The sequence below is a fragment of the Zingiber officinale genome, chromosome 7B (assembly GCF_018446385.1).
Source record: "Zingiber officinale cultivar Zhangliang chromosome 7B, Zo_v1.1, whole genome shotgun sequence".
In the NCBI taxonomy this organism is placed as follows: domain Eukaryota; kingdom Viridiplantae; phylum Streptophyta; class Magnoliopsida; order Zingiberales; family Zingiberaceae; genus Zingiber; species Zingiber officinale.
In genome coordinates this window covers 101042739-101112094 of record NC_055999.1, presented here as the reverse complement: position 1 = coordinate 101112094, position 69356 = coordinate 101042739, and the positions used below count along the sequence as shown (strand labels likewise).

The following is a 69356-nucleotide window of genomic DNA, read 5'->3' as shown; positions in this document are numbered from 1 at the left end:
CGCCTAAACAATGGCACGAAAAATTTGACAAAGTAATGTCAACGAATTCAGAATAAATGAATGTGACAAATACATTTATGTCAAAAACACACCTGAAGGCTATGTAATTGTCTGTCTATACGTAGACGACATGCTAATAATGGGCAGTAATCATGATGTAATCATGACTATAAAGAAAATGTTGACCAGAAATTTTGATATGAAAGATATGGGTCAAGCAGATGTTATATTGGGAATTAAAATTTTCAGGACATCAGAAGGGATAGTTTTAACACAATTCCATTATGTAGAATCTGTATTGAAAAAATTCAATGCGTACGATCTCTCTACAGTGAAAACACCTATGGATCTAAGTCAACACTTAGCGAAAAATCATGGTGAGACCATATCGCAGTTGGAATATTCTCGGATAATAGGCAGTTTGATGTATCTCACAAACTGCACACGTCCGGATATTGCCTGTACGGTCAACAAACTGAGTCGTTTTACGAGTAATCCAAACGACAACCATTGGAAAGCATTGATGCGAGTTCTCAGATATTTGACATATACTATGAACTATGGATTACATTATGAAAAATATCCCGCTGTGTTGGAAGAATATTGTGATGCTAATTGGATATCATATACAAAAGACTCCAAATCCACTAGTGGATATGTATTCACGATCGGTGGGGGAGCAGTATCTTGGAAATCCACTAAACAGACTTGCATTGCTCGGTCAACTATGAAATCCGAGTTCATAGCACTAGACAAAGCAGCTGAGGAAGCTGAATGGCTGCGGAATTTCTTGGAAGATATTCCGAGCTGGATGAAACCTGTGTCTGCCGTACTAATCCACTGTGATAGTCAATCGGCGATTGGAAGGGCACAGAGTAATATGTATAATGGGAAGTCACGACATATACGTCGTAAACATAATACCATTAGGCAGTTGATCTCGAATGGAGTGATTGCAATCGACTATGTTAAGTCCAAAGATAATTTGGCAGATCCTCTAACGAAGGGGTTGAGTCGAGATCAAGTATACTGCTCATCAAGAGGAATGAGATTAAAAATCTACAACTGAAAACGACTGTAGCGGTAACCCAACCTTGTTGACTGGAGATCCCAAGATCTTGGTTCAATGGGACAACGAAGTTACAGAAGTTGTGGTCCAGCACATTAGATAGTTTATCTCTATCCCAATCCTAGGATGAATTTGTGCTGTCCTACCTCATGTAGTGAGGTTAAGCTTATGCTTTTAGTGACTTTTATACCTGATAAGGTGGAGTATGGTAGGATACTCTTGATAGAAGTGTCACCTATGTGAGTGTGAAGACAGGCCGCTTCAATGAAGCACTCATGAATCCAAGATGGTATCCATGGCCGAAACGGAACCAACCATGAGAACCTAAAGTAGGTGAGATAGATCTCTGTATGGGTGTTATTGTCTAAGTATACACCAACAGCTGAGCAGTTCAAGACATCACGTTCACTGCGCAGCCTAGTATACTCGATAGCATTTCACTACGGAAGGTTCAAAGCCACAAGCTACCTCTCCCGATGCAGTGACTTATCGATTGGACTCTTGTAAAGTGTCAGCATGCATACACGCATTGCATTAATTTCCATTCATGTGGGGAATTGTTGGATATTGGGGCCTTAAATTGACCAAAATGATTTTGAGGAAGGAATTCATCAATTGTTGAAAGTCGTAATTGACTTCAAAATTGAAATCTACGATTCGCGTAGATAGATTTAGACTATTAATTTGCTCAAAACCGATTAAGGGTGAATGAGAAATTAATATTTAAAGTCAGCCCAAAATAACATTTATTATTCATTAATAAAGTGCATGAGAGAATAGTCCCACATCGGAAATTCTCGATGTATATTCTCTACTTATTAATGAAGATGTGTTAATGGAGTTAACACAAAAATAAAAGGACAGGTGCTCCCTTAGCCCAAGGCGAGCAGGTGCTCGCACCTGTGAGTCTGCCACGTGCGCACGTGCACAATGGGCGCTTTGTAGGCGCACTTTGCACTTCGCACGTACGCATTGAGGAGCTTAAATTTATGCTCCAGGTGACATTGCAGTGCCTACGTGGCACTCGGGTGACGTGTCAGGCTCGTACCTGACGTGGCAGCACCTATGCGGCATCCTCGTGGGCAAAAGGAGATGACTAGACAGTTAACTTAGGGAATGGATGGCTACCGTTGATCAACGTTGATCAAATAGGTATGATGGATCGCTTGTGATGCGATCTAGAGCGTTGGATCGCAAAGAGTAACGATCTGATGGCTTGGGATGAGACTTGATCTGAAGCATCGAATCAATAGATCCAGATCCGATGGCCGATGACAATAGGCGGGATCTGAGGGTCACAACTCCTCAAATCTGATGGATGAGATTGAAGTGGGCTTGGAGAAGGGTTACAGCCCTTCAGAATGGATGATCTAGATCGATCCAGCCCAAAGAACACATCCACTCACCCAAAGGACACTCAACCTCTTCTTTCAGTATAAATAGAACCCTCCAGATGATGAAATATTCACTCAATCCTCTCTTCTCTTCCTCAAGCATTCATCTCATCTTGTGCATTCAAGAGTCCAAAAAGTCTACTAGAAGGTTCGCTGGTCTCGGAAGCCGGAGTGCTACGATTCCGAGACGTTCGTCGTCGTTGTATCTTGGGAACTAATTGCAACAATCCGTTAAGCACCGTAGCGGAGCAATATCATTTACGGAGATAGTGTCGAACACTAGCCTCGACGATCAGTTTGCATACTCCAGAAGCTACCCGGGTTAAACAGGAGAGAGCTCGCAGCGACAATAGAGACCTCGCGGCTGGAAAGGAGAGCAGGAGGGGGAGAGCTCGCGGCTGCAAGAGGGGGAGAGGTCACGGCGGCAAGAGAGGGCTCGCGACTGGCAAGGGAGAGAGCTCGCAGCGGTAGGAGAGGGAGAGCTCACGATGATGCTGCACTTCTGCTAGGGTTGCACTGCGATTTTTTTCCCCCTCTTTACGCAACTTAACTCAACTCGTTTATTTGCCTTAGATGACGTGACAGCACCATAACTCCTTCACCGCACGCAGCCGCAGCAAACAAACCGCAGCATACAACTTCTGATATATATATATATATATATATATATAATAATAATAATAATAATAATTAAAAGTATCAATAATGATAAACATTTTAGAATTGTGTTTTGAATTTATTCGGTAGATGAATGAGAGGAAAACTGTTATATATTTAATAAGTTTTTTTAAAAATTTTAAGAGTTTTGATTGTTGTAAAATATACTAGGTACTTAAGAAAAAGTAAACAAATCTTCAGAGGGTAAAATGAGATTTTACACCCATTGTTCAAAAACAAAGAAAAGAAAATTGAGCACATGACATGAGAAGTGACATGTTGTTTTTTAATGGGCGTTAAAGCTTAATTAATTAGCAAACTACACTAATTAATCTACTAAACATGTGGCATATGCATTAACTAACCACTTTGTATCTATACTTGTGCTCCATCATTAAATAGATTATCTTTTACTACTTTCGAGTTTTACCAAGCTCATCATCAACCTTTTGTGAGTGATCCAATGGTTTGCTTGGTCCATATGATACGTTTAGGCTTTTGGATTGTGATAGGAACCCTTTGAAACCTAAGTGAGTCATCGATTCCAACTATCTATGTTTTCTTTTTATAAGGCAGGTGTCTAAGCTTCGTCCGATTAATCTTGAAGGCATAGAGTGTTCTCTAATTTACCTATCGAATATTTGCAAAGTAAAACTTAGGCACATTCAAAAAATCAACCTCCAAGATATTAATCTAATTTGGAATCTGAGTTGTAATATTTTTATTGCTCCTCTAAGTGTTTTATCGCAGCACCGTACTCGTAAAATTAAGATTTAAATCATTAGATGTGGTTTAAATTTTGTTTTCATATTTTGTAAATTTGTACGAGAGCATACTTGGATCTTACAATTTTTGTAAGATAATCTGTATATTCAGACCTTAAGACTTAACTACGAATAAATTTAAAAACACAAGTGACTCCTTACCCAACAGTCAACCTCTTAAATTTTTTATCCCAAAGAAAATGTCTTACGTAGATGAGATTCGAACTATCCGGGCTGGGTTAATCTATTCAGAAAGGAGGGGACCTGGCCTCACAAGATTTATGAGCGAGAAGTAATTAGACATTTTGAAGGAGGTATTTTGCAAAAGTGGATAAATTACATGTGCAAATATGAAAAACCAGATCTCTAATCAACATTGATTTGGATTTTCTAGGGTTTGAGGCGTTTCTTTCAAGATTAATTAAACAATGTGCCGCCATTAAAGAACGGTACAGAAAAAACACATTTGGGTTATCTTTTTTAAAAAATTAAAAAAATTAAAAAAAATGGAAAGGATCAAGAATCAAATTAATAAATAAATAAATAAAAGTAGAGAATTAATTAAAGTGTGTGCAAATCGCGAATGCAATGCAATGCCTCGAATGGCTTCCGGCGAACGATAAAAAGCCGAGATTTGCAGAAGGCGACGGGGTTTGGTGCCAAAAGAAGCCCACTTTGCTCTCCTCCCTTTTGCCGCCAGTCGCAAGCTTGCATCTTCTTCCTCGCCGTTCTTCTTTTGGGGATCTGAAGTCGTCCGTCTGAAAAGGCGGAAAAACCGAACTTGGGGGTAAGCATCCAGGTCTATATCGATTCCTGGCGTTTCTTCTTTGTTACTGCGTCTTGAAAAGCTTTGATTTGTGGCTGGGTTTGTCTCCGCGTTGATAGGTTCTGCTTGAATAATTTTCTCGGTACTTTTCTGTGATTCGATAAGAAGGTTGCAATCTTTTTCTTCTTCTAGGTCAATAATTCGGCCCTTCTGGTCGTCGAGCTCGTGAACGACGCTAAAGATTCGATTTTGATCAATTTCCTCAACCTGATACTTGTTCTTGACATCTCATATGCTTCTAATCTGAAGAAGAATAACTTTTTTTATTCTTCTTCTTCAATATAATCGGAAAGGTTAAGGATACTAGTTCCTGGAAGATATGTTGAAAGACAAGTCGGAGTTGATCTCATTTGTGCTAAATGATTCTTCCGGGCAAAGTTCGAGTTGGGATTGCATAAACTATGGTCTCCTTGGATCCTCAGGCAACAAGAAACTCCGAAAAGCAGACGACGTTGACGACGGCGAGCAAAGCAGAATTGGGAACAAGCTTCCACAGCATCCTGAAACCCCTAGTATTGATGATGTGCAGCGCAATTTAAGCTGCCGGGGCAATGATGCAGACTGTTCTAATGATTCAAGAATGTTGATCAACCCTCTTGGAAAGGACATGACAATGAACTGCCTCCTCCATCTCTCCCGGTCTTATTATGGCACTGTGGCGGCCCTTAATACTTCCTTCCGGTCACTGATCCAAACTGGAGAACTATATAAAGTTCGTCGCCAAATGGGTATCTCCGAGCACTGGATATATTTCTCCTGCAGCCTGACTGAATGGGAGGCATATGATCCATACCGCGGGTTATGGTTTCGTCTTCCTCCAATGCCTCCTACTGGAAGTTTCATGAACTCTGATAAGGAGTCCCTTGCTGTGGGCACTGATCTCCTTGTTTTTGGTAAGGAGATAAATTCTCACATTGTAATGCGATACAGCATTTTGAGCAACTCTTGGTCTCGTGGAGTAGTAATGAACTCGCCTAGGTGCTTGTTTGCATCGGCTAGTCTTGGAGGGAAGGCTATTGTTGCTGGTGGCACGAGTGCTTGCGGTGAGGCACTTGACTCTGTGGAGCTTTATGATTCTGAGACAGAGAGGTGGGTGACCCTGCCGAGTATGATTAAAGCTCGGAGCAAGTGTTCGGGGGCTTTCATGGATGGTAAGTTCTATGTCATAGGCGGCATGGATGGCAACAAGAAGGTGCTCACGTGCGGGGAAGAGTACGACTTTGAGAGTTGCTCTTGGAGGTTCATTTCTGATATGTCTGATGGCCTCAATGGTGCGTCCGGTGCACCTCCACTGCTTGCCGTGGTGAACAATGTGCTCTATGCAGCTCATTATGCTGACAATGTCAATGTGGTCAGGAAGTACGATAAGGAAAGCAATTCATGGTCAACTCTCGGACAGTTACCCGAGCGATCTGCTTCGGTTAATGGTTGGGGGCTTGCATTCCGTGCATGTGGTGAAAAACTGATAGTTATCGGAGGGCCAAGAGAATATCATACAGGGATAATTGAGATCAATTCTTGGATTCCAAACGAGAGAGAACCTGAATGGAAGTTGATGGTTAGGAAGGAATCAGGCAACTTCGTTTACAATTGTGCTGTCATGAGCTGCTGATTCCACTGAGCTTGTTAGAGTTTCATAAACAACAGCATTCAATTTGGCATTTGCCTTCTCCGAAGGTCAAATTTCCTGGCAAAACAGTTAGCATTTCTGCTGTCCATTGAACGACCACAGAGGTTCGGTGGTACTGCCTCACAGTGAGTACCACCTCGATTTATTTTGCATTTTAGAAGCATGTTGGCTATCTGAACGTGATGGTAATATGTTCAGTTAATAACTCGAGGCAAACAAAATGCCCAGTTCAAGTAAACCCACCCTCATATAGATCAAGTTTGTTTCGATAAGATATTTTTCGGTGGCATATCTGAAGCGAAAAGGACAAGACTTCACCTGATGTTGGTTTGCCTCTTGTAGTTTAATTTCTTTGTTTCCATGAATAATGTCCCCAATGTGAAGCTTCACCATACTATGCATACTTTACTCGTCACGACTACTTGTACGATTCAACTTCTTGTGCGATCTCAAGGTTTATGTGTGGGTTACACAACTACTTTTATTTTTCCTGGTGCAGTTGCTGTACAGATCGAACAGGCAAGTTAAGGTTTTTATCAGTCTTTCTGCTCAAAGTCTTTTAACATAGAAACATATGCCTAGTGGCAACTTCTATCTAAGCTGCCATTCATTTGATTAAATCAACTTGTATACTCAACTAACATAAATGTTCAATTAAACATGTTCGTCAAAATGTTAATAATAATAATATTATTATTATTAAAAAATTAAAAAAAAAACATTAGCAATTTCTTTTTAAAATGTGACAAGTTGAGAGATGTGAATGTGATCAGTTATCTTGTACTAGGGGCAGTGATTGGAGGGAGTAGGTAGGGTCATTCAATCCCTCCAATCACTGCCCCTGGTCCAAGAACGGACCAAGGCAGATAGGACCAAAGGATCTCGTCTAAGACTAAAGTGGAAGCCAAATATAAAGAAAAGTTAATCTCACATCATTAATGAATTAAACACATTTGATCCTATTTACCTGTATGAGTTGTAGTGTCTGCATCTGTCGGGATTTGTATCTAATGTGTTCGTCTAAACTGTATTTCAACTATAGGATGGATAAACAATCTGCTACAGTTGCATAATAAGAAAAATCTGAAAAATCTACTCCGAAAGATTCTGAAAAAAAAAAGACAGGTGCAATCAGATTTCCTCACCAAACCCTGCGCATTTAGTAATAGCAGAAGGGTTCCTGTCATCTATCTGCTTCTCGTGTGCATGTTCAATTGACTGAAACCTCTGACATCCACTCCTTCACTATGAGACTTAATCCGTTCATGTGTTTGTTGGCTTCCTGCAAAAAAAGAAAAAAAAAAAAAAAATGGCCATGCATTCGTGTTTGTGAATCTGAGCTTTGCAGATGGAAAACTGATTATTAGCTCTAGTTCAAGTTCAACACAAAATAACAAGATGCTATCGAGCATCGTATAGTGTGATGCTGCAAAATAGGAAGAACAACTCACCTGGTGGATTGCAGCTAATTTTGTTTCCGCGTCATGTAATTGAGATTCTATTTCTTCTTGGACTTGCAGTAGAAATTTTCTATGCGCAGCCTCTGCTCATATACAAGAAGAAATGTACAATTAAAAATGAAAGAGGACACTTAGAATATAAAAATTCGTATATGTCAATGAACTAGCAGGAGGAGGATGCTGAATGTGTTTCTAAGCATGTTAAGGAAAGCACGTGATCACTACTTCGAACTAAGAAATAACAGAAGCACATTATTTCTCAAATATTTTGACTGTGTGATTCATGATCTTATACATGATGAAAAATGTTTGAAGCCACAAAAGTCTACAACAACAGGCTAAAATGTCTCCCTTCTTGGTGGCTTAGCATCGAGGGGAAATTAGGTCTTTTTAAACTTCGAATGTCAGTCATTCTATCTATTGCAAATATGGGGTTTCAGCTAAACAGCAACTAACTAATTAAGCTTTTTTAGTGATACTTACTTTGCCGATCCAAACCAACTTTTAGCTCTGCCTTATATGCTTTGATTTCCTCGAGAGTATTCTTGCAGCCTAGGAGGTGTTGACCAACCTCTTCCTTAAATGTGTTATGAATGAACTTAAGTCTCTCATTTTGCTCTGTACCACTTCAAGGAATCAATTCAGGATGAAGAAAGGAAGACCAAGAAACTTGAATTTGAATCTCAATAAGACGAGAAATGAAAAGATGATTTGTGAAACAGAAGAACACTAAAGTTGGCGCAAGAAATGTTAGCTCAGATCATCAAATGAAGTCTTAATTATACCATCAAATTTTGACTCCATGGATTTCATTTTTGATTTGCCAATGTTGAGAAACTTCCCTCTGCAAAGAATAAACATGATGAGGCCTTCACCAATAAATGTATGTAAATGTAAAAACTTACAGGTCTTCTTCTATAAGAGATTGAGCACGTTCCAACTGTGAATGTATTTTTTCTCCAGTAGCTGAGAGTATCTCAGATCTTTTTTTGGAAGTTTGTGACCTTACCTTGAATTTGAATTCCTTCAGAACGAATGCCAATTGGCACATAACACTTGTATACAGGAAAAATTGGGAAATGGATGAGACAACTATATATATATATAATCAATAACCAAATAATCAAACATTTAGTACTAGAAATTATTATACCTAGCTAAGCTGCCCTCTGGATATTGGTTCGGGACATTATATGCTCCAGTAAGTTCATCAGTTTCTGAATTACAGTAAACAGGGAGATTGGTTATGGCATCTGGTTAATAAAGATGTGAAACGACCTTACTTGAGATGTTAGAAGCAAGGTTAATTTGATATAATGTTTTCCCTTCCGAAGTGTGTTCCCTTTTCCTTTGACAAAATTCATTAAGAGATTTATGAAAACTATCAGCATGTGACGACCACTCTTCAGATAATCGGTAACTTGCAAATGGATTGCGACAGCTCTCTTTGTAGCAGAAAGAAGTATGGCAAAAGTTGCCAAAATTACAAATTGTAAAATCATAAACTAAATAACAATGTTTCCTATATTATGCAAAGACTGATTGTTGCTTCTTAGAATGTAAAATTTACTAAAATATCCGAAGCAATTAGACAAGTACAATGTACTTTTCTACCTTTCCAATTCACCAGAACTAAATTGAACTGTGTCTTTTAAGTTCAACTCAAAAATATGATTTCATTTGATTTTTTATTAAATTGGTTTGATTTAATGAATTGATTATACAATTTGGTAAGGTTTGGGTTTCTTTTTGGAAAATTAATTTGAACCCATAAACCCAATATAATATGTAATGTTTTCATATATCTATTCATGAAAACTAATATATAGTATTATTCTTTAAATTTTCACTAAAAAGTAAAAAATAAATTTAAACCTTTAATTTCTCAATTACTATTGTGATAAATAACTTAAATTATATACAAATTATTCTTTGTAACCAATCTTGAATGTTTCTTATAACTGATATTTAAAGCTTTAGTTGTAAATATGAATTTTATAGTGTTAAAGCTATAAAATATTTTTCATAGAAAAAGAATACTATGCTAATTCAGTCTAAACGAACTAATCTGATAAGTTCAATTGATGATAGTTCAGTTTGTACCCTTATTCAGTTTGGTTTGAAAGAAAAAATTAAAGATATAAGGATTTGGCTTATCTTTATTTGGTTTGATTCTATTTGAACCATGGATGCCCCGATTGCACCTTCTATGTATTTGATTATCAACAAGTTCCTAACTAAACATCTCAAGTTGTTCAGATAGAATATTAAAAGCATGCAATGGGTCTTACTCATATAATCACGACACAACAGCTAAAGAGGGTTAGGGCCTTAGCATAAGGTCAAAATATGCAGCCTTGTACAAACAATCTTCTATTGCAATATGCTAGGCTTAACTGATGATCAACAGCCAGCAAGCACTCTCCAGAATGTAGAGTGTAAAATTGTGTGGACTTTTTCAGGCTAACTTGACCCATTCAGTATTTCTGTGATTTTGAATTACAGTATTCAAATGAGAGAGACAATGTTCAGGAATAGGGATGTAAACGAGCTGAACCGAGCCGAACAGTATCAGGCTCGAGCTCGGCTCGTTTAAGTTATATTCGGGCTCGAGCTCGGCTCGAGCTCGAATCGAGCTTTTATCACAAGGCTCGAGCTCGGCTCGTTTTAGAATTATCAGGCTGGCGAACAGTTCGAACTCGGCTCGTTATTAGCTCGATTATCAAAGTTAACGAGCCTAACTCGTTAAGCGAGCTCGGACTCGTTTTCGGGCTCGTTTAGAGCTCGTTTTTGGCTCGTTTTAGAGCTCATTTTAAGGCTCGTTTTAGATCTCGTTTTTTTGGCTCGTTTAAGGCTCGTTTTAAGGCTCGATTTAAGGCTCGATTTAAGACTCGTTTTTTTTGGCTCGCGAGCCTATAAACGAACATGTTCGCGAGCTCACGAGCCGAATATCCTTAAGCTCGAGCTCGGCTCGATAAAACTGTCGAGCACGAAATCGAACTCGAGCTCGGCTCGATAAGATAAACGAACGAACTCGAACGAGCTTTTTACCGAATCGAGCTCCGAATAGCTCGCGAACCGTTTGGTTCATTTACATCCCTATTCAGGAAGACAGCATAAGAATGAAAAGGTAAATGGAAATATTGCTTGCTACCTAGTAGATCCTTCAAACATCAATCCAAAGAACAAAATAATAAATAATTCAAGCTAAGTACTTGGATGTTTAGGTTCAAACAGAACTGCAGATAATCATCATGGGACAGATATTGGTATACAGTAGAATATATGTGAGGGACCTCTGATAAATGATTCAGAATAATGAGTAGGAACAGACATCAAACTGTATCCACTATAAAAGGAAAGAAAAATAAGTAGATACTTCAAACTTCATGTTTGAAGTCTTTGCAACTATATTCGAGATGATTGCTCCAACTTAAGTCTCAAGTATATATTGCTCAAATAATCTGTATTCTAAAAATATTGATACAAAAACCCAGCTTTTTTCAAAAAGTAAATATTTGTTTCTATTAAAACAAAAAACCAACTCAATCTTGTTAATTATTTTCGTATAAAAAGGGTTTACAAGTTACAACCGAGGAGAAAAGAAAATAAAGGCTAAAGATGGATAATCATAGGGATAAAAGATCTAACCTATGCCTTTTCTTTTGATTGGGTTAACATACATTCCTCTAGTATCAGTAAATTATCAGGATAAGTGTTCTGAAACTTCTTTTAAGAGATAAGGATATCAATGGAACCTAACCTCTCAGATATGCTACAAAGAACATATCAGAAAATAACCATGTCATTTCCACTAGTGTGGAACACTATCGACTCTGGATCTGCATCAATCCAATCAGCACACTATCCACTTTAAACATGTGAGCATGCAATCATCAGTAATTGTTAATCAAGTTGCAATATGCAATAAATATTAACTTGATAGTTTATCATTTAAGATAAGTAAAAGGTAAGCATTCACAATGGAATTAGAAATCATGATCAAAATTATAGCATAAAGTTAACCACCTTTATTAGAAAAATCACTTGCTTCAAGGGTTCTAGCGTCATGTTTACTGGTTGAAGTCAGAAAAGTCTGTCTTGGGGATTTTCTTTTTTCTGCATGATGTGGAAACAGCAAATTCTCTGAATTGTTAATCTCTCTGCTTTTATCCTAAAGAACATTAAGGTAGGCCAATGGGAATATGGAAGAAAATTCTAGGCTTGGTGTGCATTATTGCAATAGAAACAAAATCAACATTCCAGATGCAAGCACAGAATAATTTGGAAGTGATCTGAAGAACTTGGTAAAAATAAAGATTAAGGATACCCAAAATGAAGGAGTTGAATTCAATTTATCTGAATTTGATCTAGAAAATGTTCTCGATGCAATTGTTCCCTGAGATGCCATAGGGGTGCAAATGTCCTCACTGAATTGTTTGCTTTTTGATGGACTTGTGCCCATTTTCAAAGTTGGGCTCTGGAAATTACTAAATGGCATGGGAAATTCCTCCATAGATGGACATTCATTCCGTTCTTGCAGATGAACTGTCACTTGATTCTTATCATGATCCCCTGAATCCCTATTGCACTTATGTAAGTCAGAATGTCCTCGAGATTCTACATTGTTTCTTACAGGTGGAGTGACCAAAGTATTAGTTGCTTCAGAATGTAAGTGATGATTCTCATTTGCATGTTTGTTTGATGTTTGGGAGTTGTATGATTCATTATGAAATGGTAGCGGAGAGGGCCCTGTTGTCTTTCTCTTTGGTGCCACTTTGTCAGAAGGTAACATTGTTTTCTCCGTGAATTCCAAATTCTTGGCCAAAACCATTTTCTTAGGTATCTGGACTTTCTGATGCTCAGATGTCTTCCTTTTCTTCTTGCTCCTTTTCCTGTTGCAACCATTAATATGTCGGTTCAAACATACTGCTTTCACACCCTCTTCATCAAAAGTAAAGATATTGTTTTCTCCCATCTTCAGTTTAGATGCTGTGTTGGAAGAGGACGGTAGCATCTTCCTGCGCTTTGTCCCCTCTCTTAACTTCTGAGGTATTATAAATGGAGCTTTCTTTCCTTTTAAATGACATGTGATCCGCTCTTTCATAACTCCATTTGGACTCTCTGAATCAGTATCAATAGTATCTGAGTTCTGTTTGGCAACGATTTTTTCTTCTAGCAGATCCCCTCTTTGATTTCTATTAAGTGTCTCTTCCTCTACAGATTTTGGTGTTTTCATAATCTGTTCAGTCATTGAAGGCATAGCAAATTGATCCTTGCCAGGTTCCTTTCTATCTTCAGGATTTGAGAAGTTCGTATTCTGTTTGCGCTGTGAATTCTCACCAAGTATCTCCCACAAATTCATTCTCAGTGTTTCATTGTTGAACTTATCCACTTCCTTTGGTTGTTCACAACCCATTTTGTCGTGTAGCATTTGCATTTCTTGTATGGAAGTAAATCCTTCTTTTCTTTCAGTTTTTGCACCCATCTGTAGTCTCTTCCCGGAAGCAATTTTCTTATGCACTGCATTCTTTGACTCGAATGCTGAAGCTTGGTTTGAAAAAGAAGTAATGTTCTGTGAAGTGGGTATCTCAGTGAGTAAAGATTTTTTGAAGAAACAAGCAGATGATTTTTCAGCTTCATTTGTCTCGACTCCTTTGGGAACAACAAACGCTACATTCTTGAGCATTACTTTTTCAATATCTACCTCTTCAATATGCTCAGGAAACAATTTACCTTCCAGCATGGTTGGGGTCTCATAAAACATTTTTGTACATAAATTTTTTGAAGCCTTCGAATGACTGTTAGTCAGAATTCCATCTGGCTTGGATGTCTCAAAAAAACAAGATCCCTTGTTTGCTGTTGCAGTGCTCTCCTGTGATGAAAACCTTCCCTTGAATTCAGGCATAGCAATCCTCTTTCCATTTGTTGCTTCAGACACTACAGTTGGGCACTTATCAACAGTAATCCCAATGGATATTTTTTGAAATCGACTATAATCATAATGGTTGCTGCTTAAGCTCCGACAGTCACTTGATCCAGCCTATATGATGCCAATTGACACTTGAATTGATCAAAATAGTCAAATAAACAAGCTTAATTTGTCTAAATATATTTAAGAAGACAAAATTTTGCCATTGAAGAAATCTATTAAAGCTGCAAAAACAGTCCTATAGGCTATAGCATGCTGCTTTATATCTGCATTTAGAAGAAAAACAACGTGGAGAGTGATAAGATTTTTTCTCCAAGCATGCATCTCAATATTTTATATATTCATTTTTGTAAAACACAAAAAAAAAATAGAAACTTATCACCTTTGCAAATCTAGAATCATCGTCTTCGACAGCCACACTTTGTTTGTATTTTCTTACCTTATTTTATTGTACACAAGTCTGCCAAGCCAGAGGCCTGCTCTATCTGTTCCAAAGTTCAATCTATTGTATAGATAACAGCGATCCACTTCACTAACATGCTGTTCAGCCTTGAAAGTATTGGTAGATTGGTACTTCAATAGCTTGCCTTCCACAAAAATGAGAAATCCCCTATCTCATACTAGTTATTATCTCCTTAACTAGCAAGCATAATGCCATTTAAAACACAGTTGAGGTGCACACAAGCATCAATTAAACAAGAAAGATTACCGTCTTTAGTTACATGATATCACTGACCATTTTATAGCTAATGTTCAAATAATTGCATCAGGCAAGAGAAACACAATAGATAATAACTAGTCTCATCTAGTATAGCACAATTGCGACGTTTTTCTAGGCACAAGAGTTTGGACTTTTTAAAACTCAAAAGTGTCTCATCTTATAGGTTGGTGAGAAACCACACAATAGAATACAATGAAAAATAGCTGTAAATGTAAAACACATTCAATATGTTCAACATATATGTGAGTCCAGGTATTATTATCAAAACCAAAGAACTATGATACAATTTCTCGGCAATGCAATCAAACAATGGTGAGAAAATTCACCATCAATTGCAAATTTACCAGCAAGAAACAAAAAATTAGAATGAAAACAACAAAAATATTGAGCAGTTTCTAGCTATAAGAATAAAGTGTGTCAAGTAATCTTTCGCCATAAAAATTAAAATCTCAACTAATTTCTCCAAGGCCATTCCTATAGATCTTTTGGTGTTTTCACATCTATTATGAATTATTTCCCTCCAAAACCTAATCAGGGATAAGTTGAAAATATAAGATGCAAAGCCCGATTCAGTAACCTTGGGTTATTAGGTCCTAGACCTTCACAAGGAACTAAAATCTCTGTATAGAAACCAAATTTGTCAAAACGGGAACAATTAGGCAAATCCTAAATCAGTCTTGAAGTAGAACTAACACCAAGGTGGCTAAAATCTAGATCAAGGTTAGAAATAACATGGCTCGGTAGGCATGCGCAGAGTATCTAGAATAAGGGAAAAAGTTGAATTCGACCATAGATTCGACGAAGACCAGCAATATAGGAGCCAAGCGCAGCGGATCTATAATGATCGGATGCATCAAATCCACAGAGAAGGAAAAAAGAAAAGAGAGGGGAAGAGATCGCACACACCTGCTTCATCGATCGCGGATCTGAAACCCTTGGCTCACGAACTTGTTCTCCTCCGCCTACTCCCCTTTCTCAAATCAAATGCGGTCTTATAATTCTCGGCGGCTGGTTTCCCTCCAAAACGACTCATCAAATCCCCAATGATTTTCTACATCGAGCTTCTTTAATTTACTGCTCGTTTAACTGAACCGGGCATGTCGACCCAATTCTATATATACCCACCCTTTGGGCGCTCAGTGTGGACGATTGAGTGCATGCAGGGGGTACGAAACACTTCTAGTCTTCTAGACACCCCAGGTACTCTCAACCTCCCAGTGTGGATGTCCAGGGGCGCCCAATAAATACATAGATGATTATTATCATACATATCCAATGGTGTATACCTTGTGAGTATATACTTTTGTTTTTTTGTCTTTTTTTTTTTTTTATTTCTACAGCTTTTATAGTTTTATCTTTAGATTTAAAGGTCAGATTATAGTATTAAAAAATAATAAAATAAATCAAAATTTTTGTTTAGGTGTAGACAGGATGTATAGAAGAGTTTTTATATCCTAAGGACCTTATGTCATATACTTGAAAAAAAAATTAATTTGATATTATTTTTATGTTTAATACTATAATTCAACTCCTAAACTGTAAAAATAAAATTTTATTGATATAACCGATAATTTAAAAAAAAAATAAAATAAAAGTAAACATGTCGTTCCTATATGAGAAATGATATTTTACACACCTTTATATGAGCGATATCTTACATGGGCACATGATGCAGATTTAGATGAAATTTTTAAATCTCTTTTATTTACATATTATAATTTTTTTTTCTTTCCTCTTAAATTAAAATAAAATTCTTTCATCTCTCTTTTGATTGCGTATAATAATCACTGTGAAGTTGGTTTTTAAAAATTAAAAACACAACTTAAACACACTGACCACTGCTATGGTGTTATTTTTTAAAAAATAGCACCACCTTAGTGTTAATTTTTAAATATCAACACCAAGGTGGTGATTATCTTTAAAGATTTGGTGTTGGTGGTACTGATCTTTAAAGATCAATACCAGGTGATGCTAGTTTTTAAAACCAGCACCATCTTAGTGTTAATTTTTAAATATCAGCACCAAGGTGGTGATTGTCTTTAAAGACTTGGTGTTGGTGGTATTAGTCTTTAAATATCAATATCAGGTGGTGCTAGCTTTTAAAAATCATCACCACCTTAGTGTTGGTCTTTAAAGATCAACACCATAAAGACCAATACCAAGGCCTGGTGATGCTAGTATTTAAAGACCAACACCACCTTGATGTTGGTCTTAAGTAATGTTGGTCTTTAAGACTTAGTGTAGGTTTTTAAAAAACAACACCACAACGGTGGTGGCTGGTATATTTAAGCCATAGTGCTAGTTTTTAAAAACTAGCATCATAATGGTTGTTGCATGCAATCAAAAGAAATAAAGAAAAATATTTTAATTTAAGAGAAAAGAGAGAAAAGTTGTTTATGTAGATGAGAGAGGAAGTCACGTCAAACTGTCTACATCGGATGTCGCCCACAGGCACTCACCTAACTCTCTATTTGAGAGGAGGTGAGAGAATGGGAGGGAATACAAGAAATTAGTAGAAGGAGAATTTTTAACCTCGTTTAGGAAAAAGTAAGTTAAGGAAGTAACGGGAAAGGAATGGTAAGCTTTAATCTTGTGAGAGGGAAAAGAGGTCGAATTCCTTACAACTCAAATCGGAGTGTAAGGAAGAAAAAGGGGACACAAACAAAATTTCTTCTAATTTTATCCTCGAGCCGCCTGAGCTTGAGGAGAAGGACATGACTGGGGCTCTCTCGACGGGCAACAACAGCAAAGGGCGAGCTGCTAGAGCTTGAGGAGGAGGAGATGGTTAGAACTCTCTCGGTGGACAGCAACATCGGAGGTGATGTGCGACAGTGCAAGCGTGCTCGAGGAGACGATGTCGACGGTGAGGAGAAGTCATGATGACTATTCTTCATGATGACTATTCTTCCACTGCTCGATGGGGAAAAGGGGCAACGGAGGAGACATGTGACAGGGTGAGCATACTCTAGGAGGCAGCGCCAACAATGAGGAGACGCTAGTGGTGGTTGCCCTACAACTGATCGATGGGAAGAGGGGAGCAATGAGCAACGGCGACGAGTGTCTTGCACAGGTGAGGAGAGAGGAGAGCAGGGCGCATCGATTGAAATTAGGTTTTTAATTAAAATTTTAGCTAATTATTTCCAGCAATTCCTAACTTATATGCTTTCTTAAAGCCTAATCAAAGTATTCTATTAAAATATAAAAAAAATAATTTTAAATTATATAATAATATAAAATATTATTTAGTATATATATTTTTAACCTATTATTATTATTATCATCATCGTGTTAATATTATTATTATTAATTTGATTTAATTTATTCTAAAGTAAATTTATGATTCACTTTAATTTTGTAACTTTATATATTTAACATTCATTCTCTTCCCATTCATCTCAAACAGGTAACACATTTTATATTAATTAACTCTCCCTCCCAAACAAGGAGAACCTAAATACTTTATTTCTCCTTCCGTTAATGAATCTTCTCTCATCTCGTCCAAACAGAGGCTAAGGGTGTGCATACTAACATTTTCGTATGTGTGTGTATACATACAATTTTGATATATCACACCTCTTATACTGCACACCCTGTGAACACATCAATAAAAATTCATTTTGAAATATTTTTTTATACTTAATACTATAATTCAACCTTTAAACCCTACAAACAAAATCTAATTGGCATAACCGAGACCTAAAAAAACAAAAAATAAAATCTAATAATACACTGGGTGCACTCAACGTTGACACACAACGTATTAACATTATATATTAGTTTTGATATGTCGCATCTAGGAGTGCAAATAAGTCAAGCTATTCGTAAGCCACTCGCAAACGACTTGGTCGAAACTTGACTTGAGCTTGAAGTTGACCGAGCTTGAGCAGAGCTCGAGCTGGCTTTATTAGAAATCGAGCTGAGCTCAAGCCTAATTATTACTGTATTGGTGGCTCGTTGAGCTAAACGAGCTAGTAATAATATATATTTTTATAATATATAATATATTAATTTATTTATTAAAAAAATTGAACTCGAACGCGAGCTCGAGCCCATAATTAAATATCGAGTTCTAACTTGAGCTCAACTTTATAGGCTCGAGTCGAGCCAGAATAATTCGAGTCGAGCTAGTATAATTCGAGTCGAGCCGAGCTCGAGCCTAAGCTAACTCGAGCTCGGCTTGGCTCGTTTACATTCCTAGTCGCACCCTTAAGCTGCATACTCCATGAGCACCTAATTTTCTTTTTCAATTTTTTTTTTTTTTAACACCATAACACAACCCTTAAACCCTAAAGATAAAATCTGATTGGCGTAACAGGAAGCTAAAAAAATAAATATAAAATGAAAAAAAAACTCTAATGATATGCTGGACCCCCATAGGGATGGATCTAGTATAGGACCAAGGGGCACAACCCCCGAAGGCGAAGGAAAAGTTTGGGTTGTCAGTTGCCAATAAGTCAATTACACTACCCTTGACGTTGATTTTAGAGCTGTCAGATGAGACAACCTATGGCGGAGTGGATTGTCCCATGGCGGATTAACCATTTGGCGGGGCGGGGCAGGTTAACCCGTCATCATGGCGAGTTGGGAAATCTCCATAATCCAACACAATCCAAGACGGATTACGGGTTATGTGGGCCAACCCACAAGCCTATTAAAAAAATAATCATATCTTCAACGCTTTACTTCAGGAATGTTTCATTAATCAAATGTATCCAAAAACAGCTATTATAAATATAAATGGGCACAAATGATTATTCATGTTTGATGAAAAGTATTAATTTTATTTCATAATTATAACAAAGAAAAATAATAAATTGACATAAAACTTAGCTTACATGTATTTCTCAATCCGCGGGTCAACCCAAGCTCATCGCAGACTAACCCACGCTGGTTGCGAGCCTATGCAAGTTGGCTTGCGGCGAGCCTGGGTTGCCCCCAAACCTAAATCTGACTCCCCTAAATCTAAAATCCTCAATTTGCCTATGGTGTCCATGAGATTTTTCCAATTAGTTATGTCAATCAGATTTTACCTCTAAGGTTTAAAGGTTGGGTTATAATATTAAATAAAAAAATCAAAATGATTTTTTCTTGAGATGTTAACAGGGTGTGTGACATAAGGGGTGAGGTATATCAATTTTTTTTCATTTCTTTTTTTTTTGCTTAATACTACAATTCAACTCTTAAACTCTAAAGATAAAATTTGATTGGCATAAACGAGAGATAAAAAAACAAACAGAAAATAAAATAAAAACTCTAATGATACATTGGACGACAATCAAATTTTGCAAATAAAAAATTTTAAGTTTTTAATTATGCCAATCAAATTTTACCTTTAGGATTTAGGGGTTGGTTATGTTGGGACTTTGATCATCAACTAGAGGGGGTGAATAGACAGTTACCCACTTCGTTTTCTTTTCTATACTTGTTAGCGCAGCGGAAATACAACCAAACAAATAGGAAATCTAACCTTAGAGATACAAAGAAAGAAAATAAACCCTAACACATTTGTTTACGTGGTTCAGAGATGATGCTCGTACTCTACGACTATCTGTAAGGTGAACGATCTCTCAATTCGTTGGTGGATTAGTTCATAGAATTTCGGCTAGCTCAATCCTCCTTCTCTATGGACAAACCTCATGACAAACTCAATTAAAAACTCTTGGATTGCTCTGAGCTTTGGAAACTCTATTAGGGGTTAACCACCTCTAATTTTATCACCCAAGTCAACCAATCCGAGTTCCATTATATAGAGCTTGGGAGGAAACATCTAAACTGTGTTCCTGCCACCAGTCGACTGTCATACTTACTAGTGGACTGCCCTCTATGGAGTTTGACCATTACAACCTAACAACTCGATTCCAATTAGCTTATCATAAGGATCAGTCGACTAATCTTCATAGGATGAGCAAATAGAATCATTCTATTCACTCCCAGTCAACTAGACAGTCCACTGGTAAGATTACTAGTTGACTAGTAATCCTAGAACCATAAACCCTAAAATTCTATTTCGGGTTTACTAATTCTCAACCACCAGTCGACTGGTAAACTCTAACTTAGGATTTTACCCCCGAATACAATTTGTTAGTACCCCGTAGTTGTTTTGATGTAGTCAACTAAGTTAAGTTAGAACTTGTGTATTTGATCCTTGTGTCTAAGTGTGCAGGAGCTTAGGAACACAAGAAGTCTAGCGAAAGACGTAGCTAGTGGGAAGGATGACATGGAAAAATGAGCTAACATGCTCGGTGCATCCGAGGGATGAGATACTGCGAAAGAGTACACTGGTGGACGAGAAGGATGTGCGCGGCGTTCGAGGGACGAGAAGTAGGGAAGGAAATCTACTCAAAGAGAAGGTTGGAGTTGGGTTTATGTGAGCTCAACTTCGGTTAGCCGGAGAATCACCTACGCGAAAAAATTAACTTTGAGCTGAGTTGCCCTGTGGAAGTCACCTTCCATGGCTGGAAGGCGTCTTGGATGAACGGTACAAAGACTCCTTCTAGTCTTTGAAGGCGCCTTCACTAGCCATTAGCTAAGGATAAAGTTTTATCCTCGATGGACAAAATAAACTCTATCCGAATGAAGGCGCCTTGAACTTCTTTGGAGGCGCCTTCAAGTTGTGGATAATTGTTTCTAGGGGCAATAAAAAGATCCTTGGACCTAGGAAATATTCAACAACTCTGATATTCGTTTTCTAGCAACTGCCTGAGTGTTCAACGAGTGTAAGAGACTTCTCCACCTTCAAAGAATGAGACTTTTAGTGTTTTCTTTTGCCTTAGATTAATAACCACCTAGGTTGTAACCAAGTAATTTCTTTGCTTCTTCATTTTAGTTGTTGATTTAATTTAGTATAATTGTGCTACTAATTAGAGTTAAAAATTTGAGAAAGGTTAATTTTATTTTCTAGATAATTCATCCTCCTCTTGTCAGCCTACCTGCACCAACATAATCACTCATGCACTGGTTCTCGTCCTTACCCGCACAACCTTGATCTTGTCTTTTAACCTCTTCCATCAGCCTTGCATCGCTTAAATGATTCCTTATCCTTCACGTCTGCCCTTCAAGAGCATCCTTCAACCTTGTCTTGTTGTCGGATTTTTCTTTGCCAAGTCACACTTAGACTTATACGACCAAGCCTCAAGTTTGGACTTACACCGCGAAGACTCTCATGCTTAGACTTCACCTTTGTCAAGATCATACTTGGACTTTCCTTTGCATCCGTCATATGCACACTCAATAGCACATATCAAATACAAATGCGCCCTAACTTAAACCCTTTGTCCAAACATCAAAACCTAAGGGTACACCAATTGCTCCAGCGGATTATAGTATTAAACACACAAAAAAAAATAATTTATGTTGCTCACGAGGTATGCGGTGTAAGAGTTGACATATCAAAACTATATATATATATATATATATACTACTAGGTATTACATATATATAATATAATGTATGAATATATATAAATTAGTGCAGCAAAAAGTTACTATAACGAACTCTTTCTCATAAAAAATTAATTTAATTTTTTATATCAGATATTAAACTAATAAGAACATATACTACACTTAATAATAGCCAAAAGATTGCGAAGGGTATACTTTTTAACGTCATCGATCTAAGATATTTATAAAAATTTCTTTACTTACTGTGTTATTAATCCTAAGATATGAGACTAAAGAGAATTATGTCTATGTATATATATATATATATATTATATAAAAATAATCATAAAAAATTAATAATAAGTGTTTAAATTATTTTAGTACGTAAAGTGTATATATATTTTGTATGTGTGACTTTATTAAATGATTTTGATCAAAATAATATGACGTGGTGACAAATATCTATTATACAAAATCGTAAATACCGAACAACTCAAGGCCTTGGTCTCTCAAGACCTATGTTCTCTTATTCGTTATATTCTCTCCTGCTCGCTCACTCTCCCACCTTATCAACACCCAAGCCCCAATCCATGGCGGCTGCCACCGCCTTCCTCCCTTCCCTCTCCTGCCATGTCCACACCATCTTCTCCACCAAGCCTCAGACCTTGGCTCTCGTTTCCTCCCCCCTTTCCTCATCCCAACCGATATCAGTCGCCCGTATCAAAATAGCCTCTTTTCCTTCTTATACCTTGCTTCGTCTTCTGAGAAAGGAGCCGACTTTGGGCTCAGGGATCATCCCCAAGGTCGCGGTGTCGTCGGATTTGGATAAAGAAGAGGATTATGAGTTTTCGGATGGGCAGGCGGGGTTCTCGCCTGATTTGAAGCTCTTTGTTGGGAACCTCCCGTTCAGCGTCGATAGTTCCCAGCTTGCTGGTCTCTTTCAGCAGGCTGGAAATGTTGAGATGGTTGAGGTAGGCTTAAGGCTTTATTTTGACCGACTCAGCTTGCTAGGTTTTTAGTTAAACTCTTCTAAAATCTGGTGGTGTTTAAATAGAGTTTCTGATAACGTTTAATAGGCATGGACCTGCTTTAATAGTCGGCAATTTGTTTCGTTAATTTGCAGGTTATATATGACAAGATATCTGGAAAGAGCAGAGGATTTGGGTTCGTGACCATGTCTACCATCGAGGAGGTTGAAATAGCTGCTCAACAATTCAATGGTTATGTAAGTGGCTTTAGTAAACTTCACGATGACACCATGTGTAAAGTTCCCAATGTTTGAAGTTCTTCTGAATAGAGATCATAAATGTGATGTTTGAAGTAAAACAGGTGGTGCCTTCATTTGGCTGAAGCAGTGTCCTAGAGATTGTGCAACTTAGCGAGTTACTTCCTTAAGTTTGTAACCGAAAATAGTTAATGCAACAGCCATATGATCCATATGTAGTTAGCATGCTAATCTATGGAAGAATTGAGTTACTTAAATCAGAGTTACCTTGGAGATATGATGATTTGTTTTTGTAGCTAGTTAGTGGGTTCTCATTCTTATTTCTTAATACAATAGTGTGGGCATTGCGAATACCTAAATTGAATGAACATGATGAGATAAAGTGTGTCATATGGTTGCATGAAGCAATCTGAAAAACAACTGACAAACTTTGGCGGATTCTAGAATTCAGAATACCCATTTAATCGAGAATGTTTTGTTTGCGTCGTCATTGTCATTGTTTAATTTAGGTATGGTAGTCTATTAATGATGTTTCTGTACTGGTTTTTCACTTGCAGTCTAAGTTTGTAGGCAAAGGTATACTTTTCTTCATTATTATTTTCTCCTTTTCGTTCTTAAAATTGCCAATCTTCCCTACAGTAAACTACTGATGCAGAAACCACTTGTCAGTCTCAGTGATATAATGGATAAGTTGGTCTTTCACCATCTAGCTTGTCAAACACTTGCCCTTCACTATATTGTTAGATGAAAAATGTGCAAAATCATTTCTTTTCTCTCCTTCCTACTTAGATATTGGTGTTCCAACTTAAGTTATGTTTGCGTGAATTTTTCACTGTCTTTGTGTTTGTCAAGCAAGCTTAATTCCCTAAAAAGTAGCAAGTATTGCATATATTGTCACTTTATTACTTCTCTTTTTTATGTGATCGAATTAATGGTTCTTATGGTCTTTTCATCCCTCATGGAAATTGTCTTTTGCTTTTGCCTGCTTGCAAGAGTTGGAACGAAAAAGTTCAGTAACTACTTGTAATTTCTGTAATCTAACAGACACTTGAAGGGAGGTCATTGAGGGTGAACTCAGGACCACCTCCTCGAAGAGATGAATTCCCATCTAAAGGATTCCGAGCTAGAGCAAACCCTGAAGCTGCAAACAGAGTATATGTAGGCAATCTTTCATGGGGTGTTGATAATTTTGCTCTTGAAACTCTTTTCAGCGGACAAGGGAAGGTCTTAGAGGCCAGAGTCATTTATGATAGAGAAAGTGGCAGATCAAGAGGCTTCGGCTTTGTTACTTACAGCTCCGCGGAGGAGGTTGATAATGCTATAACAACACTTAACGGAGCTGTAAGTCACTCCACCTTCTATTTTACAAGTAACCTGATAGACCGTCTACTTAATTCTAATTTGAGGATGATTTGTACTTTGTTTTACACACAAGTGATTCATATATCATGGTCTAAGGAATGTACAGATCCTTCTGTTGCCTTTGAATCTTAAGGAATTTTACAAGTAGAATGTCAGTATTAGTGCTCCATAACTGATTAGACATTCTTATCACGAAGGACTTTTGTGCACTTGAACTTGTTCAGCTACTGGTTTGGACTACTAAATCCACCAGATTAAGACTTGTCTTCATTTTTCTGTGCAGGACCTGGATGGAAGATCTATTCGAGTTACAGTGGCCGAACCAAGGCCAAGCCGCGAGTTTTGATTTTGTTTCGATGTGGTGAAACTGTTTCATTTCGTTGCTTATAGCTTCAACTCTGTGGCCTGTGGCGTGCAGTGATGAACGGTGCATTGCTTGTTAATTTCATTTGGAAGCTTCGCCAAAGAGTAGCTTGTTTTTTGGTCATTTCGCATGCTTATCATTCAGAAAAGCAGAAAAGTGAAACTTGAAACTAGGCCTAAATTTGGCTTCCAAATCTCCTTGTAGCTTCCTTACTTCTTTGGCATTTTACTGCTTAAGTAAGTTTCGGTATTACACTTATTCAATTTTTATAATATCCAAATTACCTATCATATTTTCAAAATATACATCAGATTATTTCAAATGTGTTTTTGGAAATTTTTTAATGTATTTATGTTTTAGGATTTGAATTTGATAGTATAAATTGAGAAAATTGAATTTTAAATTTATCATAAGTTTATTAAAAGGGATGATGATACCCATTAATCAATACAAACTTATTAAAAGGGATAATGATACCCATTAATCAATACAAACTTATTAAAAGGGATAATGATACCCATTAATCAATATTATAGTGAGAACTCTCTTGATTTGAAAAGTATTAAATTTTTAAAATTTTGAATGGTATGATCCATGAGTCAGTTTCGTAACAAATTAATAACTCTCGAAAACTTTCTCAATATAAAGGTTTTATAAAATTTATCATAAATTAATTATAAGATTTAGGATAATAATATTTACTAATTAATAGATTTTTAGTACTCTCTTAGTTTAAAAAATATTAAAATTTTAAATTTATTTTTAAAATTTTTAAATGACTTAAACAGAGGAACTTACAGAGCAAGAGGGAAGGTATTTCGGATCTACTGATGAAGTTACAGAGGAGAGGGTATTTCGAAAATATAATAAGTGATCTGACTTATATATCTATATGATCCTTTTGAAGGATGAAGTTGAAAAGGCGGAGATGTGGTAGTCTTGTTGATTAAATGAAGACCTCATTTATATTTGTAAAATAAAATCAAACTAGGAAAAAGATTTTTGGCATTGATGTTAGGACCAAAAGTAGCTAGAGGAGGGGAGGGGGAGGGGGAGGGGGAGGGGGTGAATAGCTCGTCGCGTTCGCTCGGTGCTCGACGTTGCTTGGCGTTGCTTGTTTCTTCAAGGATGTGCAGCAGAAATACAAGGAAACAATCACACAACGCTAACACGGTTGGTTTACTTGGTATCCACCTCACAAGAGGTGACTAATCTAAGGATCCACACCAACACACACCCTCCACTAATAAAACTCTCCTTTATGGTAACTACCAAGGGCGGAGAAGCCCTACAAGACTCAATACAAGAAGAGAGGGAAAGGATATAAGAAATACAAACTTACAAGCTAACAATGAGTATAAACCCTAACCCTAGCTTCTCTTCTTGGCTTTGATCCACCTCTTGACTTGGAGAACTTCCAAGATCCTTCAAGAACTGGCGATCTGAGCTTTGTGAGTGCTGTGGAGGAGCTGGCGAGAGATCTGGAGTGAATCGGTGAAGAGATGCCGAAGGAATCGTGCGCCTGCGGCCTTTATCGACGCCAACGGTCGGATCCCGATCGATTCGATTATTCCCAATCGATCGGAGAGGCTTTGAATCGATCCACGGATCGATCCAGAGCGCCTCTGTGCTCTGGGAAAAACGCCTGGATCGATCCAACGCTTATCGCGCGAAGCAGCTGCGTCCCAATCGATCCACTGATCGATTGGGACATCTGGATCGATCCACGGATCGATCCAGAGGCTCTCTGTTCGCTAGGAAAGGCTTGGATCAATCCACTGATCGATCCAGCTCCTGGATCGATCCACTGATCGATCTAGTACTTGGTTTTTGCCCAAAACCAAGTCCCAAGCCTACCAAACCAACACCCGGTCAACCTTGACCTGTTGGTACATCATGCCTAGCATCTGGTCACTCCTTTGACCTGCTAGGACTTCCCACCAAGTGTCTGGTCAATCCCTTTGACCTATCTGTATTTCCTCGTGCCAAGTATCCAGTCAATCCTTTGACCTACTTGGACTTCCCAACACCAGATGTCCGATCATCCTTGATCCATCTGGATTTTCCCTTGCCTGGCTTCACTCACCAGGACTTTCACCTAGCTTCACTCACTAAGGTTTTCCATCTGCCTAGCTTCACTCACTAGGGCTTTCACCTGGCTTCACTCACCAGGACTTTCACCTAGCTTCACTCACTAGGGTTTTCAATCTGCATAGCTTCACTCACTAGGACTTTCCTTCTGCCTGACTTCACTCACCAGGACTTCCATTCTTCCTAACATCCCAGTTAGGACTTCCCAGTCAAGTATCCGGTCAACCTTGACCTACTTGACTCTTCCTCAATCAAATTCTTATTGTCAAACATCTAAACTCAAACTAAGACTCAGCTTGGTCAACCATGTCAACCTTGACCTGAGGGATGTTGCACCAACAATTGACTCTCCGACGCTCAAATTAGAAGCAGGAGAAGAAAACAGTGAGAGTACTAGGGACAAAGATGAATCTCTTATTTTTCTTCATACCTGGCATATTCTTTTATACCTTTCTCAGTGACCCTCTGTCTTTTCCTATTTAATGATATTAATTACCGATCAAAGACATCTTTATCTTGACTTCTTTTCATTTAATGATAAATAGAGTGTTCTCTTTCTCTTATTAATTATCTGTCTTTTCCTCTTTTATTATTTTACCGGATCATTATATGTACTATGCCAACGCCATACCTTCAGTCGAACAGGTGGTCCACTCGGTTCGGGCTCATGGCCCACTCAGTTTGCTCTCCTGTCGACCGGATTGACCAGACACTGGTTTACTCAGATGGTCGACTGGCCAATGATCCCTCCAATCAGCCAATGAACCGCTTCCCGCTCGGGTGCAGCCGAGCCTTGCTTAAGTTCTGGCATTGACCGCCTTGACTTTGACCTACACCGTGACAATTGACTCTGGCCAAGTAGGCTCCTCCTTATCGTCGCATCACAAGCTTCCCCTTCAAGTTTAGTCAAAGGAGGTTGCAACTCAAACTGAATGGACAAGATGTGTCTTCGATGACTCGAGGCTCGTTCGACCCAGATGTTACAGTGTCTGATCGAATTGTGCTTGGTCTAAAATCACTGATATGCCCACAAGCGAATGCCGCTCAGCTTCATTTTGCTGTTGCCGAGTTTAGCCCTATGACCCATTATGTGCGTCGTTCGGGATGATGTGCAGCAACACTTGGCTGATGTTTTCCTTTTCCTTACGCGTTCTCAAGCGAGCTCGGTCTTAGTTGACATCATCCAAATTTCTTGAAGACTATGTAAATCCCTAATAGTTATGGTCGAGTACGCGGTCATATCTTTTTAATTAAACTCATTAAATGTTATCCGATAACTGAAGGACACGTGTCCCTCACTATCGCCGCACGCTCGATGTGACAGGCGAATATTCTCTCGCAACGAGACGTGCACCTTTTCAAAATCAACGATGGGATCTGCTTCTAGGTTTCTGTAGCTTTAGATATGACGACTGAGGTTAATCGACCGCGAAGTTTATAAACCTCGCGTGCGTCATCACCTTCCTCATTTTGCGTCCTCGTCTTCGAGCTTTCCAGCGACACTGCGTTCTTCTTTCTTCTCGACGCTCGTAGTGATCTCTCTAGTAAGCTTTCTGTACTATTTAACCGGATCTGTTCATTGTTATTAGCGTCCTTTCTTTCAATTAAACAACTTCATTGTTTCTTGTCGACGTTGATTTCCGATGGCAAGCTCCTCTCAACCTCCCATCTCTGTCCTTAGGCTCTGGTACATGTCCATCGAGTCCAGGTTCGACAGAGACGATGCTGAGAGTTTGAGAGCTACCTTTGAAATTCCTTTCGATTATTAAATCGGTCTTCCTTTGGCCTTTGACCGCCCGAACGAGTCACCTTCGGATTTTGTATGCTTCTTTAGGGACCAATTTACCGCCAGTATGCGGTTCCCGATCCACCCTTTCTTCTCTGTCATTTGTAAATATTTTCGTATTTTTCTCCATCAACTAGTGTCGAACTTCTTTCAACTGCTGTGCGGGGTCATCATTTTGTTGCGCCTGCAAGACATTCCCCTTACTTTTTGACTCTTTCACTATTTCTATTATCCCAAATTATCCGAGCCGGGGACTTTTCTCTTCCAAGCCCGAGTGGGCCTAGTTTTCTTTGATAAGATGTGTTGGTGCAATCATGCCCTGGAAGTTTTAATGCGTTGACAATTGTCTAAGTTTAGGTTAATACGTTGGATCTAACATGCATTGTGAGTTTGCAGGAGAAGTCCTTGCAGGTCGGAAGACCGGATGTAAGGCAAGAGAAGTCCAAGAAAGTCGAGGACTGGATTCTTGGTAGAAAAAGTCCTTGCAGGTTAGAAGATCGGATGCAAGGCAAGAGAATTCCAAAAAGGTCGAGGACCAGATTCTTGGCAAGAAAAGTTCCTGCGGTTAGAAGGTTGGGTGCGTGTTGACTCACCTATCAGAAATCGATTGGTAAATCGATTTAGACACGGTTGTGAGGCAGAATGCCTCTGAATCGATCAGCCGATTAATTTGAAGGAAACCAATCGATCGGTCGATCGATTGGGAAGTTTCTGCGTGAAGCACAGAATACTTCTGGATCGATCAACCGATCGATTGGTGTAAACCAATCGATCGGGCGATCGATTCAGGAAGCTTCTGTGCGAAGCACAGAATCCTCCTGAATCGATCAGCCGATCGATTGAAGTTACTCAATCGATCAGCCGATCGATTCACAAAGCATTGCGATTCTGCAATTCCACAAACGTGTGTCTAAATCGATTCAAGCACTGCCTCAATCGATTGAAGATTAAACGAACTAATCTACACCGTTGATCTTGACGCAATGGCTTCCAACGGATACTTGTGAATTGATTGAAATATAAACCCAATCGATTCACGGCGACGTCTATATGAGAAATGGCTAGTTTTCACGACGTTTAAAAATCTAGAAGAAAGAGGAACAACATCATCCGAGAAAAATACACTGTTCTATTGCCTTTGTGTGATCAATCTCTAAAGTTCTCAAGACCTCTCAAGGGTTTGAAGCTCAAGCTCTCCATCTCACCACGTTTTCAAGTCTCACGTTGCAAGGAAGAAGGACTTCAAGTTAGTAATCCCTCTTTTCTTCTTCATTGTAGTGGGTGTGATCTTTTTACCTTGGAGAGGGAGAGTTGTAAGTTTTGTAAGGTTTCTCCACCTTCGGTGTTATTCCGAGAAGGAGAAGTTTGATAGTGGAAGGGTGACGGTGGTGTGGATCCTTGGACTAGTCACCTCCTTGAGGAGGTGGATACCAAGTAAATATAAGAGTTAGCGTTGATTCCTAGTTTCCGCTGCGCAAAATCAAGTCGATCAACAAAATGAAGTGAGTCATTTACCCCCCCCTAGCTCAACCGATCCTAACAAGTGGTATCAGAGCACAGTTTGCTTTTAAGGATTCACCGCCAAGAAAGCACAAGTTAAGAGTTACAAGATGTCATTGAAGGAGGGATATAGTACTTCATAACCACCGTTCTATGAAGGCAGCAACTTCACTTATTGGAAGAGTCGCATGGAGCATTATCTCATGATCGAAATTGACATGTGGTTCTCAATCACGGAGGGATTCACGACGCCAACCGAAAATGGAAAGATGCTTGAATCATTAAGGTGGACCGCTGAACAAAAAATGAAGGCCTAAGCAAATGCTAAGGCAATCGTGACTCTCCAGTGTGGGTTGAGTTCGGAACAACTCAACAAGGTTGGACCTTTCAAGAGTGCCAAGAATTTATGAGATAAGTTCATTGAGTTAAATGAAGGCACCAAGGATTCAAGAATTGCAAAAAGATATCTCTTAATAAATCAAGTTCAGAATTTCTCAATGAAGGATGGAGAAACGGTAAGCTCACTACATGGGAGATTCAAGGAATTCTTAAATGGTCTCCATTCAGTTGGAGAGAGTGTGGAGAACCGGGATCTCATAAGGTATGCCTTAAAATCTTTCCCAAGAAATTCATTATGGTCATCCATGGTGGATGCCTATAAGGTTTCAAGGGATTTGTCAATAGTAAAATTGGATGAATTATTTTGTGAACTTGAATTGCATGAGCAAGCTAACACAAGCCACAAAGAGAAAGGTATAGTCTTGGTTGCAGGTGAAAAGAGCAAAAAGAAGCACAAGGAAAAGAAGAAGGAGTCATCTTCAGAATCTGAGCAAGATAGTTATATTGATAGTGATGAAGAGCTATCATCAAGTGAATGTACAAACTTTGTTCGAAGAATAATGAGACATTCAAGGAAGTTTGACAAGAAGGATGTCAAGAAGATTTTCAATGACGAAAAGAGAAAAGATAAATCTCTTGTGGATTCTAAGACTAAGATGATGTAATTTGCTATGAATGTAAGAAAAAGGGGCACTATAAAACGGAGTGTCCAAAGTTGAAGAAGCAAGAGGAAAAGATCAAGAAAAAGAAGAAGGCTTTGAAAGCCACATGGGACGACTCATCGTTAAGCTCATCGGAAGAAGATGAAAGGAAGGGCTCAAAGCACATGGCTCTCATGACCTTGAGCCATGTTGAAGAGAGTGAAGATGAAGATAGTCATGGGGAGGATGTGGAGTCTTCAAGTGAGTCATCATCTAGTGATAATGAGGTAATTTCTCCCAAGCTTGATAAGATGTATGCCACCATTGCATGCTTAACCAATGCACTAGCTAAATCAAAAGGGAAGGTTAAAAAATTGGAAAATGAATTGAAATCACTTAAGGATGAAATTGTGTCATGTGAAATTTGCATGCTTCATGAAAATGACAAAAATGATTTTGATGATCTTAAAAAGGAAAATGCATCTTTGAGATTACAAGTCGATAATCTTAGAGGTGCGCTAGAAAAATTTACTTCAAACTCAAAATATTTAAACATGATTTTAGGAGCTCAAAGGGGTGTGTACAACAAAGCGGGATTAGGTTTTAAATCACAACATAAGGAAGTTAAATTCATGTCTCTAATTAGTCGAAATCATGCTTCAAGGGCTAAGTTTGTTCAAGCTTGGGTACCCAAGCAATTTGTTATTGATGCTACTGGACCCAAAGTTTGGGTGCCAAAATATTTGGTCCATCGTGTTTAAACAGGCATGCGCCAAGGGGGAGCATCCAACAACATTGTTCGTAGATAGTGAATGCTCTAAGCATATGACGGGGGAACTCTTCAAAATTTTCATCATTTAGACACAAAAGTAAAGATATCGTTTCTTTTGATAATAGTGGTGGATTAAAAGTTATAGGAATAGGAGATATTAGAATTTCTAAAAAAATCGTGATAAAAAATGTGTTATTAATGAAAGGTATGGTCTTTAATCTTTTAAGTATTAGTCAACTATGTGATTCGGGTTATGGAGTTGAGTTCAATTCATCTCAATGCCTAATCAAGCATAGTGAACTAAACACCAATATTCTCATAGGCCATAGAAGAGAAAATATTTATCAAGTTGAACTATTTGGTGCTACTAATGTGTTTGCTAAGTGTCTCATGTCTAAAGAGGAGACTTGGCTTTAGCACCGGAGACTTGCTCACACCAACATGAGGAATATCAAAAGACTTTCAAAGAAGGAGTTGGTGCAAGGATTGCCAAAGTTGAAGTTTCAAAAAGACAAAATGTGTGATGCATGTCAAATGGGTAAGCAAACTAAAGCTACTCATAAAGGTAAAAACATTGTAAGTAGCTCAAGTGCTTTGGAGCTCATTCACATGGATTTATTTGATAGTAGTAGATATATTTCTTTAAATGGTAGTAGATATTGCTTTGTGATTGTGGATGATTACACTAGATATATATGAGTGTTTTTCTTGAAACATAAGGATCAAACTCTAGATACCTTGATTGTTTTTTGTAATAGAGTAGAAAATGAAAAGAATCATAAGATAAACAAGATAAGAAGTGATCATGGAGGTGAATTTGAAAATGATAGATTCACAAGTTTTTATATGGAAAAAGGTTATAAACATGAATTTTCCACCCCTATGACTCTTCAACAAAATGGAGTTGTTGAGAGGGAAAATAGGATTTTGCAAGAGGCCGCTCGGAGCATGTTAAATGAATATTCACTTCATAGTTTCCTATGGGCCGAAGCAATTAATGCGGCATGTTATATGCAAAATCGAACATTAATACATAGGTTTCTAGGAAAAACACCTCATGAGTTGTGGTTTGGTAAACCACCTACAATTAAGCATCTTAGAGTGTTTGGATGTAAGGTCTATATTCTAAACACCAAAGATCATTTGGGAAAGTTCTCCGCTAAGGCGGATGAGGGCATTCTTGTAGGTTACTCAAGTCATAGCAAGACGTATCGAATTTACAACAAAAGATCTAAAATAGTTGAAGAATCATTAAATGTTGTATTTGAAGAGAATCCTTCTTTGAATCCTATAAGAGCAACCGATGAAGAATTACAATTTGAGTTAGAGAAATTAACACTAAACAAAGAAAATGATCAAGGGGGAGAAAATCAACAGAGTGATTGTGAGAAAAATGAAACTTTGCCACTTGAACCCGAAAGTGTAATAAATCAAGAATCAAGACCTACTAGGATTCATGTAAATCATGTTAGAGTGTATACTAAAAGTCTAGCTTTTGGTATAAACATTTATCTAGAAATAAGAATCACATTGGTCAAATGTTTACATTTATGATAAATGTAGTTGTTCAATTAATTTATATTGTAGATAACATGGTGTGTGGTGTCACACACAGAGGATCATGTTATCAGCACCTTATAAATTATAAACAGTAGCTCACGACCAAGATGGAAAGGAATAAACCATTGGAAGGTCGTAGTGTAATTAGATATTAGTTTATCTTAACTATATAATTACACTAGTACACTTAGAGTGTACTGAGTAGGACCATTAGAGGTCATTTCTTTTTATAATGACTTTATAAAGGAATAAAGACCTTAGTTATTATGGAAGTGTGTGCTCTTAATCCTAATATAATAACAAGCACATATATTTGATATTTATTTCTTTAATTTATCAATGAGTGAGATTTAGTTCGATAAATCAATAAGCCTGATAAGTTGGGAAATGATATCACTTATAGTGTGTGTTGTTGATTATAGAAGGAAACTGTGTCCTAGTGATCTAGGTTGATAATGTCCCCAAGAGGAGCTCATAAGGATTGTCATGTTAAACTCTGCAGGTGGACTTAGTCTGATATGACGATAAGGTTGAGTGGTACTACTCTTGGACTAAGATATTAATTAAGTGAGTTGTCAGTAACTCATTTAATTAGTGGACATTCGACATCTTAAACACAGGGAGACTGACACACTCATAATAAGAAGGAGCCCAAAATGTAATTTGGAATTGGTGTGGTAGTTCAATAATAGTTCTTTAGTGGAATGAATTATTATTGATGGAATTAAGTTGTGTTCGGGGCGAACACGGGAAGCTTATTTCATCGGGAGACCAAAACTAATTTCTCCTCTCGGTCCCTATCGTAGCCTCTTGTATATAGAGAGTTATACTCACCACATACCCACCTTCTTACCCATCCTAATGGGGTCTGCCAAGCTAGCTTGGAACTCAAGCTAGGGCCGACTAAGACCAAGTAGATGAGCCAAGTTGGTGGCCGACCAAAGCTTGGGTCCCAAGCTTAGGTGGCCGACCACTAGAATATTAAAAAGAGTTTTTATTAAAATTATTTCTTATGTGGATATCATGGTTTTAAAAGAGAGTTTAAAATTTAAATCTTTCCTTTTGTAACTTTCTACAAAAGATTAAAAAAAGATTTGAAATCTTTCCTTATTTGTAGATTAAAAGGTGGATTTTAATTTTAAGAAAACTTTCCTTTTTAACCATGTTCATGATTTAAAAGAGAGTTTAAAAATTAAATATTCTCTTTTATAAGTTTCTACAAAAGATTAAGAAAAGATTTGATATCTTTCCTTATTTGTAGATTGGAAGAGATTTTAATTTTTAGAGATAATCTTCTTTTTATCCACATGTTCAAAAGAAAATTTTTAATTTATAAAATTTCCTTTTTATAATCCATCATGAAGGGAAAATTATTGGAGAAATTTTTTATAAATTTTCGGAGACAAATTAGGAAGTTTTAATTAATTAAAACTCTTCTTGTTTTGTTTTTAAAGTGGTCGGCCATTGTAAATTGAGAAGAAAAAATTATTTTTAATTAAATAAAATTTCCTTTTCATGGCAAAAGAATTAAGGAAGTTTTTATTTAAAATTTCTTATTTGCCAAGACCAAGGATTATAAAAGAGGGGGTAGAGGTGCCTTCATGGGTGAACGACTCTATTATTTTTCTTCATCTCTTTTCTTCCTTGATGGTGGCCGACCCTATTATTTTTCCTTCTTCCTTTTCTTTCTTCTTCATTGGCCGGACCTTGTAATCTCATGGAGTTTGAAGATGACCGGATTTTAGCATGGAGAAGAAGGAGAGAAAGGAAGCATCCCTTGGAGCTTGGTGGTGGTGGTCGAACCACATCTATTCATGGAATATTTGTGGTGGCCGAATCATGCTTGGAGAAGAAGGTGACTTAGGTAGATTCTCATCTCGGTAGATCGTTGCCCACACAACGTCCGGGATAAGAAGAGGAATACGGTAGAAGATCAAGAGGTCGTTGCTTACAAAAGGAAGGCATAATTAGTAATTAATTTTCGCATCATACTAGTTGTATTTCTTTTGTATGAATTCCAAACACAAGAGCCATTAGATTCTAGATTTTCGGATTTGTTTCGAAGATGTGTTTCTTTTGTTTTGTTTTTTCGAATTTGTGATTCGATTGTTCTTTTTGGTTAACCTAGAGTTATTTAAGGAAATTAAATATTAGTTTTCCTTAAAAGGCTTTGTCTAGGCGGTGGTGGTTGCTCCCATATCCAAGAATGCTATGTGCCTCGCCATGCAGTCCTGGAAGCTAATTTTGGAAATTAATATTTAATGAAATTAATAACATAGGTGGATTTGAATCAATAGTGTTAAGTTCTGCTTGCGATTCAAATCTAAACCATTAAGAACAGATAAGTTAAATTTGGAATCAATGATGTTAAGTTCCGTCTGCGATTCCTAATTTAATTTCTAAAGAACACAATAGGTTATTTAAGGAAAGGTTCGACACTTGTACAAAATTTTTTTTGTACAGTGGAACCGGTACATTTTCTTAGGACTAACCAACAATTGGTATCAGAGCTAGGGTTTGCCTCTGTGTGTTTAGAATTCAAATAGGTTATGCACATGTCATACTAATTTAGGCAGGATAATAGTAGGATGTGCTAACTCTTTGGTTGCATGCTCCAACTATTATGGCTTATTGATCTTGTGTGTAATTGGACCCTTGGACATGTTAAGGGCAATATTTTGTGTGTGCATGATTGTATGTAACTAATACAGCAGGAGCTGTATTAGCCCTAGGATTTTAGAATTTTATTTTTGATCTAAATTACATGTACATTCACTCGAGGAATATATGATCGATATATGTAAAATTCTATTTTTGTCGCGGATCGGATTCTTGCGAGATGTAGTACTTTTGGAGCACCAGAGGCACAGCGGAATAAGAAGCAAGATGGATGCGATGACTCGACCCGATGACGGTGGCTAAAGATGACAGCAGCTAGGGTTGGAGCACATGGAGGACAGTAATAGAAAAAGACCATAATAGTTGGAAAATAATTTCCATATTTATTGCTTTTATTTACTGTGATGTGTGTGTATGCATATGATGTATGCTAGGATAGTTTAAAATTCCTCATTTTAAATAACTAAGTGGGAGAGAGATTTATTTTAATAAATTTCACGGTCTCCATTACTGGTTTGTAAGTGATGCAAACAAACGTGCGCGTTGGCTCTGAGTGCCTTCCTCCATATCGGATGAGTTTATTTGCGGATCACTAGATCAAACTTCTATTTAAGATGACTATAGGAAATTAATTAAGAGCGTGTGATCTTCCCCATCGGAAGGGGCATAATCTTTTTAATGGACTTAGTGTCAAGTAATGGTATACACTTAGGCACGTCTAATAGTATTCTCCCCATCGGAGTCACTGCTATTATTTGTGTGACCAAAGGAAAACCAACTATTAATTTGTCAAAAAGATAAGTTGACAAGATAATAAAATTAAAACCCCCTCTTACAAATGTCGAGTTTTTGTATACGTTCACACTATCGTGGCATACAAAATTCACGGTGTATGAGGTAATTTTATTTGTCAGGATGACAAGGAAATAAAATTAATGGGAAAAACTCCTCTTACAAATGTGTGGTTTTGTATACATTCATACTATCGTGGCATACAAAATTCACGATGTTTTGAGGTAATTTTATTTGTCATAAAGATTTATTGACAAGATAATTAATGGGTATGTAAAACCCTCCTCTTACAAATGTTCGAATTTGTATACGTCCACACTATCGTGACATGCAAAATTCCCGGTGTTTGAGGTGTTTGTGAGTTTAATTAATATTGTTTGAGGAATCAATGTTATTTTAAATTCAAAGTTTTGATCAAAATATTTGATCAAAGATAGACCAACTATTAATTTTATTTGTCATGAATTAAGGATGACGAGATAATAAAATTAATGGACAAAATCTCTTTTTGTATACGTCCACACTATCATGGCATACAAAATTCACGGAGATTTTAAAGTGTTGGTCTTGACCAAATATTTTTTTTTGTGATTCTTAGGATTTTAAATGTTTGTCAATCCCCTAGTTGTTATACTATAGAAAAGATTTAGTAGTCTCAATTATAATGATTGGAAATAGGATTTGGACATTAAGGTAGACTGTCTTCTTAGAACTGAGAGCAATATGAGTGTATTTAATTCATTTGTTGTTGAAACATGTTTAGTAGTGTTATCTACCAGTACCTAGAGTGTGGATACAGATACCACTAATCATGTCTGCAATTCATTGCAGGGTTCTAGGAAACCCGACAACTATATGAAAAGGAAAACACCGTCTGCATGGGAACTACTGCAAAAGTAGCAGCTGTTGCAGTGGGAGAGGTTTATTCTCTAATAGGAATAAAATATGGATTATTAGAAATTGTCTTTACGTACTAAGTTTAGAAAGAACCTGATTTCAGTTTCTAAACTATTATAGAATAGATATTGTGTCTATTTTGATAACAAAGTTGTTATCGAGAAAATAGGAAAGATATCTATTCTGGTACGTTGGTTGACAATTTATAAATCCAATAACTTCCACGATGCAATAAATGGAAATTAATAAGAGAAAGTAACCTTCAGAAATGAACCAATCATATTTTTGGCATCTAAGGCTAGGTTATATTAACTTGAGTAGGATTCAAAGGATACACTCCAACACTAGGGACAAAGATAAATCTCTTGTTTTTTTTTTCATACCTGGCGCACTCTTGTATACCTTTCTCAGTGACCCTCCGTCTTCCCCTATTTAATGATATTAATTACCGATTGAAAACATCTTTGTTTTGACCTCTTCTCATTTAATGATAGATGCAGTGTTCTCTTTTCTTTTCTCTTTCCTTTATTAATTATCTGCATTTTCCTCTTTTATTATTTTATCGGATCATTATGTGTACTATGCCAATGCTATACCTCTAGCCGGACGGGTGGCCCACTCGACTCGGGCTCCTGGTTCGCTCAGCTTGCTCTCCTGTCGACCGAGTTGATCAGACACTGGTTTACTCAGATGGCCGACCGGCCAATGATCCCTTCGATCGACTGATGAACCACTTTCCGCTCGGGTGCGACCGAACCTTGCTTAAGCCCTAGTGTTGACCGTCTTGACTTTGACATAAAATGCCGACTTATGGGAGGAATATATCCTCTGGTAAAAAAATAATGGATCAGGAGATGAATCACTTATAATTATTATCGGATCATAATCGTGATCCGGCTGCAATTGATTGTGATCCCTCCCTAAGTTTACCGTCCCTCTCAAATTATAGTATGGATCAAGGCGGGTGCCCTGAGGTCGCAGGAGGTGGGAAAGTGGCTAGGCTGCCGGACGCTAGGGGGGGGGGGTGCGGCGACATTCAGCCAGCCAGCCTCCCACCCTAACCTAAATTATAATCTGAAAGAACAGTAAATCCAGAAAGAGATCATAATTAATTATGACTAGATCATGATCATAATCAAACTGTAATTATAAATGATCCATCTTTTTATACACTTAACCAGGAGATTTAGTCTTGATTCTTTGAGCCTAGAGCTATCAATTTGGATTGGACCCGTCGGGTTGACCCATCCTGTCAAATAATTTAAGTTGATTAGGTTGAAATTTTATCAACCCAAGTTCATAGCGGGTCGACCCGTCTAGGCCCGTGACCTGCATGAGTCGACCCACGACGAGCTTGGGTTGACCCGTGGATTGAGAAACAGATGTAAATTAAGTTCTATGCTAATTTATTAGTTTTCTTTATTATAATTTTGAAATAAAAATAATATTTTTCATCCCAAATCATTACTCATTTGTGTTGATTTATATTTAAAATAAATAGATATATTTGATTAATGAAATCTTTCTAAAGTAAAATGTTTAAGATATGAAATATTTTTTTATTTTTTTTAAAAAAATTTAATAGCTCACGGGTTAACTCGCCAAACTCATAATTCGTCTTGAATTAAATTGGATTGGAAATTTTTTAACTCATCAACTTGATGGGTCAATCTATCCTACCCCAACAAATAATTGGCCTGTCAAAAATCGATCCGTTCTACCACATGTTGACCGTCCAACAGTTTGATTTGAGCCCCATTAACTTCTCCTTTCTAAGTTAAATGAAATTTATTTTCTTCGGATTTGAATTTCAATAATCCCTATTGCATAATTTTTGACCTGCATAACTGATGGCAATAAAAGTTGGAATCCGACACGACATCCAGCGATTTTTTATGGATAAATCAAAAAGTCATAGTTAACCCTTAGCAAGCTAACTCAACCTGGCCTGTGGCAGGGGTTGGTGATTTACCCACCACTGTCGCACATTTATGCGGTGATGTTGAGTTCACTGCTCTCTACGCTCACTTGAAATGCTGGCGCAATTCTGCACCGAGGTCTTTTTTTCCACGCGGACCCGACATGCGGGTCCCACTCGTCGCCTTTCACCCACTGGGAAAGTCAATAGCCAATCAAACACGGGAGAGCAACGGCACCCGACGTATCTCTTACGTCACGAAATCGAGATCAGACGGTGCTGATCGCCCCCGTTAACTAAGTCGTGTCTTGAGTCGTACGGCATTTCTTATCGTCTTGGCATATAGAGTGGGAGGGAGAGAGAAAGATCGAGATAATATCCTTTGCCCTTCGTTTATTGAGTTGGGTGGGTTGCTTTGCTTCGCCGCCTCCTTCAATGGCCGTATCCTCCGCCTTCTGCCCCTCTTCGTTCGCCTCGGTCGTGGCATCCGCAGGGGACCGCGGATCGGCCGATTCCGGCGCACGCCCTAGATTCGAAAAGCCGGCATCCGCCTCCTTCCTGCGTGGCAGCAGATCTCCACGCTTCTCCGGCCTGTCGTCCGCCCTGATCTTGCGGTTTCCTCCCAATTTTGTGCGCCAGTTGAGCACCAAGGCTCGACGGAACTGCAGCAACATTGGCGTCGCGCAGATCGTGGCGGCTTCGTGGTCGAATGGTTCGCCGTCCTTCGATGCCCCTCGGTCCGCGTTCTCCGCGGACGCCGTTGTGGTCCCTGAGGCCGAGGGTGAGAACTCCAACGTCGTTGGCGATGGGGGACTCGGAAGTAGTTTTGTAGAGTCGCAGATTCTGGCGCCAGGGAAACCGAAGGTCTCCCCTGCCGCCGCAAAGGTTGCAGCGTCGTTTAGCTCCGATGGAAGTCTTGCGGTTCATGCTGGTGAGCGATCTGTCTTATTATGAACTGTGATCTCTCGTTTTTTCCTCTTCCTTTCACGATCTATAATTTTGTGCTAAAAGTTGGATTTTTGCGGGTAAAAAAGTGAGATTCTCATTCTAAATACTTGACTTTTTTTTTTTTCCCCTTGAAACATATTCTCTTTTGTAGCCATAAAAAAGGGAGGTATTTTGTCCCAGAAAAAGGTTTTTTGAAACATTTAAGTACAGTTTATTCCAAATTGATGTTACTTTGCTTAAGATATTTGATTTTTCTAGTTTGATGGTTTTCTAATTTTCTAATTAGGTGAGAGGTATGGACGCGGTATAACCACAGATGGAATTACCACCCCGATTGTTAATACGTCTGCTTACTGGTTCAACAACTCAGATGAGCTGATTGATTTTAAGGTATGCCTTGAACTCATTACTGACGGTCAAAATAACTTTTCGAGTTCTTTGTTCATTTTTATAATCTTAGATTATCTATTATGCCTTTTATTTTTGTAGGAAAAGAGGCATGCTAGTTTTGAGTATGGCAGGTACGGAAATCCCACTACTCAGGCGTTGGAGGAGAAGATGAGGTCAGTAGCGCTTATTCCTAAGAGCTACGCCCCTGAAAAATAGCTTGCATTTTGATTACTGTTTCTTTGCTTGAGCAGCGCCCTGGAAGTGGCTGAATCCACTTTGTTTGTGTCATCTGGCATGTATGCTAGTGTCGCTTTGTTTTCTGCTCTTGTTCCTGCTGGTGGGCATATTGTGATCACTACTGACTGTTATAGAAAGACCAGAATCTTCATTCAGAATGAACTTCCTAAAATGGGAATTTCGGTATCCTTCAAGTCTTTGCATTCTTTTATACCTGTTTGAATGACTTCATTGTTCATGGCTATGACTACCTTTATTGTCCTGATGCATGTCTCTGACGTGTTATTTTCTAAATATAGGTCACTGTTATTGATCCTGCAGATGTTGATTCCCTGAAAAGTGCACTGGATCAAAATAATGTGAGAAAACAATGCTGCTGAGTTTTCTTTGTATTTACTAATATCATTTCTGCTCTATGACATTCTCTTATTGCATGGCAATTAGTAAGTGTTTGTCGCGTACAGGTATCTCTTTTCTTTTCAGAATCTCCAACGAATCCGTTCCTCCGATGTGTTGATATTGAATTGGTTTCACAACTTTGCCACAACAAAGGAGCCTTGGTTTGCATTGATAGTACCTTTGCTTCACCAATCAATCAGAAGGCATTAAACTTGGGTGCTGATCTAGTTTTGCATTCTGCTACAAAATTTATAGCTGGTCATAATGATGTAAGAAAAATGTTTAAGAATTGTTTTTATTCAGTTCTGTTTTGGTTATTGAGAATACTTTCTTGTTTAGGTTCTTGGTGGTTGCATCAGTGGTTCAGAAGAACTTATCTCCCAAATTCGTCTGTATCATCATGTTATTGGTGGTGTTCTCAATCCTGTAAGTGATACCGTTCTGACCTGATACTTGTGCTTTTTGAAATCAATTTCAAGTTTCATGCATTAAAATCTAAGAGAACATTTACTACTAATGAAACTGATCTGTTATGAATTGTATGATTTGTAATTTTTACAAACTTGTTAAACTATCAATTATTGCATGTTTATGTATTTACGAGTAAATGTTTGGGACATCTAAAATCATTCAATTGATGAAATACTATTTCCAGAATGCCGCATATCTGATTCTTCGGGGCATGAAGACGCTGCATCTTCGTGTAGATAACCAGAATAAGACAGCACTTAGGATGGCCCAATTTTTAGAGGAACATCCCAAGGTATGTACAATAACCTCTTGCCTTTTGCATAATTGGAAAACTATTTTCTGGCTTGTTGGATGCTGTGATCATTATTGTTATATTAATTATATTAAAGGGTGTAGTTTTACCCTTATGATATAGTAGGGTATAAAGTTCAATGATGTAAAAGGATCCATATAACTGACCCCACCTAGTGGGATAAAACTTAGTTGTTATTGTGTAGTTTTACCCTTCCTGTGCCGCATGACTCTCTCAAGGAAGAAGGCTTCTCAAGACGGTGAGGCCAGGTTTGGCATGCTTTCTCTCTTTGGCGGGTAATATTTGGTGGGTCTGCAGCATTAATGATGGAGCTGCCATATACTTCCTTCTCTTCTTCTTTTTTTCCCCCTTTTTCCTTCCTTAATGTATAATCAACTTCAAGCCGAACACTTTATCGTGCTTCATTATGTTTGCCGGCACATCGTCCAAAGAGACATAAAGCTAAAAAAAATAGAGGCACTCCTCAGCCTCAACCACCTTCTCTCCTCTTTTTATCTATTATCCTCCTTATTAATAATGACGATAAATATAAGCGTCTAAGATAATTATCAGCAATTTCTGATTATTATTAGAATGTTATATTCACTGTCATTAATTAATGGATTTATCCTGAGTAATTAATTTTTAAATTAATTTATTTAATCTTATTTATTTATTTATGAAACACATACTATTTCATTAACATTCAGCCTATAGGCTGCTAGATGAGAATTATTAATTAATTAATTTTAAAATGGCTCCTAGATCATGAGTGTGCTCGTGCACCAATAATTGTGAGTTATCAATCTATTTGACCAAGTTGCAAGGGTTTATATCATAAGATGCCCTATTAATTACATTTAAAGTTGAGCCCCAAAAGTATGCTAACAATTTAATTTCGACTAGTACAATAGTTTTTGTTTGCTTCTTTTCAATTTAAATCTACCAACTCAATATGCATATAATACATATATGGATTTTCATTTCCAATGCTCTTTTCAATTTTCATTTCCAATATTAAATGTAATTAATAGGGCATTTTATGATATGAACCCTTGCAAATCAGTCAAATAGATCGATAACTCTCTACTATTGTGCACAAGCACACTTGTGATCTAGGAGCCATTTTAAAATTAATTAATTAATAATTCTCATCTAGGAGGCTGAATGTTAATGAAATAATCTATGTTTCAAAAATAAATAAATAAGACTAAATAAATTAATTTAAAAATTGATTACTCAGGACGAATCAATTAATTAATGACGGTAAATATAACATTCTAATAATAATCAGAAATTGCTGATTATTATCTTAGACTCATTACTATAATAGATCAAAAGAGGAGGAGGTGGTTGAAGCCGAGGCTTAATTTTTCTGTGGACAACGTGCGGGTGAACATAATGAAGAGTGTTCGGCTTGAAGTTGATTCAGACATTCAGGAAGGAAAAAGGGGCAAAAAGAAGTAAAAGATAGAAGAAGAGAAGGAACACTGCATATATGGCAGCTCCATCATTAATATTGCAGACCCACCGATTATTAGCCACCAAAGAGAGAGAGAGCATGCCAAACCTGATCTCTCCTTTAAACATTTTTAAAAATTATAAAAATGAAGGAGCTTAAAAAGAATCTAAAAACTATTTTTTATTTTTTTAAGAAAACATATTGTCTTCCATTTTTTTTAAAAAAACTAAAAGTAAAAATAATTATTATTTTTTGTTATTTAATAAAAATAATATAAATGAGTGTCAGTATTTTTTGTGGCTTATTGTTTTAACAGTGAATAATTACCTCTTAACTAAAGACAACATGCCATCAAATCTACTTTGCCTCTCATTGATTTGTGTGCAGTTTTCTACCTTGTGTTGTATATTGACATTCCAAGTGGATACTTAATAAGTTGGATCTCAGAGTGTCGATATTTGTATCCAAGCCCTAGTAATATACCTCTTTAGCTGATTTTCTCTTTTTCTTTCAATTTCCTTTCCCATTTGTTGTCTATCATCTCACAATATAACCATTTTCCTTTATATAAGCATAATAAATTCTTGTTACATGTGAATATTGTCCATCACTACCTTCCTGCCATTTTTCTTTTCTGCTCATGCATATGATTTGAGCATTCAACTTTTTTCAAGTCCAATATGAAGGCACTCGTTAGGCTTTCTTTAAAATTTCATAACCTGATGAAATGTGAAAATTGATTTACTAATTTAGTAGATTTGCCCGAAATTTAAGAAACCAATCAAAACTGAAACACACACAATGAGCTCAGTAGTTCATTACGATATTTATGTGCTACTATTTTCCGGGATGGGAAAAATATGAGAAGTGACCCAGCACTATGTAATCAGGATTCATGAGTAAATATAACTTATTGCAGCATGTTATAACTTTCAGCCTTTTCATGCCATTTTATCGTTACGACAATAAGTCAGGTGGATCACTAAAAGAAGTGTGGTGCACAGGAGAACCAACTAATTGGCTGTATTTATGCATGTTTGTTTCCTTTCTCAACGATCTAACATACTATTTTTCCAGATAATCCGAGTCTATTATCCAGGCTTGCTGAGTCATCCAGAACATCACATTGCCAAGCGTCAAATGACTGGTTTTGGTGGTGTCGTCAGTTTTGAGGTAAGGTCCTTGAGTTTCTATTTTGTATCACCAGCATATGTAAATTCATATAATGTCGAAACATGGTTGCATCTATGATGCAGGTGGCTGGTGATCTGGAGACAACTAAGAAGTTTGTTGATTCTTTAAAAGTACCATATCTCGCCCCTTCATTTGGAGGTTGTGAGAGTATAGTAGACCAGCCTGCCATCATGTCCTACTGGTAATATTCTATTGAAGAGCTACTAGAATCTGGTATATACAAATTGGAAAATATCAGAATCATCCATGAAGTATGCATCACTATCTTGGCTTCTAAAATTAGAAAAGCCACAGTTTGCAATGTTAAAAAAAAACCAGTTCAAAAAACTGGAAAGTCACACTTAGTTCAATGAATCAATTAGAGGAAGTAGAAGAGCTAGAGGGGGGATAGGGTTGAATAAGACATGTAGTTGATCTCAAATAGTGGAGACAAACACAGCTTAATAACGACAATGCCAAGTCATTCTAGTTGGCTATCTTGATTTTGGAGCTTAATCTTCTAGACTGTTTTTCTTAATCCAGGCAGGTTTACTATGTTCTGGGTAGGTGTTAAATTAGCGTTCCTTTAAATGTTTGATGTCGAAACAGTGTGAGGCCAAAATGTAGTTATGAAAATCTAGTCTTTTTTTTTTCCTTTTTGAAAAGTACATCAAAAATGTATTATGAATAATTCTGAGTCTCCTGACTCATCCACTCTGTGCAGGGACATCAGTGGACCAGAAAGGGTATCCAAGTATGGAATCAAGGACAACCTAGTCAGATTCAGTTTTGGCATTGAGGGTTTCGAGGATCTGAAGGCTGATATTCATCAGGCATTGGAAAAACTTTAATTAGCTTGTGTACACTGCGTTGTGAACCTGATGAAACCTTTGTGCGCTATTTTTATTTGTAGCCGGATTTTCTTTGTCTTGTTTAATGACCATGTTGAATTGTTGGATTTGTATTGCATCTGTGATGAGAGCGTTTTTTTCTTCTTTGAATTTGCTACTGATATGCAGTGCCACGTTTAAAAGGATGCTTTAGGAGATGACACTCGGGCACTCCTATATTTAAGTCGTTTTTCAAAAGAATCCTATTACATTGTTCATTGGTACACTGCATGAATTCTGGACACAGCTTCAATGCAAAATCTGTTGAGATCGAAGATGTGCTACGATACCGCCCGTGCCATTGCTGTTCTGGCTACTACTCACTAGCAGTGCGGCCTGATGGTAACATGAAACAGAGCATGAGGCTCAGAATCACATTAAGCAAAGGGAAACTGACAAGTCATGGTTTGATGGGCTAACGATGGGTTCAAGGTGGCCTAGCTGAAGAGGAAGGAGCTGATCGGAGACTGCAAAGTTGAAGGAGAATGTAATTAGTCGATCGGGTTGCGGCTCGGAGATCTTTGTTACCTGTGTGTCTGAAGTGGTTGGCTAGTGTTTGTATCAATATCCATGAAGGTTTGTCAGTTCAGTTCTGTGTATTGCTATCATGTGGATTTAGAATCCACTTCTATAAGAAACAAAAGAATCCACTAAAAAAATTATATATATATATATATCAAAAATGTCAAAGCATTAATAATATTTCATACAAGAAGCACGTGTTCTACCCGAGCCAGTCCCGCACGGCCACACCGTACTAATTGACGATCGAGATTTGAACACGTGAGAAACGGACGTCTGAGATTGGAAGGCGCAGACGATAAGGATCTCAGGGGAAGGTTAGGTTTGACTGTTTAATGGATTTGAAAAGCCGTTGGGTGGGATGGCGGGAAGGGCACCCTCCGGTCAACCACCGGCCCAATCCCGCTTTCACCCCCAGCTTCCGGCTTAAGAGCTCTCTCTGCTCCGCCACCTCCCTCTCCAAGACTCCAACCTCTCCTCAGTAGAAATCTCAAGCTACAGCAGAAATTCTTGAAAGGCATCTTCTTCGAATTCATTCTGGTTTAGCACCAACCAAAGCATTCTTCAAAAATGGATGAGCTCGATAAGCCATTGCTTGGCCCCGAAGACTTCGGACGCGATTCCATAGATCTGGTAACCACTTTGAAAATTTATCATTCTGAAGATGTTACTAAGTGTCGATTACAGGAACACATGCCCTTGGAGGGTGTCTTTGAGCAACTAAGGACATCTGGAACTGGACTTTCTTCAACAGATGCCGAAGCAAGACTGCAGCTTTTTGGACTAAACAAGTTAGAGGAGAAGCCTGTAAGTTCACAAAAACTTGTTCAGTGTTATTCATTTGTATCAATTGGATCGAAGAATTCAAATTATATAGCTTGATCTGTCACTGATGCTGTCGATTTGTGATCGTCATAATGACTCACTTAAATTCAGGAAAACAAGTTTTTGAAGTTCCTTAGTTTCATGTGGAACCCCTTGTCTTGGGTCATGGAAGCTGCTGCAGTGATGGCAATTGCGATGGCTAATGGTGGAGTGAGTTATCTCAGATTAATGCATTCTATTTATTTTGCTTCGCTATCGAGAACAAGTGAATTCTCTCATTGATTCTCCTTGTTTCGAGTGGTAATTTCTTTTCTTCATCTGGTTATTAGGGCCAGGGTCCCGATTGGCAAGACTTTGTTGGAATCATCTGCCTTCTGATTCTGAATTCGACTATTAGTTTCATTGAGGAAAATAATGCTGGAGATGCTGCGGCTGCGCTCATGGCTCGCTTGGCTCCAAAGTGTAAGGTAGCTTCTGAATACTTATTGAATTTGTCATGTAGAAGAATCCATAAGGCCTCAATTTGTTAAGAAGCATTAGTCATTTCTGATTTCTAAATGGTAGACTGTGCCAATAGGTACTCAGAGATGCTCAATGGCAAGAGAAGGATGCTGCTATTCTCGTGCCAGGAGATATCATCAGCATCAAACTTGGCGACATTATCCCTGCAGACGCCCGATTGCTTGAGGGAGATCCTTTGAAAGTCGATCAGGCAAATCTTTTGCAACTTCAGCTTCACTTTTATTATGCTCGTTCAATTCATGGAAATATGATGACTATTTCATATTGATGGAGACTTTGTTATGGTGATGCAGTCAGCTCTTACTGGTGAATCTTTACCTGTCACAAAGATAAGAGGCGATCTTGTATTCTCTGGTTCAATCTGTAAGCAAGGAGAGATTGAAGCTGTTGTGATTGCAACCGGCATTCACTCTTTCTTTGGAAAAGCTGCCCTTTTGGTAGACTCTACAGAAGTAGTTGGGCACTTTCAGAAGGTAAAATTTGAGTATATTTCATCCCGCCGATATCCTAAAGAGGATTACAAGTTCCTTTTGAAAGAATGTAAGAAATTGATCAATTAACTTTTCAGGTTCTTACTTCAATTGGGAACTTCTGTATATGCTCAATAGCTGTTGGAATCATTCTTGAAATAATAGTTATGTTTCCGGTCCAACATCGCTCGTATCGAAATGGAATCAATAACCTTCTTGTTCTCTTAATTGGGGGGATTCCAATAGCCATGCCAACTGTGCTATCAGTAACACTTGCGATTGGGTCTCACCGCCTTTCGCAACAGGTACATATTTGGAGTTAAAACTACTATATGCAGCAAACTATCTCATGCCAAAATGTTGATTTATAGGGTGCAATTACTAAGAGGATGACTGCAATTGAAGAATTAGCAGGAATGGATGTTCTCTGCAGTGACAAAACTGGTACACTTACACTGAACCGACTCACTGTTGATCGGAATCTTGTTGAGGTAGAAATACTTTTGTTCGTGAATCAGTTAGTAAACAACCAGTCTCAAGGGGATTCAAATAGTAGCTCTTGATCCTATAGGTTTTCAGTGATGACATGGACAAGGACATGGTTATATTGCTTGCAGCAAGAGCCTCAAGGCTTGAGAACCAGGACGCCATCGATACTGCCATCGTTAACATGCTTGCTGATCCTAAAGAGGTAAGAAATACAATTTTTATCTGAAATTTAAGATCCTTCAAGTAGCATCTTGGCTCTACTTTAGGTTTGAGCAAGGAGAAATAACAGATAGATTTTGAAAATATATAGGCACGCGCAAACATAACCGAAGTGCATTTCTTTCCCTTCAACCCTGTCGACAAAAGGACAGCTATAACTTACATTGATGTCGATGGAAATTGGTATCGAGCTAGCAAAGGAGCTCCAGAGCAGGTGACTTTTATGTGTCACCTATTGTTGTGTAACAATTTGGTGCTCCTTGTCTACTGATTTCTTCTTGAATCTGAAGTTATTTTGTCCTTCAGATCCTAAATCTATGCCTCAATAAAGAGAAAGTAGCTGGAAAAGTTCATGCAATCATTGATAAATTTGCTGAAAGGGGTCTTCGCTCACTCGGGGTAGCTTTTCAGGTAAATTGACACAATTCTTACAAGTTTTTTGGCTAACTAGAACAAGAAAAAAATGATCTTGCTTAATTTTATTTGTTGAGTAATACTTTTCAGGCTGTTCCTGAGAAGACAAAAGAGAGCGCAGGGGGTCCATGGGTCTTCTGTGGCTTATTGCCATTGTTTGATCCACCTAGGCATGACAGTGCCGAGACCATTCGGAGGGCGCTAAATCTCGGTGTTTGCTTGAAGATGATTACTGGTATGTCTAGGATTTGATGCTGCTAAAGCTTCTCTATTTAAATTCTTGATTTGTTTCTCGAATGATGCCTCACAATGTCTAATGTGCACTGATTTGATGCTGATTTTCTTTAAGTGCTTAAAAGAAGATATATCTTCCTACAGGTGATCAACTAGCCATTGCTAAAGAAACCGGGCGACGACTAGGAATGGGAACCAACATGTACCCTTCTTCGTCATTGTTTGGTCGTGATAAGGATGAAAACGATGCTCTTCCTGTTGATGAACTCATTGAAAAAGCAGATGGATTTGCCGGTGTTTTTCCCGGTATGTTTGGTTTAAACTGAAATCTACTGCTACTTCTATAAATATTGAAGTTAATGCACTTGAAACCTAAGCTACTGCTACTTCATTCAGAATTGGGGGTTCTGTAAGAAAGTTCTGATGCATATTCATTTTCTTATTTCAGAACATAAGTATGAGATTGTGAGGATTCTCCAACAAAAGAAGCATGTGTGTGGAATGACAGGCGATGGCGTAAATGATGCGCCTGCGTTGAAGAAAGCAGACATAGGAATAGCAGTATCTGATTCTACAGATGCTGCAAGGAACGCCGCCGATATTGTCCTCACAGAACCTGGATTGAGTGTCATTATAAGTGCTGTCTTGACCAGCAGAGCTATCTTCCAGAGAATGAAGAACTATACAGTTAAGAAGCTTGACTAAGTGATCATCCAATCAATTTCTTTGCAGTGCTCTTTTTTTTTTTTTTTTCTTTTCTTCTGTTTATGCTCTCATAGTCATTCTTTGCAAACAATGCAGATTTATGCTGTATCGATAACAATCCGTATAGTGGTAAGCAAACTGAAAATTTTGTGTTCTTCACTATAACATTTATGCCTGTGGCCAATTCCTAATCCTATATACTCTGTCTTTTGCAGCTTGGATTCATGCTACTTGCTTTGATATGGGAATATGACTTCCCCCCTTTCATGGTTTTGATCATAGCCATTCTGAATGATGGTAAAAGTTAACTATGTTCTCGAGTTCGACATCATCCACACAACTCTTTTTCCCAAATGGCATCCTTTTTTCCTTTTCAGGGACCATTATGACTATATCGAAGGATCGCGTGAAGCCATCAAAGCACCCGGATAGTTGGAAGCTCCAAGAGATATTTACTACAGGCATTGTCATAGGCACATACCTAGCATTAGTTACTGTTCTTTTCTATTGGACTATCATAGAGACTAGTTTCTTCGAGGTAATACAGTTGTTTCTTATTGCCATTGTTCAAACACCTACCCTTTCTGATGGTTCTTTTATTCCATAAATAACAGACTCATTTCAAAGTTAGAACTCTAAGTGGGAACACCGAAGAAGTGTCTTCTGCTATATATCTACAAGTTAGCATCATTAGTCAAGCTCTTATATTCGTCACACGCAGTCAAGGATGGTCGTTTTTGGAGCGACCGGGCACACTTCTGATGTGTGCATTTGTTGTAGCTCAATTGGTGAGTTCCCTAGAATTCAGTCACTTGTACCTAACTAGTTTAGAAAAATTACCTCTATTCGATCTTTCGGTAATCAGCTTGTTGAGTATAAGTCTGGTTTTACAATCTGTGGTGCAGGTTGCCACCTTGATTGCAGTTTATGCTCATATAAGTTTTGCATACATAAGAGGCATAGGCTGGGGCTGGGCTGGTGTGATATGGATTTACAGTTTGGTTTTCTACATTCCTCTCGATATAATCAAGTTCGCCGTTCGATATGCTCTTAGCGGAGAAGCATGGAATCTGCTTTTTGATAGAAAGGTAACAACTTCAATTCATTGGTTCTACTCCCCTTCACAGAGTCAAGAGTTAGTAAATTCTGTCATTGCCTATTGCAGACTGCTTTTACTAGTAGAAAGAGCTTTGGGAAGGAAGATAGAGAGGCTCAATGGGTGATCTCCCAGCAATCTTTGCAAGGGCTTCTACCTTCTGATATCGTGAAAGTTGGACGACGACCGTCTTTGATCGCTGAACAGGCAAAGAGGCGTGCCGAAATAGCAAGGTAACAAATTTGCTCTCTAGCTAAACTTTGTTCAAAGTAAATTCCCGCCTTACGACTTTTCGGTTCATCCCTTACTAGGCTACAAACAAAAACTAATAGATGGTTTATGAAACTTGGAGACTAGAACAGCTTAAAATTGTTGGTGATCTCCAATATATGCAACCAAATTCACTTAAAGTAGTCTTCATGAGGCACAACCATAATTTGTTGATCTTATTAGGGTAAATAAACTAGTCATTCATTTAAATTTGGGGTTTGGTTACTTGACAATGTTTAATATTACTTGCAGGTTGGAAGAGATGCACACACTAAGAGGGCATGTTGAATCTGTTGTTAGATTGAAGAAATTAGATATCAATGTCATTCAAGGAAGCCATACGGTGTGATACCGATGATAACAAGCAATCCACAACATGTTGGTTCGATTTTAGATTATGAAAAATATATAGATTTGTGTTGTAATTAGGATGATTGAGTTGAGGTGATTGGTTTTTCGAGAAGTTGTGGTCATTCATTTGAATGGTTAGCAAACAAATTATATTTGCACTATGAAGAATGAACTTGAAGTTTTAATATATTGATTTTCTTCATTCCATTAAATTGAGTGGTAATAAAATAATTAAAGTATTATAGATGAGTCATTTTGATTTTTATGTTTAATTTATAAAATTATAAGTAAATTATTAATGTATTTATGCTTTTTAAAATTATAAAGATTTGAAATAATGATACTCATTAATAAATACCATTAATAAGTTCTTGTAATGTTGTTATGAGTAACTGTCGATGATGAGTTGATGGGTTTTAAATAGAAAGAATAAAGAAATTAAAGTTGCGCTTTCAATTTAATTCACTACTTTTAATTTAAATATTGATTTTGATTTAAAGTTCTCATCTAGTTTTGGATGAAATTGGGAATTAGAGAGAGAAAAAGAAGAGGAATTTTAGAAATACACTATGTAATTTGGATATTTTGAAACTTGGGTGTGTGAAATGTGTAACAATGAAATTTGCTCGTGGGTTATGTAAATTGCCGTAAAATTATTATAGATAATATATATATTTGTAAAGATATAAAAAAATATATATTATTGTATTTTGATAAATGATGATTTCTTTTTTAAATATCAAAATTTAGAAGATCATACAAATGTAAGTAAATTATGATTCGTTATAAATTTTATATGAAGATTTAATTATTTAAATATCTTAAATAAATCGAGTATTTCATCTTACTGGGTTTAATTTATAAATAGGCCAGTTTCATGGGCCGACGTGAAAGGGCGATCATGATAAATTCCACGAAAGCACTCCGTAATCGTAAAACCCTAGGGAGCGAACGCTGGAAGAAAGAAACCAAGTCTCGACGCGATCGACAGGCCATGGCGGGAGCCACCTCCGTCGCCGGAAGTGGAAGCAAGAAGAGGAAGTGGAAGCGAGTGAATGTTGCGATGGAGGGTGTTTCAGAGACCGCCGACCACGTCGCTCCCATCGTCGGCTACTTCCCGTCTGGCTTCGACCCCCATGGCCACGCCAACGGCGATCCCAACATAAAGGTCTTCAGGAACAAGAGGAGGCCCAACCGCCTTGAGCTCGTTGTTAGCCCTAGTGATTCTAGCGTTGATTTTGTCGGTAGGAGCTACGCTGGAGAGGCTGCGGTTCCTCAGATATGTAATTATGCAGTAGGTGTGCTCGACAAGGAATCGCAGACTCTTAAGATTGTGCCTATCGCTTCCAACAAGGTGACATCCGGAAAAAGATCGCTCTTTTATGCTTCTAGCTTTTGTTTTTACATCTGCGCTCTACTATTTAGGGGGTTTCTTTCACCGATAAGCAACTAACTCAAGTTTTTTCTTTTCGTGGGTACTTGAAATAGACTGATATAAATTATTCCCTTTGATTTTTAGCAAGATGTTTGTGTTATACATTATTCTTCTTATCGAGTTGTTGAGCCTTACCTTGATGAATGCAGATCTTAAGATTGGAACCACGACTGAAGGGAAATTCTTTACTTGAGACAGAAGTTTCAGAAGGTTTAGCAGAAGAGAGTGTTGGTACAAACAAAGTAGAAAGGAAAGTTAGAGAACTTACATTAATGTACGGGACAAAGAAGGACAGGGACTCGGTATGTTTTTTTTTTTTTTGTTTTTTTGTTTTTTTGACTTGGTACTTAATACCTACACTATTGAATAGGAACCCTAAATAGTTCTCTAGTGTCTCAGTTCTAGTTATCTGAAGTCCAAAGTCGTCCGCTAGAGGTTTCTTTGATAATCATCTCGTGACTCTGTAGAAATCATATGCAGCTGTCTACCACTGTCCCATATTCCTTTCTGCATAATGGATCACTTGTGTGCAATGTATGCTGTCTAGTTGACATGTGATTTATATGGCGACCATTTGCAGGATAAAAGATGGAAATCTTTTTTTAGCCAACGGAATGATGCTTCAACTGATGAACACATCAACAGTATTAATCATGAAACTGATGAAGGGAATGATGTTCTTGAGGATGCTGTGGAATCCATTCCTCGTAACATTCCACCTCATGATCTTTCTGCAGATACACCAGATAAAGCTTATCATCTGGATGAGATTATTCCCATAATTGAAAGAGATGACCTCTTTGACATTTTGGAGGCGTTAGAGTCTGGAACTGACATTTCTTCTAAAAGTTATCCAACTTTTGTCTACAACCGTAGGCATAAGCTAAGGGAAATTAAGGTACATTAATCTAGCACATTGACTTTATTACTTTATGCTTGTGCTTTTATAATTTTTCTTCTGTCATAATGGCTTAGTGTTTTTTTTATCTCTTGCTCTTATTTTGTTGCATTATGGCATAAATTTAGATTCACATAATTACATGCATTGCCTGAATGCTAGTGCCTTCTAACCAATTCTTGCAAAGTTGTAAATGAAAAGCAGTCACATTGGCTCATGCTGATCGAATGTGATTGTTGATAATTGGATGTAGAACTTCTGGTTACAACTTTGGAACTAATGCTCTTTCTTTTCCTATTGGAATCTCATGCTAGCCTATATCTTGTATGGCAACGACTGGCATTCTTATGATGTGATCACAAGGCATACTTCTCTTTTTTCTTAAAACCTAGTCAGTATAATTATGTAGGCAGTCCTACACTTATGGGCTAGTTTCAATAGACACTAGCAAGAAAAATCACATTCTTCTTTCCTCGATGACACTATAATCTGAGAAAAGTCTACTAGTTGGAGTCTTATACCAAAGTTAATCAAGAAAAACTCAAAGTAACCTATCAGTTGGATACTTGGGGGAGCACCTTTTTGTTCTTCTGTAAACCATGGATGAGTCTATCAAAGTTGGGATTTCATAATGAGTAATGATTTACAGAGGGAAAAAATCTCAAGGAAAAGCTCAAGGATATATATATATATAAATTCATGGCCCATCATTTTTACTTTTGTAGGTCCCATCACTTTATGTATCTATCCTTGAGATTTTTCCTGAGATTTTTTCCCTTTGTATATCATTTTTCTTCATAATATAATTTTCCAAATTCTTTTATTTTTGGTACTTGGAGAACCAAAGAATTTGAATCTTATAACTTAGATATAGCAACATCGATTAAGGTCTTTATCTTTTGTGCCTTGCAATCACACTAATTCAATATTTATATAAGTAATTTGTTGTCCTTCAGTAAAAATTAACCAATTATTTTTTCTTTCTTCACAGGATCAGAAAGAAAAGGGTGAGCTAGCTTGCATACTTTCATACATCTCTCATCTTTGCCATTTTTGGGATCGGCAAAAGCATGAACATTTTGAGCATTTAAAGATTCCACGAGCATCATATCAGAACTTCACTAGGACATTTTTAGATCCAAACTCAATCAAGTTGACGGCGGAGAAGAAAGAACTCATGATTGGGTACATCTTAGTGCTCACACTTTTCGTGGATTCTTTTCAAACCGATCCCACTGATATCGCAAAAGACTTGAAGATGACTACAATGTCTCTGAAACCATACTTTGTCCAATTGGGATGCAAAGGCAAGCATGTCTTCAATAAACCCACGATTTGGAATCTGACTGCTCCTCTTCGGTTACCAGAAATCATCAAAACATCTAGGAGAAACAAGTAAACATCTTAAGGCTAGTGCCTGTGCTTGCATTGCCACTATGCTTAATGCTATTTAGCTCCAAGAACAAAAAATGACGAGTGGCAAGCAGTCTTCTTAAGATATCGCAGGTTTGCAACATGCAGATCTTGATGCATGTCTCGTAAACACAATTGGAGTTTGCCCGGGAAGGATTGCAATTGTTTGTTATTTTCTGCTGTTAATTTAAATCTGTGCTGATTTGTTGTTTTAATGTGGTTGGAATATTTAAGTATTTTAGAATGTGGTCAATTTGCCATTTTGTTTTGCTTGAAAAATCAAATTCTCCTATAGAGCGGTGGTATGGACTTTTAAGGTAATGGAGCGGTTGTCGATTTATTTGCACTTTTTGATTTATTTCAATGATTGACAGGAAATTTTTATGCGTTTGGTCGGTCATTTTCGGTATTAATAGAATGGGGTTTAGACGCGTGATTATGATATAAACTTGAGTTAAAGGTTCAAATAAAGATATTAAATGAATTTACTAAATTTCCTTGATACGAGTTATTTATAGGAGTTCAGATTTTTTTTTTTTTCTAATTCCTGATTCTTTCGAAATTTACATGTTGGATCTTAGTCAGCTTCTTGTTAAAATTAATTACAATCTTCTTTAAGTTCACCTTTCCATCTATTTGGGGGGTCGGGGGTCTGATTATCTCTTCGGGGCGGTGCGATGATTAAGACACAGGGTGTTATCACATGAGATTTTGAGGTTGAAATTCGACGTGATTGAACATAATCTACCTCATGTCTTAACCATTTGTATTAATAACTAGTAGTCACCCGTGATTTACCTCTTCCGTATTGGCCTAGAGACGGGTTAGTGGGATGTTGGGGCGTACGAATCATCTTTTATCACATGATTGTCTGATTGATTCAAATTATAATTTAAATAATATAGATTATAATTTAGATCGAAAGATGAATTCAAGAAAAATTATAATTAATTTTAACCGAATTTTAATCACGATTCTATATATCAATTGCGGGGAGGGACCATGAATTACGAACCGAATCTGAATTTTTTATTTATCCAATAATTATATGTACATCAATTGACGAAAAAACAGACAAAATTAAATGGATGAATAATAATGGCGGTGTACCTCTTGCTGCGACTTGTTTCGCAAGCAAAGTAAAGCGCAGGCCGGAACCGTCCATTTACCATCCAACCGTCTTGTTCATCCTGAACCGAATCTGCCTTATTCCCCTCGACTCGATATAGCCACCCTCTAGGATCTAGTTCAAACGCTGCCGCCGTCCGATTCCAACCCAAAGCGGCGGAGCTAATTCGTCGACGAGCAGGGTAGAGAGAGATCAGCATGGCTCCCGAGCCCGAGGACGAGATCAACGAGAAGAACCCTCGTCCCCTCGACGAAGACGACATTGCCCTCCTCAAGACCTATGTGAGAAACCCTCTTCTTGTACATATAATTGACCTCTCAACTGATTTTCGCTTGCGCCTTCTTTCGTCTCTTCTTACACCTAATTGAGTCCGAAGTTGAGTTTATTGCATGAAGGAGTTCTCGAACATTTTGCAGTGGTGTGATTTAAGATCTCCTCTTCGGTTTATCTTTTGTATAATCGTGGATCACCTTCTTTTATTCCATTGTTTCTTTTTTGGAGCGCAAGATCGAAAATTTTCGTTTTTGGTGTGACTTATTTTTATTGAAAAGTTTTTTTTTTTTTTTTTTTGGGTTCGTGTTGTTTCCTGATCAATTAAATTTGTTATTTTAGCGTCTGGTATGGTTCAATTGCTATTTGCGTATTAATATTACTCTTTTGTCACGACATCTGCATCTATAGATTACATATTCTGGTTTCTACATTTTTAAGCCTGCAAGTATAGATTTGTCTTTTTTTTTTTTTTTTTTGTTTAAGGACGGAGTATTATCTGCATCAGGTTTTTTGTTTGCTTAGTTCTAATGTTTCCTTTGCATTAGGTTGTCCTCTATGTATAGCTGCTGGATCCGTTATGCTGATTGTTTTGGCTTGTTTGGATCCTTAGTTTGGACTAGTTACTGGCTTAAAAGTCATAATCCACTTCTTATTCTATTTGATAATGTTTGATGACAGGGTCTGGGACCTTACTCTACAAACATCAAAAAAGTGGAGAAGGAAATCAAGGAACTGGCCAAGAAGGTTAACGATTTATGTGGTATGCGTGAATGGAAAATTTTCTATTTAATTATAGATTAGAAGAATGCTGCATTTCTCGGTAGCATGTAGTATTGACAGTGAGCTTAGTAAGTAGTAAGTACGTGGTGTTAAGTTAGAAGGAGAACTTTAAGGAAATCTTAAAATAGTTAGTTCCAAATTATCAAGTGAATCTTTTAGGCGATAGTTTAGAAAGTCTAGTGTATCTCAGTGTTGAGTTTTTTAAGTGAAGTTGGATGAAGAGTGTTATATCATAAAGGTCATGCCAACATGAAGCTGAACAGTAATGTGGTGCATATCAAGTCCAGACTAAAGAGAATCGACATGTGAATACCAAAATAGAGCAAAGCATTTTAGGTAAGCATGCTGCTGATTTATTTTATTGCCACAAAATAACCTGATCTGTTTTTGTAAATTAGTCAATCGTCAACAAAAACCAATGAATTCAGATATATATATTCTAACTAAATTTTAGAATGGTGGATTGCTGGTTTTGATATCTCTTCAGCTTTTATTAGCTAAGCATGCTTGTAAGCTTGAGATTTTCAGTCAAACAATGAGACAAAGCTCTTCTTGATGGTCAAATATCATTTCACTACAAAAGTGATCACTTTTGCTGTTAACTTTCTTCTCACTCAATTACTGTTTTATCTGCAATTTTACTGTATATTCTAGTACCTATTATTTTGCATTTAATCAAGTCAAACTAAATTGTAAATTATCATATGGAATAACATCATGTTAGTCACTATTGTGCTTGCCTGAGTGTCTATTGATTATTTTTTTTCCACAATAGGAATCAAGGAATCTGATACTGGTCTAGCTGCACCAAGTCAATGGGATTTAGTCTCTGACAAGCAAATGATGCAAGAGGAGCAACCTCTTCAAGTAATCATATTCTTATGGATTTATGTTGTGTTAATTTTCTCTGGCTAGTTTATAGTGACGCTTTACTTCTTTTGAAGGTTGCAAGGTGTACAAAGATTATCAGCCCAAACACAGAAGATGCTAAATATATGATTAATGTTAAGCAAATAGCTAAGGTATATTTCTTTCTGACGTGTTTACAGTATTCAGACTATGATTGACAGTTTCAGATTGCATAATGAAATATCTTTCTCTTATGTAGTTTGTGGTTGGACTGGGAGATAAAGTGTCTCCCACTGATATCGAAGAAGGGATGCGTGTAGGGTGAGAAGACTATTTTTGATATATATATTTTTAAAGCTCTATAGTAGTTGATTTTTGTATTATGATGAAGAGCTGGCAGAGTACATGCCATTATGTTATGTTTCTTTTATTTCTAAATGCAGGGTTGATAGGAGCAAATATCAAATTCAAATTCCTTTGCCGCCTAAGATTGATCCGAGTGTTACAATGATGACTGTTGAAGAGAAACCTGATGTTACCTACAATGATGTAGGTGGATGCAAGGAGCAAATTGAGAGGATGCGAGAAGTGTGTATATTTTTCTACCTTTTTATTGCTTCGTTTCCATCATACTATTAGTTTTTTTGTGTTTGATTCATACCTTTTTAAGGAGTCAGATATCAAATTTAAGATTTTATTTGTGGTTTATGTTTTTTTTAAACTTTTAAGAATTTAAAATTTTGTTTGACTTAATGTTTATTATCAATTTATTAAAACTATATTTGCATTATTTTATCCCATTCTCTTCAGGTTGTAGAGCTTCCTATGCTTCATCCAGAGAAATTTGTCAAATTAGGTATTGATCCTCCGAAAGGTGTTCTCTGTTACGGCCCCCCAGGAACTGGAAAAACACTACTAGCTAGAGCTGTAGCCAACAGAACAGATGCTTGCTTTATTCGTGTAATTGGAAGTGAACTTGTGCAGAAGTACGTTGGAGAAGGAGCTCGGATGGTTCGTGAACTCTTTCAGGTTGTCAAGCTTCCAGAGTAATAAATTCAGCATTCTTGAGAATCCAATTGCCCCTGTTAGTTGTGTTTTATTTGTTGGCCACCTCTAGTCTGTTCTATTGATGCTCTCTTTTGGTATAGATGGCACGCTCAAAGAAGGCTTGCATTGTCTTCTTTGATGAAGTTGATGCAATTGGTGGTGCTCGGTTTGATGATGGGGTTGGTGGTGACAATGAAGTTCAGCGTACCATGCTTGAAATTGTCAATCAGCTTGATGGTTTTGATTCTAGAGGAAACATTAAAGTCCTAATGGCCACCAACAGGTATGTTTCTAACTCATATTTGGCTGTCCATTAGTCCCACAATGTTACAATGTCATTCCGTGCATGCAAATTATGTCAAAGTCATATCAGCATCTACATCAATTATTCTAGATGCATAAACTTTTGATGTTTTAGCCACAATGCGGTTGTAAGACAACTGAATAGAGAGTTGAGTTCTTAAAGAATAACTCTTGGTTTATTTTAGCAGTGAAGAGATACTTTTGTGTAGTCACTAGCAGAGTAATTTTCCTGAAATGACTGCAAACGTTAAATAGTGTACTCTTCAATTCTCTCATCTGTGTCTGTCTATTTCTAAATAATGCAGGCCTGACACTTTAGACCCTGCACTGTTACGTCCTGGAAGGTTGGACCGTAAGGTTGAGTTTGGCCTGCCAGATTTGGAGGGTCGAACGCAAATATTCAAGATTCACACCAGGACAATGAACTGTGAGAGGGATATCCGGTTTGAGCTTCTTGCCCGTCTCTGCCCAAATTCCACTGGTGAGAAATGCTTGCCCCTATTACAAGTTGGCTGATAACTGGTACCATTTAGCGAAGTCCATTATTAAGCCTGATTGTGCTAAAAGTTGAGAAACCAATAAGCTGCAACATTATTTCATTATTTGCAATTTTCTTTTAGTTTGGTTCTCAATTTGAGTAGGAAGAGAGAGAGAGAGAGAGAGAGAGAGAGAGAGAGAAGACTCTTCATTTCTGCATTTTCTAACAAGATTGAATTCTTTATGGAGGCAAACCATACAACTATGCAACAGACTCTGAAAGGAATTCCTACAAGATCTTTTAGAATTTACAAGTTCGAACAACCAACCCATATTCGTAGTTGGGCAGATTCACGATAAATACAATCTCATCATTATATGATTTATTTGCATTAAATAGGAACTACAAATTTCCTGCCAATTTTCACGCTCAGGATCTTTGTTATTGCCATTTGCTTCTTTTATAGGGGCTGATATCAGAAGTGTGTGCACTGAAGCTGGGATGTACGCTATTAGAGCAAGAAGGAAGAATGTTACGGAGAAAGATTTCCTTGATGCAGTGAATAAAGTCATCAAAGGCTACCAAAAGTTCAGCGCCACACCCAAGTACATGGTCTACAACTAAATATGTCCCCGCGCCGAGCATTTACCTTTTATCCACTGCAATACACACATTGCCCCTTACATGCTATGGTGGACCTTGTCTAGTAACTTATACGCAGTTTAATTTAAGTTTGAGCTTTAAAAAAGAATGCGCCTTCAATGGGGATTGTAGTTGGGCAAATATTTTGCAATCACGCAGATTCCTATTTCACAAGAACACAGCATTCGTCGTGGAACTCTGTTCTTGTTCAAATTTCAGTTTCAGTATTTTCTTAGTAAAACAGGATTCAATTTGAATAAGCATTGCAAGCTCTAGTGATTTTTGAGCTTTGGGTATTGTTTCCTAATGAAATTTTAGGCTGTGTTCCTCATCATTGGTTATTCTGAATGGCAAATTTTTGACTTTACTTTTGGACGCTCCGATCATTTGCCTTGTGAGGGCCACTCACGGTGCGTGTGCATGATAGATTTCAGAACTGCTAGCCTCACAATATGCTTTGCACATTCATGTGTGACCAATTGAGATCCGGGCGTCTGGATCTCAGTTGAATCAGGGCGTCTGCAATGGCTTTTGGGTGCTTGGATCTCAATGGATCGTCCATGAGTATGTAGGGTAAAAACTCTCGCTCTATATGGTGCAAACTGTAGTACTCAGAAAATTGTATATAAGAAAAAAAAAAAAACCGAAGCATTGAATTGCTCAATCTTAATTAACAGTCTCTTGTTCCTGTATAAATTTGACAAGGTCAGTTCCTACCTTACGTTACCAGATAAATTGGTCCAAAAGCTTGAACTGCTAGGGCATGGTTTTGGTGCCCCAGGCAGCTGTAGGGCACTTCAGTCTCCTCTGCCCTTGTAGGGGTGAAGCAGAAAGACAGAGGCCCTGAAGAAGAGATGCCCATTTTTTCATGAAGCTGACCGAATCTTCTGCTATTTACAAACAACGGACCTGACCGTGGCTTCTGCTCTGCCCCTGCAAGCCTCGATGACTTGGACTTCAATGCGGCTGCTTCCTCTGCTCCACTCTTCTTCTCTCTAAACTTAAACAGCAAGGAGAGAGCTCTTATCCATGTCTTCTTTTCCCTTGCGCTTCTCATTTTTGCACTCTCAAGTTGTGTCACTGATGCACCATTTGCATGGTTTCAGGCCATCGACAGGAACAGGTAATAAATAGTGAGTACAAAGAGATTATCTCAACGGCGAAGCAAAGAATAATCTTTTTTTTTTATCAAAAATAATGTACAAAAAGGATTGACACTAAGAAGAATGAAAACAGAGAAAGCAAAATTCAGCACTTACTAATTAACAACATCACTGTATATAATTGTGGTTAACTTTGAATGCGAGACAGCATTAAATTGAGCTGTTTAGTCAATGGAATATTGGTGGAAGATATGGAAAAATTTGCCCAAATCTTTGGCAGCTTCAAAGTGTGTGATGGTGACAGGTGGATGTGCCTGATGTCAAGGAGAAGAATGAGGAGAGGAACATGGCATTTTTTTTTTTCACTCTTTATTTTTTTTTTTAATTTTTTTTTTTTACTTTTGTGTTCTTGTCATGGATTTCATGCTTATGTTTATTCACCTCCAGATCATCTATCATAAGAATCTATCTTCACACCTTCCAAATCATAATTTCTACTAAATCTTTCAAATGCTATAGTCAGTAAAAATACAATTTGCACAACTTAACAATCCATAGATAGTAATTAACTGAACTTGCAAAACTGAGCTCTGATACCTTTTGTTAGACAGCAATTCCTACTACCTAAATCAACAAATATATATATCAAATGCCTAAAAGAATAATAGAAATAGTGCATAAACTAGAATGACTCGAGAAATCTTAGCATGGAACAATGGACTAATGGAGAATATCACACACAACAAGAACATCCAAATTTATTTTTTAAAAAACTTTCCAAAAGCAAGGGGAAATAAAACTGAAAGGAAAAAAAAAAATGCAACTATTCTTTATCACAATTTACTTATAACAAGAGTAAACCAAAACATACCTTGACATTGGTTGAAGACCACCCTTTAGAAGGTTAGGAAAGGCCTCCCAAAGTAGATGACCATACTCCTTAGCTTCTTCTCTTCCCCATTTCCATGGTGCAAGGCTAAGCATCCTATTCTCATGTGGGCTCACGTTCTTCAATTACTTCTCTTCTGCTTCACATTGTAGTCCGACCTACTTCCATGCCTCATTTAAAGTTGCTTTCTAAGTCATTCAGAAAAAGGACTGAGATTTTTCACAGTGAAAGGAAATCAAATCGAAAAAGGTCTGACAGCTTCTCAGGGTAAAAGGAAATTGTTGAGAGTAGGCAGTTATTCAATGAAATCACTGAGGTTTTGTCAGATTCTTACAGCATTTAATCCACACTGCAAACTCAACCTCAAGGAGACATCAGAAATTTCCAAGGCACTAGTGACGATAGAACACATCAAACTCAACAATCTCAAGAGTTGATGAATCGATTGTGTGCGTTTAGCTTTCCATAAAGCCTCAGTAGAAATGCTTGAAGGTATATGTCAGTAAACTTTATCTTTTCTCTCTTCAAAATTAGATACTTTGCATGGTAAATATCAGTAAGTAAAAGACTTGATGAATATTTCCTTCCAATATGTAGAAGCATCACTTATTTTTTCAACTTTCCATTTTTTTTGTTTAAACCTGAAATCTGACATAAACATCCAAACTAATTTCTGCAGGACCTGCAGTTCACAATTTGCACTTCTTTGACCTAATTTTTCATTCTTCATGAATGCATGATGAGGTCCCCTCGCCCTTAAAAACCTGGCATGAGTTAGGCAAATGGGACCATGGAAGACACCTGAATCAGAAACAAAAGAGTTTCAGAATTTCTAGAGAAAGAATTTAAACTTATAAATGGAAAAAAATAAAAAAATGTAGCACTTAGTTGATAAGAAACCTTATACAAATCTAAATTTTGGTGCTGAATTAATCTTTCTAGTTACATGTTTTTATTCGTACCTATATAAATATAAATTTTTATGTTTTTTTTTTTTAATTTTATCATGAATTCATGATTTAGCACATTTGAAATTTGAAATTTTAATTCTATAAATTTGTGCCTATGATTTAGAGCAAATTATATAGATTTGCAGGGCCTTAGGCATAAGCCATTAAGATCTATGCCTAGAACCCAATAAAGAGCCATTATTTTTAATATATTAAATATATTATTATATTTATTTATTTGAATTAATCTTTCTAATTACATGTTTTTATTTGTACCTATATAAATCTAAATTTTTATGTTTTTTTTTTAAATTTTATCATGAATTCATGATTTAGTACATTTGAAATTTGAAATTTGAAATTCTAATTCTATAAATTTGAGCCTATGATTTAGAATAAATTATATAGATTTGCAGGGCCTTAGGCATAAGCCATTAAGGTCTATGCCTAGAGCCCAATAAAGAGCCATTATTTTTAATATATTAAATATATTATTATATTTATTTATTTTAAGTGAATGGAAAAAATTAAATCTATAAGATAAAAGATTTACATGATCTCATTCTCTAGTCAAAGTTTCAGATTTCACAAAGATCACGTTATGATTTCAATGGATAAAGTCATAAGGGGCTCTCTTTTTAATATTTTTAATTATGTATATTAATTTATAAGACTATTCTATTTCTCTTTAATATCCCTCAATCCTAACTTTTTCTTATTACGTTTCTCCTTTATTGGTGATGCTTTCTCCAAAACCAACCCTAAGGGTGGTCAAGGTGGGGTCGGTGCACAAGGCCCCCCACCTCCGACAAGCCCACATTTTTTTTTTTGCAATTTTTAAATGATTTTTAAGTAAATGGTAATTCATTAAAAAAATAAATTAATTAAAAAGTTGTGGCCTATTTTTTAATAATTTTTATATATTTTTAAAGCAAATATTTGTCTTCAAAAATAAATTAAATTAAAAAGCTTTAAATATAAATTTTAAAACATTATAATTTTTTTTATAAAAGTGTCCAATAAAAAAAATACACGTGGAGTAGTGAAACTTTTTACTTATTTCTATCTATCTAAATTTTAAAATCCTTAAATATAAATTTTGTTTATGTGTTCAGTTAATGAAATTATTTTTATAATATCAATTTTATTATTTTTAATAAGAATATAAATGGAATATTTTTATTTTTTTTGCACTAGGCTCTTCAAAAATCAAAGGCTGGTAGTGACTTTCTCATAAGAACATGAATTAAAAATTATTTATCCATTAATATAAAATAAAAATATAATTTTATTCAAGTTCCCCTTTTCCTCTTTTCCAACTCTTACTCTTTATGCTTCTCTCGCTAGTTATGTTGATCCGATTAATACTACTATAATCGATTAAGTTCAAATGCATTCATTTGTATTGTGATTGATTAAAATGGAGAATTTTATTATTTTAAAACAATGACCTCTATCATTTTACTTCTTTAATAAACATTAAATTTAACTTGTATTTATAGTCATAAAATTTTCAATTTCCTGTCTTCCTTTTATCATTTACAAATATTCTAATTTTGATAATAAAAAATATAATTTTTTGTTAGCTTTTTACCATAGATAAGTTTTAGAAATTATCAAATTACAAAGGGTAGTTGATCCGGTTGTAAGAACAGGGGCCCCCTGTCCGGTGGGATCAACGCCACGTGTAAGTCAAAGTGGCAGGTGGCCGGGCGGCGAGGGGAAGGTTCGATCGGCCAGGCGGCCGGCCGGTGTCTAGTTGATGGTTAAAGGCGTCTCGTCGAAAGTCAGGGTTCCGGCGCTCAGCGGACGAGATCGCAGAGCCGATCGGATTGCACGCTCGGCCAAAACGATCAGGTAGCATACTGCTAATAGTCTCCACAAAGCACGTGATTGAGAACCTCCCTAAGTAAACCACCGCATACGTCCGGCCGGATGTCACGGAAGCTGGCCGTCCGGACTCTCTCCGGGGAGTAAAGGCAAAAGGACAAGTGACACCTTTTTCTGACAGCGGGTATGTTCCACGTGTAGACCATATTTCAAATCTTATGACAGGGGGTTCCGCTGTCCCATCGAGGACATGCTTGGACTGTAGCAGTATGGGTCAGGTAAGCTCACTGACAAGTCCTTACTGGGGTATGGGCCGTGGACACGTGTACACCTCGGTATGTGTACACTCGCTTCTCCGCTGCACTATATAAAGGCCCTCATCCTTCGTCGGAGGTACGCGTTCTAATATTAGGAGAGCCACTTTTTCACTGCTTGCTTGCCTGACTTGAGCGTCGGAGGGTCGTCGCTGGGAACCCCTTCCAGCCCGACTTCTGTGCAGGTCCGCCGGAGGGCCGTCCGACCGGCCGAGGATCTACGTCAGCTGCCAGGAGAGCGCCACGTGCCCAGCGTCCGTTGGTTCAGCGATTCGGACAGGATCAATTTGACGCCGTCTGTGGGAACGCTCCTGCATCCGAACGGAAACAATGGACGAGGCTGGACGACAACACACGGTGACGCTTTCCACGGAGGAACTCGACGCTCTGATCGAGTTGAGGGCCGCTAAGCTCGTCGAATAGAAACAGAAAGCACCAGCCGAGCGGGCAGAGCAGCAAGCAACATCAGCATCAGGAGGTCGAGCGGAAGCACCTCAGGCCACCGTTGCATTCCCTCGGGCTCTATTCCGCACTCCTGAAGCCGTAGCAACTAATCGGGATCGGGGATCTTCTTCGGATGAAAGGCCAAGACGAGACGACAGAAAATGGAAAGCCCCCCGAGCGGATACATCGCCCGAGCGAATTAATCGCCAGTTCTCAGAAGCCATCTTGAAGGATCCTTTGCCAAAGCACTACGTGCCCCCGACGATCGGCGAATACAATGGGACTACCGATCCAGATGATCATCTGGGTAAATTCGACAACACTTCTACCCTTCACCAATATACGGATGAGGTGAAGTGTCGAGTTTTTCTAACCACCCTCTCTGGATCGGCTCAACGATGGTTTCGGAGGCTGCCGGATGGGTCCATCACAAACTTCAAGGATTTCCGAACGGCCTTCCTCCATCATTTTGCAAGCAGTCGGCGTTATCAGAAGACGAGTGTCAGCTTGTTCGCCATCAAGCAAGAGCCAAGAGAGCCGCTCAGAGCTTATATCCAGCGGTTCAACCGAGTGGCCATGGATATTCCAACGGTCACCTCGGAGACCATGATGAATGTCTTCACACAAGGCCTAGTGGATGGGGATTTCTTCCGCTCGCTCGTTCGGAAGCCGCTCCGAGACTACGACCACATGCTACACCGGGCCAACGAATACATCAACGTGGAGGAAGCCCAAGAAGTCCGAAAAAAAGAAACTCCAACCAAGCGGGCTCCTCTTGCCGAGCGGAAGCAGCATGCTGCTCACCCACCCAGAGGACCAAGAGCCGAAGCAATCTGCTCCCCCCATGCCAGGTCCCAAGTGCAAGAGGTAGCTGCCACCCGGCCCAAGCCAAAGAAGAAATAGACCCCGATGTTCTGCTCCTTCCACCGGACGGATACACACAACACAAGAGATTGTCGAAGTCTTCCCTTGATTGCTCAACCCGTTCCCCGGAATGGTGGTCGACGATCTCCCTCATCCGATAGGCGACAAAGAACTCATGAAGCCGATCGGACTCAAATTGACAGGCGAAAACAACAGACTCCCGATCGGCATCGCTCTCCAAGGCGTGAGAATCGCCGAATGTCTAGAGAACGGTCTCGACCGTCCGCTCGGGAAGAAGAAAATAGAAGTAACACTTCCCGAGGCGAGATTAACATCATTGCTGGCGGGCCGACCGGAGGTGACTCTAACCGAGCAAGAAAGACGAGCGTCCGATAGCTCCAGATCCATGCGGTCGGCTGCAGCCAGGAACGGGCGAGCGGACCCGAAATTAGTTTCGGACCCAGGGACTTGGAAGGAGTTGAAGTCCCCCATGACGACGCCCTTCTCATCAAAGCGGTAATAGCCAACTACACTATTCACCATGTTTTTATTGACACAGGGAGCTCGGTCAATATCATATTCAAGAAAGCATTCGATCAATTGCAAATTGATCGAGTCGAGCTGCTGCCCATGACAACCCCCCTTTACGGGTTTACGGGCAATGAAGTTCAGCCAGTCGGACAGATCCGTCTGGCCATATCTCTGGGAGAGGAGCCGCTCAGAAGGACGCGCACAGGAAACTTCGTCGTGGTGGACTCTCCGTCAGCATACAACGTCATATTGGGGCGACTAGCTCTCAGCGAATTCCGAGCGGCCGTCTCCACCTTCCACCAGAAGATCAAGTTCCCCGTGGATGACAAAGTGGGAGAAGTACGGGGAGATCAACTGGCCGCTCGGCGATGCTACATCGAGATGGTCCGAGCAGAAGCCAATTCCGCTCGGAAGACGCCCCGGATCGAGGTAAACGCCATCACTGAAAAGCCTCCCTCTTTAGTTTACGAAGAAAAAGAGGAAGTGCAGATACACCCGACCCGATCGGAGGCCACGACCTTCATCGCGTCCGATCTGGAGGCGAATCAGAAAGAGGAGGTGATCCAATGTCTCCGAAGAAACCATGATGTCTTCGTCTGGTAGACACATGAACTGCCCGGAATTTCACCAAGTATAGCACAGCATGAGCTCCACGTCCGACCGGACGCTCGGCCCGTAAAGCAAAGAAAAAGGGACTTCAGCGCCGAGCAGAATGTCATCATCCGGGCGGAAGTTGAGAAGCTTCTGGAGGCCGGCCATATACGCGAGGTGCAGTTCCCGAGCTGGTTGGCTAACGTAGTATTAGTCTCCAAGCCAGGCAACAAGTGGAGAGTGTGCATAGATTTTCGGGATCTCAACAAAGCTTGCCCGAAAGATTTTTATCCTCTGCCCCGGATAGATCAGTTGGTGGACTCTACGGCCGGCTGCGAATTAATATGTATGCTTGACGCTTACCAAGGCTATCATCAAGTGCCGCTCGCTCGGGAAGATCAAGAAAAAGTTAGCTTCGTTACAGTCGACGGCACCTATTGCTATAAGGTGATGCCGTTCAGATTGAAGAACGCGGGAGCCACATATCAACGCTTGATGAACAAAGTGTTCAGAGAG

General features: G+C 38.0%; 7 protein-coding genes and 1 pseudogene across 8 annotated transcripts; 6 read left to right on the top strand and 2 right to left on the bottom strand.

The window, feature by feature from the left end:
* Positions 1–4445: 4445 nt before the first annotated feature.
* On the top strand, positions 4446–6662 carry LOC122006539 (F-box/kelch-repeat protein SKIP11-like). The gene is made up of 2 exons (XM_042562083.1): positions 4446–4671; positions 4843–6662. The coding sequence occupies exon 2, from the start codon at positions 5030–5032 to the stop codon at positions 6320–6322; it is 1293 nt and encodes a 430-aa protein (XP_042418017.1). The 5' UTR covers positions 4446–4671; positions 4843–5029; the 3' UTR covers positions 6323–6662.
* A 635-nt stretch (positions 6663–7297) lies between these two features.
* Positions 7298–15535, bottom strand: LOC122006538 (meiosis-specific protein PAIR3-like). 2 transcript variants are annotated; one of them, XM_042562082.1, is made up of 9 exons: positions 15360–15535; positions 12131–13843; positions 11830–11974; positions 8954–9017; positions 8706–8855; positions 8586–8644; positions 8284–8418; positions 7792–7883; positions 7298–7622 (listed from the first exon to the last, which is right to left on the bottom strand). In XM_042562082.1, the coding sequence occupies exons 1-9, from the start codon at positions 15366–15368 to the stop codon at positions 7551–7553; spliced, it is 2439 nt and encodes an 812-aa protein (XP_042418016.1). In that variant the 5' UTR covers positions 15369–15535; the 3' UTR covers positions 7298–7550. The 2 variants fall into 2 exon arrangements, 1 of the variants encoding a protein (XP_042418016.1); XR_006118713.1 differs by lacking the exon at positions 7298–7622 and having other exon boundaries at positions 7793–7883; positions 8284–8426.
* Positions 15536–21941: 6406 nt separating this feature from the next.
* On the bottom strand, positions 21942–22045 carry LOC122007667 (annotated as a pseudogene).
* Positions 22046–22372: 327 nt separating this feature from the next.
* LOC122006537 (29 kDa ribonucleoprotein, chloroplastic-like) lies at positions 22373–25073 on the top strand. Its single transcript, XM_042562081.1, has 4 exons — positions 22373–22803; positions 22956–23057; positions 24102–24398; positions 24703–25073. The coding sequence occupies exons 1-4, from the start codon at positions 22423–22425 to the stop codon at positions 24763–24765; spliced, it is 843 nt and encodes a 280-aa protein (XP_042418015.1). The 5' UTR covers positions 22373–22422; the 3' UTR covers positions 24766–25073.
* A 14985-nt stretch (positions 25074–40058) lies between these two features.
* LOC122006536 (cystathionine gamma-synthase 1, chloroplastic-like) lies at positions 40059–46039 on the top strand. Its single transcript, XM_042562080.1, has 11 exons — positions 40059–40629; positions 40933–41036; positions 41136–41209; positions 41288–41456; positions 41573–41632; positions 41738–41941; positions 42012–42098; positions 42328–42435; positions 44975–45070; positions 45154–45272; positions 45795–46039. Exons 1-11 carry the CDS (start codon positions 40134–40136, stop codon positions 45919–45921), a joined length of 1644 nt encoding a protein of 547 aa, XP_042418014.1. The 5' UTR covers positions 40059–40133; the 3' UTR covers positions 45922–46039.
* Positions 46040–46900: 861 nt separating this feature from the next.
* On the top strand, positions 46901–52289 carry LOC122006535 (ATPase 10, plasma membrane-type-like). The gene is made up of 21 exons (XM_042562079.1): positions 46901–47115; positions 47170–47289; positions 47419–47517; positions 47637–47774; positions 47885–48019; positions 48123–48302; positions 48398–48604; positions 48671–48790; positions 48871–48990; positions 49099–49221; positions 49314–49418; positions 49512–49656; positions 49800–49961; positions 50104–50342; positions 50457–50489; positions 50576–50657; positions 50738–50898; positions 50975–51148; positions 51266–51448; positions 51526–51689; positions 51979–52289. The coding sequence occupies exons 1-21, from the start codon at positions 47053–47055 to the stop codon at positions 52073–52075; spliced, it is 2850 nt and encodes a 949-aa protein (XP_042418013.1). The 5' UTR covers positions 46901–47052; the 3' UTR covers positions 52076–52289.
* Positions 52290–52987: 698 nt separating this feature from the next.
* Positions 52988–56083, top strand: LOC122006534 (DNA-directed RNA polymerase I subunit rpa49-like). The gene is made up of 4 exons (XM_042562078.1): positions 52988–53431; positions 53662–53814; positions 54093–54410; positions 55402–56083. The coding sequence occupies exons 1-4, from the start codon at positions 53072–53074 to the stop codon at positions 55807–55809; spliced, it is 1239 nt and encodes a 412-aa protein (XP_042418012.1). The 5' UTR covers positions 52988–53071; the 3' UTR covers positions 55810–56083.
* A 968-nt stretch (positions 56084–57051) lies between these two features.
* Positions 57052–61658, top strand: LOC122006532 (26S proteasome regulatory subunit 7A-like). Its single transcript, XM_042562077.1, has 10 exons — positions 57052–57233; positions 57904–57985; positions 58781–58872; positions 58950–59027; positions 59114–59175; positions 59298–59442; positions 59665–59883; positions 60003–60184; positions 60510–60685; positions 61149–61658. The coding sequence occupies exons 1-10, from the start codon at positions 57150–57152 to the stop codon at positions 61304–61306; spliced, it is 1278 nt and encodes a 425-aa protein (XP_042418011.1). The 5' UTR covers positions 57052–57149; the 3' UTR covers positions 61307–61658.
* Positions 61659–69356: the final 7698 nt, after the last annotated feature.

What these genes read in the sequence shown, in the direction of transcription:
- LOC122006539 (XM_042562083.1), top strand. Translation starts at nt 5,030, where the DNA reads ATGTTGAAAGACAAGTCGGAGTTGATCTCATTTGTGCTAAATGATTCT.
- LOC122006538 (XM_042562082.1), bottom strand. An exon ending in ATTCAACTCCTTCATTTTGG is followed by an intron (nt 11,975 to 12,130) that starts GTATCCTTAATC and finishes AATGTTCTTTAG; the next exon opens with GATAAAAGCAGAGAGATTAA. An exon ending in AATTAGCTGCAATCCACCAG is followed by an intron (nt 7,623 to 7,791) that starts GTGAGTTGTTCT and finishes CTTTTTTTGCAG; the next exon opens with GAAGCCAACAAACACATGAA.
- LOC122006537 (XM_042562081.1), top strand. Translation starts at nt 22,423, where the DNA reads ATGGCGGCTGCCACCGCCTTCCTCCCTTCCCTCTCCTGCCATGTCCAC. An exon ending in GAAATGTTGAGATGGTTGAG is followed by an intron (nt 22,804 to 22,955) that starts GTAGGCTTAAGG and finishes GTTAATTTGCAG; the next exon opens with GTTATATATGACAAGATATC. An exon ending in TAACAACACTTAACGGAGCT is followed by an intron (nt 24,399 to 24,702) that starts GTAAGTCACTCC and finishes TTTTCTGTGCAG; the next exon opens with GACCTGGATGGAAGATCTAT.
- LOC122006536 (XM_042562080.1), top strand. Translation starts at nt 40,134, where the DNA reads ATGGCCGTATCCTCCGCCTTCTGCCCCTCTTCGTTCGCCTCGGTCGTG. An exon ending in AAGTCTTGCGGTTCATGCTG is followed by an intron (nt 40,630 to 40,932) that starts GTGAGCGATCTG and finishes TTTTCTAATTAG; the next exon opens with GTGAGAGGTATGGACGCGGT. An exon ending in GTGGTGTCGTCAGTTTTGAG is followed by an intron (nt 45,071 to 45,153) that starts GTAAGGTCCTTG and finishes TCTATGATGCAG; the next exon opens with GTGGCTGGTGATCTGGAGAC.
- LOC122006535 (XM_042562079.1), top strand. Translation starts at nt 47,053, where the DNA reads ATGGATGAGCTCGATAAGCCATTGCTTGGCCCCGAAGACTTCGGACGC. An exon ending in ATTTGCCGGTGTTTTTCCCG is followed by an intron (nt 49,962 to 50,103) that starts GTATGTTTGGTT and finishes TTCTTATTTCAG; the next exon opens with AACATAAGTATGAGATTGTG. An exon ending in AGAGAATGAAGAACTATACA is followed by an intron (nt 50,343 to 50,456) that starts GTTAAGAAGCTT and finishes CAAACAATGCAG; the next exon opens with ATTTATGCTGTATCGATAAC.
- LOC122006534 (XM_042562078.1), top strand. Translation starts at nt 53,072, where the DNA reads ATGGCGGGAGCCACCTCCGTCGCCGGAAGTGGAAGCAAGAAGAGGAAG. An exon ending in TGCCTATCGCTTCCAACAAG is followed by an intron (nt 53,432 to 53,661) that starts GTGACATCCGGA and finishes TGATGAATGCAG; the next exon opens with ATCTTAAGATTGGAACCACG. An exon ending in ATAAGCTAAGGGAAATTAAG is followed by an intron (nt 54,411 to 55,401) that starts GTACATTAATCT and finishes CTTTCTTCACAG; the next exon opens with GATCAGAAAGAAAAGGGTGA.
- LOC122006532 (XM_042562077.1), top strand. Translation starts at nt 57,150, where the DNA reads ATGGCTCCCGAGCCCGAGGACGAGATCAACGAGAAGAACCCTCGTCCC. An exon ending in TTGCCCTCCTCAAGACCTAT is followed by an intron (nt 57,234 to 57,903) that starts GTGAGAAACCCT and finishes GTTTGATGACAG; the next exon opens with GGTCTGGGACCTTACTCTAC. An exon ending in ATGTTAAGCAAATAGCTAAG is followed by an intron (nt 59,028 to 59,113) that starts GTATATTTCTTT and finishes TCTCTTATGTAG; the next exon opens with TTTGTGGTTGGACTGGGAGA.